General features: G+C 44.2%; 1 protein-coding gene across 3 annotated transcripts; it reads right to left on the reverse strand.

The window, feature by feature from the left end:
* Positions 1 to 12,025: 12,025 nt before the first annotated feature.
* Positions 12,026 to 43,864, reverse strand: LOC146173887 (uncharacterized). 3 transcript variants are annotated; one of them, XR_014701769.1, is made up of 5 exons: positions 43,649 to 43,864; positions 30,852 to 31,015; positions 30,685 to 30,767; positions 18,837 to 18,923; positions 12,026 to 12,281 (listed from the first exon to the last, which is right to left on the reverse strand). XR_014701769.1 is itself a non-coding variant. In XM_084583444.1 (5 exons), the coding sequence occupies exons 1-5, from the start codon at positions 43,754 to 43,756 to the stop codon at positions 12,287 to 12,289; spliced, it is 489 nt and encodes a 162-aa protein (XP_084439570.1). In that variant the 5' UTR covers positions 43,757 to 43,864; the 3' UTR covers positions 12,026 to 12,286. The 3 variants fall into 3 exon arrangements, 1 of the variants encoding a protein (XP_084439570.1); XR_014701768.1 differs by having other exon boundaries at positions 18,837 to 18,926; XM_084583444.1 differs by having other exon boundaries at positions 12,026 to 12,330; positions 18,837 to 18,926.
* Positions 43,865 to 72,089: the final 28,225 nt, after the last annotated feature.

Genomic DNA, 72,089 nt, shown 5'->3' on the forward strand with positions numbered 1-72,089 from the left:
GTCATCTATATTGGCTAGACAATGCTTGCTAATTTAAGTCATGATCTGCGAAATAGTGGCAAGACATTTCAGCTGGCCGGGCAATATTCATATATTATTGTGTATACAATGCTGGCGAGCAGTTCAATACACAAGGTCAATATTACTCCTGTTAGCCTGTTGAATAGCAATACACCAAATATGGGAGCAACGCGTAAATCACCGAGTCAAAGTGGCCATCGTTATCGCATGCCTGTACCTTTATAAGTAACGCACTGGCAAATTTTGCCACTATCGCACCGGGCGTCCCCGATCAATTTTCAATATCGGGCAACTCGCAATGCTACCGGGTATGTACGCATGTATGTATGTATGTATGTATGTATGTATGTATGTATGTATGTATGTATGTATGTATGTATGTATGTATGTATGTATGTATGTATGTATGTATGTATGTATGTATGTATGTATGTATGTATGTATGTATGTATGTATGTATGTATGTATGTATGTATGTATGTATGTATGTATGTATGTATGTATGTATGTATGTATGTATGTATGCATGCATGCATGTATGCATGCATGTATGTATGTATGTATGTATGTATGTATGTATGTATGTATGTATGTATGTATGTATGTATGTATGTATGTATGTATGTATGTGTTGTCGACCAGACGCCACGCACTTTCGGCCCACGGACGGAATTCGCGCAGACCCTCTCCGGGGTCCCGCCTCGGACTCGACGGGGGGTGCCCTGCTCCGCGCTGCGAAGTAGCTCTCGGGTTACTCAGCCTTTCCGACCCCGGACATCTGGTGGGAGAGGGTGTGCTGAGAGGGACAGAGTGGACCGTGCCGCCACCGAAACGGACCCTTTTCAGTCAGTGTGTGTTCTGTACGCCGTGCGAGCGAGTGTTGTTAACGAAGGGACAATAAATCTGTTCCGTTGTTTTGTTTTTGACGACTGTGTCGACTACGTATGTATGTATGTATGTATGTATGTATGTATGTATGTATGTATGTATGTATGTATGTATGTATGTATGTATGTATGTATGTATGTATGTATGTATGTATGTATGTATGTATGTATGTATGTATGTATGTATGTATGTATGTATGTATGTATGTATGTATGTATGTATGTATGTATGTATGTATGTATGTATGTATGTATGTATGTATGTATGTATGTATGTATGTATGTATGCATCTATTTGCAAATCAGTTAAATCGGGCCCACTTTTAATGGCCGCAGTTATAACAGACGCTGAGTTATTACGAACTAGAGCGGAGCTACCGTCACAATATGCATTATGGCAATGGCGGTGCGTTTCAGATAAAACGAACAACCGCGGCCGCACAGCTTGGTTAGAGCGAACGCGAAGGCGCAGTAAAATCGACCCTGCTGTCAAATAATTCGGCCGCCTTTGCGACATGTGCGGCGACCACCCACCTCCACCGCCCCCTCACCCCGTTCCTTCATTCTTCAGTCAATCTCTCCATTTCGAGGAGGAAAAAAGCAGGCGCTCCAAAAAGCATGAAAACGGAGCGTCGACGCGTGCTTCGGCGTTGTCACGCCGTACGGCGAAATTGCCAGATGATCACGTGACAATCGTCGATTCCACAATCAGTGCTCACCTGGTGTGCTGCTACCGTGAGCGCTCAGCGCGCAGTTGACGCATTGATCCTTTGTACAATTGTTGTGCCTTAGTGCACGTGGCTCGCGCTTCTATGCGGCGCTGCATATTTAGAGTTTTGCGGACAATCGGACGCTTTCGTCATCAGATTGCGAGGGCTGCAAGTGCACAGAGTGTGATAGCAGACTGTGTAACATCGTAGCTTCAGGTGTTACATCGAATGATAAAAGAAAAGCTATCGATGTCGCAGCAAAGAAAGCTATTCTTATTGAATATGGTCAAGTAGCGAAGAACTGCGACTTGATAAAAAATACGGTCTGGCAAAGTCGACCGTTTTCGAAATTGCCAAAGACAAGGACAAGATTTTATGTGCAAGTAAAACTCCGAACTCGACGACGAGAAAGTGCCTTTGAAAAGCGACCAACTAAGATGTCAAAGATGCGTCACCTAAATGGTTTTTTTGGAGGCCCGCTCCAGCAACATTCCCGTCAGTAGGCTGCTGATGCTTTCCAATGAAAGAGACGTTGATTCCTTATTGGACATTACCGATTTCAGTCCGCGCAATGGTTGGCTGCGCCGGTTTAATGCTCGCCATGGAATACTTTTAGTCTTCAGATCATAAAAGATGTCCAGTTTGCATGTTTAATAAAATCATTCTCCGAAACGTCGCTGCGGTAACGTACGCTGTCAATGAAAGGATAGATAATACGGGGCCATTGAGGAACTTTCTTACCAAGTTATCAGCACATTCATTTAAAGTCACATTTCTGTGGCATGGTACCGATAACCTAAGTACAAGCTTCAAATGTCGAGAGATCAGGGAGAGAAAGATTTTTACAATTGCATAATCTGCTGATGAAGAGAGAGATGAACACAAGGATAGAGAGTCGAAAAAACAGCCACTTTAGAAAAAGAAGACTCTAGTTTCCATAGGTAATAGAATTATTTAATATAATTCAAAATTTCTAATTGGCGACTATTCAGCATGCTAATATGGTTGATATTTTCCACCAAGGCATAAAGTTGCGAAAGTTGTGCTATAAAAAGGCCTACACAATGCTAATTGGTAACCAAAGGCTATACAAATCTATTCCAATAAAATCGTCTGTAAGCCAAAGGTGTCTGTTCTCTCCTTTGGTTTTTGCTTTATGTATTGAACACTCTTGTTTTAGAATTATTAAAACTCTACTGTTGGAAAAGTTTGCTGGTAAATATGAACTTAAGAGTTTGGCCTATGATTATGACGTCGCCCTTTTCGTTGGGACCAAAACGTTGTACTCTAATATTTGCATTTATCTGAAAAGTATAGTGTGGTGTGAAGTTTGGCTCTTAATATAGACAAGTTCAGTTTTCAGGTTTGGTCAGTGGGGTACCGCGCTTAGTGTTTTTGAGAGATCATGGCGCTCTATATTACCTAGGGGTTGCTGTGTATTAGGTTCGCAGCAGAGGAGCATATTGGAATTCAGGAATCCTGTTTATGCGGCGACGAACTGAGCCTTTTCTGATTCAGGAAATACCGGTGTTTGCGCACGAATTCTTGTTAATTCTTGTTTGCAAACCTTGCCTGCGTCCTGCAAGCTCAGTATTGTGCAAGAAAATAGGGGCAAGCAAACACAGAATATTCGCAACTTTATTGTGGTGCTCCCGATGGGAACCCATGCGTCGGGATAACCTGCTTCTTCACGTAATGTCTGCCGGAATGGGCTTTGTTCATTTTCTCCAGCATCAAAACGTTTCAAGTGTGTCCTTCATTGAATTCGCAGGCCTCCCTTTTTTGGTATCTCTGTATTATTAGGCGTCTTAGTTCCCAGTATGCCTTATTTTTACGCACCGACTGGACAGCTGTAAGAAGCGACTCAATGGGAATTTATTAAGGAGGATATGGACACATTCAGTTCCAACGCTTGCCTGCATAGCCTATTCAGAAGTCAGATGACCGAGGTTCTTCATTTTTGTTTCCCATACCATTGTATTGGCAACGTTATCTGGATTTTGTTAACACTAGAGGTCTAGCGTGTCAAGCACAGGTGCATTCGTCCTGCTCCAAAAACTTCTTTTTTATATCGCAAGCACCAGTGATACCTGTTAAGCCATGACTTTACGTCAAGAAGATCTTTTTACCAAGACGGCGGAATTGCAGCCTGTGTAAAATTCCAGAGATCATTGCCCATGCTTCGTCTCTATGAGACACATTGCAGCAGATGCCTATGAAGCACAATAAAATCACTATATTTAGCATTCGTGTTATGCCTCTTTGAAAAACCTGGGATGTGCCTTGCCTATGATGTGTTTCCGTTGCTGGGTTTAATTAGTCTCTCGATGATACAAAAGTCTATATTAAAAGAGCAGTGCGCTTCGATGCGTGGAGTGTGCGCACCCCTTGATTGAGCCCCCTTGTTAATTACCGCATCTCGAAGCTTCTGTGTAGGCGTGCTTATTTACAATAAGGGAGTAATTACTCATTGTGATCCACCCAAGCGCAGCCAACTGTACATAACTGTACATAATTTTTCCAGCTTGTAGACGTTTTTGCTGAAAGCAGGAACACCAACCCATACAGCATATTCCGGAATAACTGGTGCGCCCGGTTTCATGCAGTGTCAGCCTGTAGAAAAAACTGGTATACCGAATTGGGTATACATTTGTGCAGGTCTTTTCAATAGGGAAAGGCGTAAGAATTTGACTCGGTTTATTGAAACTTCACGCGCTTTAATTTTTGCGAAAGAAATCACCACCTCAGACTAGGTTGCTGATTTTGTAGGCGCTATGGATTTGATAACCTGAAAATCATAAGCCATATTTAAAAATTCAAACAATTGATCTCGATATCATAATAATAAAGGCTGTAATAAATTATAATTCCGGTCATAAGTTTAAACGAATCTTATAAGGAACTCACTATATTAAATCCAGAAATTCAGATTTCTATATTTCCGATGTAGTTTTCCAAGAGCAAAGTGCACATTATTATTACAAGATTCAAGTAATCGCATATTTTATGAAAAGTGCGCATTAAGCTGTCAGTATTAAATATAATGACATCGTGTGCTATGTTGAAGGAAAAACCTCCCATGTATGCTCAGCGTAAGGGTTCAACAGAAAGCCCTAGAGCGGAAATCTCAGCAATAGCCGTACCTAGCCTCAGCCAGGCACATAGACACATACACAACTGCTGAATACCATAACTGTAACGGTCATCAACGAGCAGCTCTGTCGCGTGGAGGGCTTCGCACGCGCCGATTGCAGAACCTGTTTGTTGACACCCAAATGTATGCTCATAATTTCACACAGGGGGACATGAGGAGGTGTTTGTGTTAAGTGACGACACTATGAGCTCGAGCACCCATGCTAAGCAAAACATGTCATCGCCGTGTCCGTGGAAAAGGGAATCCGGTTAGTTAGGTGAATGCCGAGTGTTTGACTTTGAAGGGGCCTCGCCAGTGGCAAAGAGGCCTCAGCCCCTTGGAGACACTTCCTGCCCGACCCGCGGAAGACAGCTGTCGACTGGGGTTGTTTTCACCTCGATCTTCCGCTTTCCTACCTTTTCTCTGAAAGCTTTTCTGTCGCATTTTCTTTCTTGATTTTGTTTTTTTTTCTGGTACTAGGGTTAACGTTATGTACCTAAACACCCCGTATTACACATTATTTGGATGTTGTAGTATATTGTCTGGCGTTTAGGGTCTTGCTTCCAAGTTAATCTATAATTTGTTATTGGATGTATGACATTGCCTTGTAACTACCTATGGGGATGAACTGCATATAATTACTGACGACCTAGACAGGAAAAGTAGAAAGGTAGGTTTGAAAATCAATATCCAGAAGACTAAGGTAATGTTCAACAGCCTCGGGAAGAAGCAGCAGTTTACATTAGGTAGCGAAGTACTGGAAGTAGTAGGCGAATATGTCTACTTAGGACAGGTAGTAACCGCAGATCCGGATCATGAAAAGGAAATAACGAGAAGAATAAGATTGGGATAGAGCGCATTTGGCAAGCACTCGCAGATTATGACTATCAGCTTACCGGTATCGCTCAAGAGGAAAGTATACAACAGTTGCATCTTACCTGTACCCACCTATGGGGCTGAAACGTGGAAGCTAGCCAAAAGAGTTGTACATAAGTGGAGGACAACCCAGAGGGCATGCCCTCATTGAAGCGGGGGCATGCGCCCAAACATAGCAGTTATTTTTGAAAACGAAGGCCTCTTCCCCACACTTCCATATGATCCGCAGTTAGCATCCAGCAAAAACGCCAAAGCATGACTCACCATTCAATGTTGCTAAAACTCTAAATGATGCGATTGACAAAGGGTATATTGTCAAGAAGCTTGCAAATGGAGACGTGGATTTTCAAGTTTTGTGTAACTAATATGAGAAAATACAAGGAATGAATGTATTTCGAGACACACTGATTGTTGTCAGTCCACACCTATATTAGAACACTGTTCGCGGTGTCCTCTTCGACGTTCACAGAGAAAGAACTGCCAGATGAACTTAAAGAACAACATGTCAATAAAGTATAACACAATCCAAATTAGACATGATAACAGATGAATTAAACCAAAGTATTTCGTTCTCACCTTGCTGTGAATAATCTTCCTCATCCTGTATGCATGGGGTACTTAAAAATAAATCTTGGACCATATATTTTGAAACCCAGACGCTGCTTCTTTTAGCAAATGTTTGGCAAAGGTGGAGGGAGCGGCTGAGAAAAGTCACTTTTCAAATTGAAATCGATATTTACATTTTCCTGGTTTTAGGGTCTTCATTGCGATTGGAGTTTGATTGTAAGCCTGTGCCCCTACAAGAGTTCAAGTATTGAAACATAGCTTATACATTAGCAACAAAATAATAAAGCAATTGAACTTGAGGAAATAATGAGCGAGAGATTGTATACAAGGAGAAAAAAATTCAGATAACTCTTGACACAATAACAAAGTGAGACCTAAAAAGCTCAGATTAACGCAAGGAGTTAGGTAATGGGCAAATCATGGTCGAGAATTTGACATCCGTATGAAGGCCGTAACTGTGAAACTGAATCCGTGTAAAGCCGCATCTGTGCCTAGGACCTCAACACTCTGTCAATGTGATTTTCTAAATAATATATATTTGTGACTGTTGCAAACGTTCTGCCTTATCACTGTGGCAAACGTGACGCGTATATCTCACGTGTTTTCGCCTTTCCTCCTCCCCTCACCTTCGACCGGTCAAGCTATGTAAGCTGGCTGGGGGTAAGAATAAACGCTTTTTTATATCCCGAGTGTCCGTCTGTGTTCTATGCAAGCACGACAAGCGCAATGCACGTTCCAGGGATGTAAAAGTTACACAATAGTAGCCATACACAAGCCACCTTACTTATTCGTGGAACTACTAACAAGATGACAACATTTATAGAGCTTCGTATAAGAAGGAATAATAAGCTTAACGTGACGGCGATTTTAATTTACTAACCCCGTTATGAAGTCAGCGCTAGTGTTATACTTACAACAGTAAACAAATCATGTTTCATACTTTTATTGCATTTAACCCGATCCAGGTAGGTAAGCATTTTATAATTTTATAACCAGTATATTTGATCACAAAGCTTTTGTCCTCACACTGATTAATGCAACGTTTGATAGCCGAGCTCCTATCAGTTTCTTTCCTAATTCTTTTCTGGAGCACATGACAAGGCTGATGACTTGTTTATTGTTTATGTGCTTGAATTTTATGCATCGTATTTTAGTTTTAGACAGCTAAAATGTCTAAACTTTTATTGTCCTAAAAATTCTAATGACGGCATGTCACTTATGCCTATTTTTTAAAAGTTTCGGCTTTAGGGCATAGTAATTTTTGTTTCAAAAGTTGCAAGAAAATTTTCAAACTTTTACTCACAGATGACACGAGAGACGTTACGCTTACAATAAAGACTGTAAAGGATAAACCAAAGACAAAAGTAGGAATCTGTTCCTAAGCAACCACTGGCACAAATTTGAAACACGAGGCAGCAGGTTGCCCAGGAGAAGGAAAATACTTTTCTACTCGGCTGTACTCCTTTATTAACACAACCGTTAGAATTTCTGAAGGCGCCTCACGATGACATGATGCATTTGAAGTAAATAGGATGTGTGAGTGTGATGGTTATTGGCGTTCACGGCTTTGAACGATTATCGTAATTCGTTATTTTTTATAATTAACGGTCTCTTCTACTAATTTGACCTCAATTAGAGATGTTGCGATTTCTGAGGTAGGTGTATCAGTTTGTTATCGTGGCTTATTATTGTTTAAACAAATTTGCTCTGCCAGACCACATTTAAACTGCTTTTATGAAGTGTTATGCTCAGTGTTGCTCTAACATTTAACTATCGTGTTTAACATGTAGTCAAACGAACGCTGGACAACAGAACAAACCGATTATAAAAAAGTGACACCGAAAACATATTCTGAATTACCACCTGATGTCAATAACCTGTACAGAATGCAACAAATTTACAAGGTAATATTCGTTAGTATGTAGCGGTTGTTCTTCACCCTAATGAGGTCCTACAGCACAGTATTAAGAATTTTCAGCGCCACCTAAAGCTAGAAATTACATAATTTAGTCCATGCACTCAATGAATGGAAGACACTGTTGTTATAAACGTATAAAAAGCTTTTGATAAATTTTCGCATAGCTAACTTACTTACAAACTAGGAGATGAGCTAAAAAATTACAAATGCCCAAATGGACTCCAAATTTCTTATTCAAGCTTCGTAAGTCTGTGCTAGTAAATAATGATTCTTCTGCTGTTTTTGTTGATTCCAACGTTCTCCAGATGTCTGTTTCTTTGTCTTTCTTTTGTTCCTGTTTTATTATTATTGTCGCTAATACCCAGTATTTTAGTGCTCGTTAGACCGACAATGTGTTTGCATAAAATGATTGCTTTTACTAAGTAGCAAGTCTGCTTAACTAACAGTTTCACTAAGCTAAAACGAGAAGTGACGAATGCCAAATATGTGTTATGGCAGAACAGTGTGGATGCAAATCAGAGAAAAGCATCTCTTGCTTAGCTATGCCGCTAATAGTATATTCTTCTCTGAAGTGTATACCTACCAGTAAATTGGCCTTGTGATCAAGGTACGTTAACCTATATTCGACTTACCACGCTGACAATGCAGCAGCTATTACGCTAGGAAAACATTTTTTTTTCTTTCGGCGCACTCTCCCCCTCCCCGTGGTGTATGTTCAATTTTATTTAAAACTATACTGACCTCTTCTCTACAGAGACTCCATGCCGCCATCTTCTTGCATGATTTTATGAAATCTGGAGTGGCTAAGACAAATTGCAAAAGAAAGCAGTGCGATTTATATAATATCGATATTGCAACACGTCTCTCCATGCTGTTCTAAATCACAACCGGCTTGGCCCCGCCGGGGTGGCGCAGTGGTTACGGCGCTCGACTACTGTTCCTAAGGACGCGGGATCGAATCCCAACCTCGGGGGCCGCTTTTCGATGGAGGCGAATAGGAAGGCGCCCGTGTGCTGTGCGATGTCAATGCACGTTAAAGAACCCCTGGTAGTCGAAATTTCCGGAGTCCTCCACTGCGGCGTCTCTCATAGCCTGAGTCGCTTCTTCCCATTTAGGGCTCCCCTTCGTTGCTTCCAGACTACATATATACATATATCGTGTGCCCACCCTGAAAAGGTCTTGTAAAATATAAATGTATGATAACTAAATAAAGAAATAGTGCACGAATACTTTGCGCGCCTTATCGTATAGTTGCGCAGTAATTCGCTGCCATTGTCCATGTTCTCTAGAGTACGCTGGGATTCATTGTTGACGCTTTGAAGTGCCCCTAAAAAGCTGAATAATATCGACCCAGGTGTTTTCTTGGGAGCACCACGCGCGGATACTTTTACGGAATTGCAAAAATTTATAAATTAGGTCAAAATTATCCGCCATAAATTGTTGGGCGGCCATTGACAGTGCAGCTGCTGGCACCGTTCATCAATGGTCAATAATCCATGAACACCGAGGTTCGGCCGAAGTATTTGACGGAATCACATTGCCTCGGCCACTTAGACCATGGTACCTTTTCTTTCTTAGAGGTTCTTCATTGCGGGGACTTGATTGACTGCCAAAAAACGTAATTAAATTAATCGTGAAATTATTTTTTGAAAATAGCAGCCATATAATTTACAAAATGACACAAAGATGTAAGTAATTACAAGTTTTGAATTACATGCAGCTTTGGTAATCCGTATAGCTCTGTATGCGAGAGAGAAATGAAATGTCTAAGCAATTTTTAAGAAATTACTCTTTGCTGGAAGGAATTTTACACCTCGCAGCTCTCAATGACTTCAGACTTTTTTGAGCACCATTGACGTCACCTTCCATTTTCTTGAAGGTCTCTACACGTCTTATGTTTCTAATCTGAAATAATTTGGCATCTTTGGCAATTTCAATTGCTCTGGAATTAGTATTTGTATGTTGTTCATGTAACGGCCCTCTACAACCTCTCTCCCCAAACGCATTATCGGTTTTTACTGCTAAGCAATTCAAAAACACGTATTTAACTCACAGACGTGTCTATCCTCTGAATACCGATTGCTGTACAAAGATGTAGATTTACAGACCTTTGGATCTTTGTGTATTTTCTCTACTTGAAAACAAAATTCACTTGACAGTCCTCACGCATGTGTTTCTTTGTTTTAATTTCTTTGCTCGCCCCTTGAGCTGTTTCAACACCAAAAGAAACAACTGAGCGGCTTGGACGATGAGGTTTGTAGAGAAGCCATTAAGGTTGCCAATGAAAATCTCTTAGATCTTAGCAGCACGACTAACGAATTAGACCGGCAAAAGGAAATAGACCACTTTCGATATCAAAAATTGTATCCAGAAAATAAGAGTATTGCAGAAATTCATTGAACAGAAAAGCGATTTGCGTTAATTGCAAGGTCATTCTAGTTTAAATGAATACGTCTTCTAACAACAAGTAGTCGGTCGAAATCTGCATTTACACAATAGGCGATTCATATTTAACCAGAATTCTGAAATATTTTAAAAAAATTTTGGCGAGTACTGTTCAAGAGAAATGTATTATTCTCAGTATTTTACTACAACTTTGAACTGTTGAAGGAAGGTGGTGGCGAAAGAAATTGAATGCGTTTAGGAGGTCAGAAACAGCAAAGGATTGTACAACTGCTTCTTAAAATTAGGGGATAGGAATTGAGATTAGCCAGGTAGGTAAAACGTGATGTTACACTCCAATAGTCATTATTGAGAACAGGGAATAGGCACATGCCATGCTGCGAATGCGAAATAAAGATGATCTTTGTTCCGTAAGGGCAATGAATGGATTAAGAAATAATAATAGCATGGATTGGGTGACAGAATGTTCACTGATCGGTGATCTCAAACTTTTTTCCAATAATAGGCACACAGCAGATCACCATAAACTCTGAGAAATATGGAGTATGCCTTTGCCCCGTAGTTATCGTAGCCAAGGTGCTGACGATAATAATGAACCATCTGCAACGAATTTGAACTACATAGGAGAATTTGCGCGTGGCATCATACACAAATAATGTGGAAGCATTCTGTGGTAGAAAGAGAGGGATAAGCTGCATGCTGTTGTCTTTAGGCATCGGCGCCCTGGTGAAAAGCTCTGGCGAAAAGAGGGGCAAGTTTGATAAATAAAGTGCGTGCATGTGTGTTGAACCAATCACAACATAAAATACATAGGCGGACTTTCTTGCTACGGTTGAAACGTGAAAATTCACTTTTCACTTTATATAAAAAAGAAGCTGCTCGGGAAGCGTCTAGACCATTCCAGTGGGCAGCATTTATCAACCCATCCACGTAGTCTGTCCAGGAAGTCTATTCAATAAAGGAAACATACTGTGACACACCCTCACCTTTCTGCTCCGCGTCAACCTCTGCATCTTCAACGTGGTCCTCTTACACTACCGTTTCCCAGTTTCTTCAGGAAGAATACTCTTTTTTTTTTGTACATTGACACCTCCTAACAGACACCTCAGACGCACAGATGGTCACGTTTTAGGAATTGAGAGTTGAAATATTCGAAAACGTAAGAACATTATAAAGGAGTATGTCATTTTTTTACTGACTAGCAACCTTAAGAATGAATGGCGCCTTGTCTGCAGTGAGGAGTGTTCCTCTGAGGCACCTAACACAGTATAACGTAAGCAGATATGATGGACGCAAGTCCTGGCTACGTTCTTCCTAGTTTGCTCATAGAAAAAAGTGAGTCTGGGCGGAAGCCAGTTTCATAAAAAAAAAATATATTGCGCTGCTCACACGTGTTGATTAATGCACAAAAGAGGATCTGCAGGTCACTCAACATCCGGAAATATTTGAGAAGTAATGATTAAAAAGAAGTTTTAAAAACTGCACAACAGAATAAAACAATTGTGCATTCTCGTAATGGTATTTATTTAGGCCAAAGGAATCTTAAATGAGAGGGAAACGTCTAAGAGCTCTTTATTTAACACTGTCAGGAACTGAAAACCATCTCAAAATCTGTAGTCGTTAATGCCTCGCCTTTATTATGGGAGAGAAGCAGAATGGATGGAATATTTCCATGAACTTTCGAGGACAATTCTGTAAAAACACATCCCTACATACCGGTGGTATTGGAGCTCTGATTGTACTGGCAGTTCGAAGGAGGCGGCAACCTGTGTTAAATATATTGTTCAACGAAATTAGGTAATCTGCAAGAGAAGTCTGCCAATGCAAATTGTTAATAACTGCTATGATCATTAAGCAGTCATTTAGAACGTTTTGCTCAACATAATTTTCAGTAAAAACGAGTGCAATATAAATAAATACATTTGCTCGTTTCAAACGGATATTTACGGTGCCATAAATACAGATAGCGCATACGCATACCATAAGTATATTTGATGAATTTTAAAAATAATATTTTGCGACTTCACTAAAAGCGGAAAGACTGGCGTATAGAACAAATCAAAACATGTAGTGAATAAACATGAAGAATAATAAATAGATTTAGCATGATGCATAATGCATGATATGGTATAAAACTCCTAATATGCTTCTATACCCTTTTCTTCTTCTTTAAAAAGAGAAGGCTAATATCCCATTCGGTTTGTTTCTATACCCCAAGCGGCCACATTGAGCACAATTAGAAAGACCATGTGTCAAAAAACAAACTTAGTGTGACTGGTATCTTATAAAATAAACAAACAAGATGTTCCTGTGCGATCGCTTTTTCCCGCCACATACTAGTATTTCTTTTTTTCAATCAGACCGCGAGAATGGTTTGCCCGAAAGATGGCATTGAATTCTGTGTCTACGCATACATAAACCCTTTTGAACCTCAAAATATCGGACGTCGTCCAAATCACTAAAATCAAACAAGGATACTTATTTCACTCAGCTTAGCTGCAGCTCAATAAGACGCGTTGTTTAAAGAAGGAATACTCTGTGTGTCTTTGCGGGTTTCAAGAAGCGTAACAGTCCAAAAATTTTAAAACATTTCATTGATTTTTCTTGTTTTCGCATTTATATCGCCAGAGGATAGGCCTTGCTCTGATGCGATCATAAGAGCGTTTTAGTCTGTGGCAATGACACACCAATGTTTGAACGTATTGTAAGCTGAACCCAAACTGTTCTTTGGTGGTGAAGTAAACATGAAAGAGCTTTTAAACGACTGCGCAACGTGCCCAATGACATGCCCAATGATACAGAACGTGAATAGCGTACAAGATGCAAAATGAATTCAGAAGCATAAAGATCAAAATGAAAATTCTTATACTTAATAGAAACAACAAACTAAAGAGTTCGAAATATGATAATAGAAACTATCCACTATGTTTTAAAGACATATGCGTTATCATCGCACTTTTCTGTTTTTTTCAAAGTGCCAACTACAAGCACACATTCTTTTGGAACATTTTCTTATATACTACACATAATCAAAGCATCTGATTTCCAGATAGTGATTGGCTCAACGAAGGAGAAAGTAAAACTAATTTTCTAAGCTTAGGATGCACATTGTAGTTATCTGTCCCGGCTGAAATTATTGTTACAGATTGCTGCTATCATTTGTTTCTCCTGCCCGGTAATAAATGCCGTTTTAGCAGGAATGCATTTCGCGGCTACCTTTTAGCTCCTATAGTACGTCACTGCTTCGTCCACCAAGGCTGATGGACCTCGCGACGCGGCACGATAAATATCAGAGGATTTTCAGAAATTATCTGTCACAGCTATAGTAATTGGTACTCAAAATTGATGTCAGGTGAAGAAGTGTTTATTTTGAGTAGTCTTTACTAACTCATCCAATAACGACATTGCGAAGGTACATAATTGTTAGCGGGGAAAGGAACTAGGCCTAGCGAAATCGTCGCACCTGCCTCATTACTACCTCTTATTGAACTAGTGACGTCATCTGGCGCAGAATCGCCCACTAAAATTTATGAATTGCGTTAATGACCTTGGATCGCGCTCACTGTCGAAAAAATAGCCGTATACAAGCTGATCAGGTCCTGTTTGCTTCACCATTTTCGCTTTTTTTATATCCCACTCGTCAACTGCTACAATATCGCTGAGACACACATGGTTAATAACCAGCTACGAGCCACTACCACGAGTTCATATTGTATTGATTACATATTCACACTACACGTTGATGAAACCAGCATTAATCACGTGTATTACTTCGTTATCACAAGCCGTCACTGGCTGTTACTAAAACTAAGTTTTCTAAAATTCCTCACTTTGTTTATGCCAGCAGAAAATGGGCCAGCGCGCACTAATTCCATAGTATAATCTAGGCATAGCATGCATTGGATCACAATTATTTGCGTGAGAAATACTGGTCAAGGGGAGAAATCGCAGACTTCGTTACTGTTATGTTGAACATGGCAGTTACTGAACTAACCTTCATGTGTTCTCCCTGTGTAGCGTTAGAGATAACTTGTGTCAGTCGGCACGTAGTTTTGCTAGTATTTTATAAACTATGCCATAGCACTAGCGTTTTTATGAAGTAAGCAGAATTACCAATCAAATAGTAGAAATAAGTTGCCGTGTTATGTTTCTTGCTGACTTGAATAAACCTTCATGTTGTCCTATAATAGATTCCAGATTAGATTATTAGATTAGCCCCTCCTTTTATGATATTGCAAAGACAGTCACAACTATCAGTCGTGAAGAAATGTATATTAATATTGTTGCGAGAAGTTAGGAAGTGGCACGAGAGGAGCCGTCGCGCTAGGTCAGACATTAAAACATTGTTCATCCTATCGCCATGCTGTGCCGTTTCTTTGCTCGTCACCACGTAACATTTTTGGTTGGAGGTGCGGCGTACGTCATCCCCATCTTCGCCTTGGAGCATCGACGCCATCTGTAAGCCGGGACCATCAACCGAGAGCCCTGGGACATCGCCGAGCAGCTTCGCCCCAGCCCTTCCTGCCCAGAACCGACCAAATACCACTGCTCCGCCCCCAGCCCGGATCTAAAGAAAAGAAGAACAGACAGACCAACCAGACCTAAGACGAAGGACCCGAAAGACCCGAAGGCCCCCAAAGGAACCGGACATATACACGCAACCGCCGCCCAGCCGCTCGTCGCGACCTCGAGCCATCGGTACCATGGACTCTGGTGACGGATGGGTGTACAGCTCCAGGGGAGGCGGGTCACCCAAGCCTTACCGTGTTCATCGTCATCGTGGCGGCAAGCTCATTATTCTCTTCTATCATTTCTTGAACATGTACACCAGCACGTCACCATCGACTTCAACAAAACGATCGGGACGATCGCTCGGTGGCCCCAGGAAGTGTTGCGAATATAGGAAGTGGCGCGAGAGGAGCCGTTGGGCTAGGCCAGACATTAAACCATCGTTCATCCTGTCGCCATGTTGTGCCGTCTTTTTCCTTGCCACCACGTAATATTATTTAAAAGGTATAGCCATGCGGACATTATTGCGATGACCACACCTTTTTAACCTCCAAAAGTGCCAGCAGAATTTCTCTATTATCGCGTAGAACCACAGTTAAGAACCCCATCTGCTATCTGGCAGGAAAGTAAATTTGAACCCTTTACCTTCTAACTGTAGAATATCCTTTTTCCTTAATAACTTTATTTTACTCGACAAGGAGTTCACGCCTAACACGATAGCTACAGGTCTTGCCTTTCGTGCAGACATTTGTAAAACCTTCGGCGCGCTTTGCATGATGACCACCAGATGCCGACTGTGGCTACGTTTAAACCTTCCTCTGTAATCAGAAGGTGTACTACTGACAACGCCTCAACGCTAAGGTAAAACATTAGGTCGAGAGATTTCGCGATTCCAATGCCACGGAACACCACTAAGACCTCCCAGTATTAGGCAGCAAGGTTAAGCGGCAGGAACACTTTTGCACATGTCGTCGCGGTTTTTCTCCGTTCCTTTTCTTTGTCGACATCTTGGAACAAGGGGAAAATTCTGCCATCTTAATGTCTCATCACCAATGCATGAGCAAAAGCTCTACACAAGGGGATTACAGCTTAAACATTAAGTTTTTTCCTCATGAATCCTGCTGCAGCACGTCGCCTTCGAAGTCATATAACCGACAGTGAAACAGCTTTTACGGACGTAGTGACGGAAGCCACAATATGCAGCAGTTAAAAACGGCAGCGGGAAAGAACTGCTTTTCAGCTGCACAAAAAAAAAATTACAGAGCATCTGAACAAAATCGCTTCATACATGTTTTCCATATTCAAGGCACTGAACAATAAAGATGCGACCAAACATCCCCAAACCATTCCACCCTAAGCTGTCCTCTATACGTACACTGCCAGTCAGCAGACGACCAGCCCACACTATTCTACCTTTAAGATGGCCTAAGACCTAAAACAATGATCAGTTAACAGCTGTCTTTCTTCTCTCAAGGAATGTCGAAGCTTTCTTACCCTCGACATTATTACTATCCTTAATGTGCAGAAAGATAGTGATAACACATCCCGGTAGGACTTGCTACGCTGCATATTGAGTATAAGCTTGGCCATTGTTGAGTCTTGTCAAGGCTTTGCGACTGTATTTTGGCCCGTACAAGATCTTGCTGGGAGAGGTAAACTGGTTTATAATATCGGCCAGATCTATTAAGAACACATCAGTGAAAAAATGCGGAGCAATAGTGTACTTTGAGTGCCTAAATTGTGTTACATACACAAATTGTCGTCCGTGGTCACATTAGTTGTGTTTACTATTTCATACTGCAAGCCTAAATGCTTGCTGATGTATCCTTAACTACACAGCAAAACCTCTGCCAATGCTTTTCGGCAAGGTGAATACTGCCTGGAGACATTTATTGTTCATTTGCTTACACCGTACTACTTGTATGTGGTTGCTTTATGGTGTATATGCGATAGTATACTTATATAAGTCTTCGAGCCAGATCTATCTAAAGCATGTCCACCAGCGGAAATCACTTGTTAAAGGTGAAGTGTTCTCGCTTGCTACTACTCCTGCACCCGATTACGTCAATTCTTACTAAACACAATTGGTCCAAATACCAGGGCGATTTCAGTGTCACACCTGTCAGCTAGTTTCTTTCCTTGAGCATTAGCAGCATCACGTGAATTTGTGCCTTCTTTTGAAGCTGCACATCAGCTTGTTCACATATATTTTATTCCGCTTCGTCTAACTGTCAAATCATAACGTCCGACAGCCGGAAACCTATCCTGCCCATGAATGCGATGGTTATGTTCCTTTCGTTCTTGTCCTCTTGAGTGACAGAATCTGCTTCCGTTGTTAGAAGGTGGACCCGACATTTGCAGGGCGAAGGTTTTGAAACATTCTGCCCCCGATGGGGCACAGCAGGGTTAGCACGGTCTATTCCATGTGCACACCACTTTGAGAGCCGGGCGCCGGGTCGGGGGGCGTTTGTACCCATTTTAACAGTAGGTGTCCGGCGCTGGGTTTTGTATCACCAACCTTCCGCAGCCGAGACAGGCTCCGAAAACACTCATTGTCAAGGGGATATATTACGCACAACACGGCAACCTTTGCATTTCTGCAAAAGGACGAGGAGTTTTAAAAATGTTATGGATAAAATGAATGTGCTGCAGTGAGACGAACATGTACCAGTGCCCCCAAATTAAAACGGAGCACGGGCGTGTCTAAAAAGTACTCTCCTTCGTCCGGGCTGCCGATGAGGCGAACACCAAGGGTGTCAGGCTGAACATTCGGATGTCCCACACGCACGCATAATATAAACATGCGCATCCGCTTGCAGGGCACGTCACTAAACAAAATACTGTTGATTCGTGAGCTCTGTTTTATTTTGAGGGCAGTAGTACTTGGGAACACGTGCACAAACATTCGCAGCGAGTATATCATGCATCCTGTAGGGGATTGTCATCCTGATTCAAAATAACTGAGAACCTGGCATCAAGGCATAAAAGTGAAAAAAAAAAGTACGCAGGCAAGGAAGAAATGTCTCTCATCATACAATTTCTACGCGAGTCACAAACCGCACATTGCAGAGCCATCTGGGCTCTAGAATGCAGTATCAACATGACCAGCTTGTCCTACCGAGCACGGTCTACCACTATTTACGGTATTGAAATGATCTCAAGATTCGTGTATAATTCGGTCAATACAAATTCTCAATATCCCTCCACCTCTTTAAGTTAAATACCTGATAAATAAAGGAGGAAACCTCCAAGCACAATCCATACATAACAGGTCCGCTTAGGGTCTAGTGTAGTTACCATTCATAAGGAGTCGCTCACAACCCTTTTTCAGACGGTCTTACAAAACTGGCATCGCATGTTTTTGCTAGCATTGACAAAATAAATGAGACCACGGATTTCACAAAATTACATCTCCTCGAGAGGACAATGAGACAGCTTACAGTGGACATCATACCTATAGCAGAATAGTGTCGGAAAAGCACGAGGTTGTAACAGAGGAAAAACCACATTCATTCATTTTGGCACTCTGATGCTTTGGATGTCAGGCGCACAATCGACTAGGCATTATCTGAAAATTATATTGCAATAAGATTCGCTTTTTTGGAAATGCTTTTCTACCAACTCTTATTAACACCATGCAGCTTATATTACATTATTCAGGTGCAATTCTTGGACCATTAAATTCGCTTCAAATACTAGGGGATAGTTCAGAAAAGGAAATGTCAGAAAGTTAAAGTTTGTATCCCAGGCCCGTTCTTCTCGTAGGCACGCTCTCTTTTTCAGTCAGACATTTGTGGCTAATATAAACTCACCTTTTCCAAAAGATCCTTGGCTATACGTAAGTATGAAGCATCCTGTGGTCCAGTCAGCATACATGACTTTAAAAGGAGTGTGCACGCCTTCTGAAACATTCATACTCTTCGTGGTCACTTGTTGGACTTAGCACATTATTATGGCGCTCACAATTTATTACAGCCCTCTAATTCAACTATGCGCTTTGAAAAACTTTATTATAGAAGAATAAAGATGGAGTACCCAGAAAAAGTGATACGGAGAGCCATGATATATAGCTACATGGATGCAAGGAACAACGTTCGTAGATGCAGAGCGGTTTTCAGCTCGTCATCAAGGATGCACTATTGATATTTTGTAAGTGCAGAGAAAATTTGAATTAATAAAATTTAGAGAATGTGTGTGATTAAAATTAAATCTGCCTTAAAATATGCACCTAATAATTCATGAGGCTCACCTCGAGGATAAGTTGCGATCACGCAAAGATAACACGTTATTTACAAACTTCACAGAGAAAAACTAAACTTCTGGCAACGTTTTTTCCTCCCAACATGATTGAGCAGTGAGCACCATTCTATGATCGTAACAAATTTTGTAGCAAATTGGATTACTTGATGAGAAGTTCATCCGTTCTGAAACCTAAACACTAAAATTTTATTCATGCTTCTACGCTAGGCATACATTTGCACTGCTAAATTGGGCATACATCATTTAGGAGAATCTCTCGGTTTTTTGTAAGAGTTGGTACCCGAATATGAATCAGGCAAAAAATTACGTACAGTGGCAGGTTGCGGTAATTTTTACTAATTTAAGTTTTAACTTGCGCTGCCGACGCCACTACACGGGCGCGATGCTACTGCACCCACCCAAAATGCGTCGCTGAGGCCGGCAGCAAACCAGCGGCATTACAATGAGCACTCCAATGCCTTCTCTCAGTCGTAGTGATGAGGTTAACCGCTTTTTATATTGCCACGCACCATTCAAAAGTGTAATAAGGGAGTAATTACTCATTGCATCCACCCAAGCGCAGCTATGCGGCAACAAAGGAAAGCTATAAAGCTTTCCTTTGTAGCCGTATAGCTGCGCTTGGGTGGATGCAATGAGTAATTGCTCCCTTATTACAAATCTACTCCACCTTGGGGGATTCCCCTAAATATTTGACCATTCAAAAGTGTAGTCCTTCTTTTCGCACATCCGCCGGCAGGCGGCCTTATCAGTGCGATTCCAGCGCACGACTAGATTATGTACTCTTTGATCACTTTTTGTTTCGCGAAACGTAACCTGATAATTTTCATTTTCGCGCGAGATGCCCCGAGCTGTATTTCGAAGCTTCCAGTCTTTCACATGTGTTTCTACAATGTTCTAGTGTATATGATATTCATGAGTTGCGGTTTTATCTCGATCTTTTTCTGCAGTTTTTAAAACGAGCGCTAACGCGTGAAACATGCATTATTAGTTCGGGAACCGACGAGCGATTTGGCTGTTATCGCCGCAGCCGATTCCCTTTGTTGTGTTTCCGGAATGAAACTATAAAGAGTTTCATTCAGGCAAAACACCAGGGTCTTCTTTTCCGGCTACCGGGCTTGTCACCACTGCGCGACAATAACAACCCTGTCCTTTACGCTTGCGCCTTCAATTCAGTCTAAGATGCTAAACTACTTTCGTTCTAACCGCTTACTAATAAACTATCCATTGCAGGAATGACTGAACTAGTTACTAGTCGACCTTCAGTTTTGGGTTTGTTTTGGGGCTCAGCTCTGCACTTTTTTCTGTATTTTGCGGCGCCGCCTATGACATCTGCGTAAACGGTGGGTAGGGACTGGATGCCCCAACGGTCATCCTGTCATTGTCCTCTGAATCACAACCGTCTAGGAGATTGTGGTGAATCGCAGCGTTCGTAGAATCATGTACCTATTAGCCCTATCATATGCTACGCCATCAGCCGAAAGTTAAGTGTACAATGAACAGGGCGCCTGGCTGGCCACTGCACTGCAAGCGATATAAGGAAATTGGGGCCACAGGAGCCTCCATCGTATCGGGCAAACTCTTGAGCATAACAGGCACTTGCAAGCCGTTGCCGGTAGTATACAGTAAAGTGCCACCGGCTGCTAGGCGGTGGCATTGTGCGGATTTGGAAATACTATCCCCACATTTATGCGATAGGGAGAGACCGAGAGATGTGTGTTCAGAGAGAAACGTATGAAGAGTGCTGAACAGTGCGCAACCGCAGCGTAGTGCCTTCATAAACAAGCCAAGGGGTGACTGACGGGGAGAGCAAACGTTCATGACCCGAACGAAGAAATGGCACAACACCAGGGGAGAGGAGAAAGGGATACAGTTGAAGAGAGGTGAGCAGTGAATAAATACGAAAAGAATGAGAAAATAGAGCCAAGTAGAGAGCTAGGGCGCTCTGGAAGTAGGCAGGAGAGATCGCAGTATGCTTGCGATGTCTGATGCTTAATATAATGTGGTGATTAGCGTGAGAAACTGGTAAATAGCAGACGAGACCAGTGAGGCACGGCGTTATTCTCACTGCTGTAGGGGCATCGTGTAGCTTGGTAATAGACCGTGGCTTTCAGACCGGGGCGTTGGTTCGGCACCCGAAAGATAACTTCCACTTCTCAGATTGCAAGCTTACTTTTTTAGAGTGCAGAAGGAAAAAAAATGACTGTCAGTTAACGGGGCCTGGTGTGCGGAAACTAATAAGCAGCGCCACCGGGCTGCAGTGTGAGCGTTACTCTCCCAATTGTTTACCTGAGGATATTGCAAAAACGAAATACATTGTAAGCTGCGCTTTAAGTCACATTACTGAGTATTATAATGACGTCATAATTTTCGTTTATATGTTAATAAAAAACAATAAATGTCTAGGTATTTATGCTGTTTAAAGTCCTTAAGTAAAAAATAAAGAATAATCTCTGCGAAGCTGAGCTTATCTCCTCAAATAGAGCAGCTGGCCTTTTCTAATAACCTTATGACACTATCATCCAATTGTTTCTGCGGTAAGCATATTGCAGTGTAGCATGAGTTAATGATGTCACTATATTTTATTCAAGTTAATATTGAGATGAACTTCTGAAAAATATGACTTGGTTTTGTGCTGACATTTTCGAACAATATGCTTCACTTGTTTCTCTTCCAATGATTTTTCAATTTGAAAAAGTCAGTTATACTTGTCTGTAGAACACGAGAGAATAATTGGTGGTTTTTATGCGTGCTTTGCTAAGAGTACCACACTGAAAAATATGAAATGTTTTAAGGTCGTGGTATGAAATCAAACAATAGGAGAAATGCATGTAGGAAATGAATATTTGAGCTGCTCGTTCCACTCCGTCACTTTAAGCTTCCACATGAGAAGAGCGAAATTGACGCTTCTGTAAATTCATGCCCCAAATTCAGGCCACAATTAGCTTTGAGACCGCAGCATTTTTTCTTAGCTACATTTTTTTTCCACCTAGTGACGCAAGGCCGAGGTGAGGTTGGCGAAGCGCCTACAAAAAGAGATGACACCAGCTTAGACGTAGCCCTGCAGAGTTTCGCTATATTCGCTGCCAGTTGCCTACAAAGTATACAGACTTATAGATTTATATCTGGAGTGCACATTGACGCTTACATAGTAAACAGAGCTCTATGATGTTTCATCCGCGTACTTTGATTTGTAGTCTGTGAGGCTCTGGCTGAGACATCCCACATGTCTGCTGCACCAGGAGCACAATCATTAATTACAGCTGTGCTTTAGCAAAGTCTCCGTAGAACGTTAGCCGCAACGTTGCCTACTTACCTCCTTTGGAGGTCCTCTACAATGTATTTTGAAGAGGTGCATTTTATTTTCGCGGCGTCAACAATGGAATGGACATATAGATGGGCAAATGAAGCAGAAGCTGCGTCGAATTTAAATCCCAGGTTACCAAATATTTTTTGCACTTGGAAGGTATGGCTTTGTGCTAAAATGCTTGACGTGTTTCTGGACTGATTACGACTTTTGGTTAGGCCAAATTTGCTGCGCAGTACTTCACAATCTTTGGCTCCGCTCAAAAATTAATGCCATCCTTGTCGTAACGAAAGAATCGTCTTAACTGGACTCCGCTATGCCATCATGGTCACACGAAGGCCCACTGTGCTTAACAGACCACATAAATATTTATACTATATACTCGCAGTGCCAATGATCGCAGATTACATTGACACATCAAAATTAGGATTAGACACTACATTGCAACGCCGACACGCCACGTATTATATCGGGGAATATGATCTGACCGCACCTTGCTCCTTTCACATAAACCTATGCACTGAAATATGTTCCCACGTTTCACTGCGGTTGAAGTTAAGCTGGCAAACCAGTATTTTGTAGATTCCTCCGTATTATTAAGTCCCCTCGCTTTTCCGGCAGGAAAAGGAAGAACATTCCAATTTGAAGAATTTTAGTTGATGGCACATTCGAAATTCGTCTGCGTGGCGGAGAGGTTAGAGGGCTCGACTACTGTACCCAAGCATGCGGGATCGGATCCAGGCCTCGGCGGCCGCTTTCCTTTTCCGGCGAAAAGCTATGCGCCCTTACTCTGTTCAATGTCAGTACAGATTTAACAACCCCAGGTAGTGGGAATTTCCGGAGCCCTCTACAACGGCGTCTCACATAGTCTGAGCTGATTTAAGATGTTAAACCCCTAAACCCACCAACTTCGCCGTTTGGTAGGGCGAAAATTAAGTGTTCAGTTTTTATGGGTGTAAGAAGGCCCATGAGATCATACGCTACGCACTTTTGATTAGTTAACTTTTGGCACTGGAGTTTTGTACCACTTTTTTGTATTTGTTTACTTTTTTTTAACGAGATGCTTCAGTATGTATCAATTTAAGTACAGTACTGGTTTTACAAAAAAAGCAGGTGCTTCACAAGGTTATATATTTATTTATTGGTTATTTACTTCTTATAATATTGATCTTGTAAAGACAGTTCCTGTTTTAATTTTACATTTTATTGTTCCACGTTGAAAATCGTCTAGGGTAGCAATAACTATTTAGAGAGAGCCGTTAATAAGACAATGTACAGGCTTAATTTCAATATTTATAGTGGGAATACATCTAAAACGCTCTTGATATGCTTTCTTAATCCCCTAAATAAACCGAAGTGAGCCATTTGTCTATTTGCACAATTTCTCACGGTTACTATTCAAGTATGTGGCAGTGAAATATGCTTCGTCTGGTAAATATCTTACCTTACATTCGACAGCGCTCTCACATATAGTTCTTATCTCTCTTTCATGTACCATTAGCTTCCTGCGTTATAGTAAGTATTGCATACCTTCAAATATTTCAGGCTTTTTCTGTTCATACATGTTTACATTTTCGCTTGCGTATAATGTGCTGATACAAGCCATCTCTTGTAAGGCGAAAGCCTTTAATGGCTCATGCTATAATGGACAAAGTGAGTCCCGCTTCTACAGCTGCTCTGATTGGCCGAAATGGGATGACGTCATAGAAGTCTCGACCAATCACAGAGCACCACCACACTATGCGCGAGTGCGTGCCTTATATGGCCGTATGCCAATGAATGACCAAATGCTATTTATTTATTTATCTACAAATAAATAAATATTGAATAATTAGGAAATAGATTACCTAATTATTAACAGAATAATTATTTATATACAAAATAATTACCTGCTTAAAACATAATTTATATCGTATGACTACTTATTTATATAAATAATTACTACTTAGTGCCAGTTGCATATCAGAATGCAAAAAGTAGTGCAAGGCGAAAGCCTGAGTCATCATCATGATGATGATGATGACTCAGGCTTTCGCCTTGCACTACTTTATCGCTTAAGTCCCTCGAAATTTTTATAGTCATTGTCCAGTCTGTTGGTAAAATCCTGAAATGTCTGCCACGTTCACTTCTAAGAGTTTTTTCGTTTGATTTTGCCCATTGACAGCGGCGGTGATATCTTTAGAAAAATAATGCTTCTCAACTTTTACGGTCTCTACCGAAGACACTTGTATCAAAACATTCATTCCACAGCCATTAGACAATTCCACACGTTCTCTTATGTGTCTAAGTCGGAAATACTGGATTTGCATTTCTCGCTGCTAAACTCGGTATAGCACGCGAACACCTCATTTTTATATACCTGCCTGTCTGAACAGCTGATCACCTAGCATTTTTCGCTCGGAATCATGATGCAGTCTGAAAAAGAGCACTGCGTGTTATAGGTTCATCGTGTTTTAGGTTCATTCCTTATAATAGAAATGTTATCTTTCTCTTTTATCAATTTAACTATGTCACATTTGGCTTTGTGCGTGTGTGCATTGTAAAATTCTTCACAAGTTTTGTATGTAAGCCACCTCGCTCATATGAAAAAAACTACTGCACTTTATCTCTTCTGATAAATTTTGCAACGAAATTGTTCTCTGTCAGCATGGCGCTGCCCCTGAGGCACTTTGAGGCTTTGCCAGTCCAAGTTTTTACTGTGTGCAACTTGATACATTTAAAAGTGCCATCTTTGTATCCGTTCGTCTGTCCCTCCCTCCGTACGTCCGTACGCCCGCCCGTTCATTCGTCCGCCCGCCTCCTGCCTGCCCGCCTGCCAACCTGCCTGCCACCTTGCGTGCGTACGGGCGTGCATGCGTGCGTGCTTGCCTGCCTGACCACCCGCCCACCCGCCTATCTATTCGTCCGTTCCACCACCTATCTATCAATCTGTCAATTGGAGTTGAGCAGCGAGTTATGCAATCAAGAATACTTTAAAGAGCAACACTTGTGGATAGCGCCAATATGTTAAATATTGTTACCTGGAAACGCGGTACCAAAGTGATGTGCTCACTGACGAAGACGACGACCGAGAAACACGGGCACGACAAAGCGTTGAGAAAGAGGACGACGCTGACAGAGTGGACACTGCACGGCTACTGAAGTCTCAGCGTCGAGTTCAGCCCATCGCAGTGCCGTTACATTAAGTACATCCCCGTAACATCTTGGTGGAGGTCGCGGGTTCGACAAAATCTGACGCTGGATCTCCGCAGTGGCCGTCACCTCGGAACCGTCACGATGACAACCAACGTGGCTCCATCTACCTCCGCAACCCCAACTATTGTCGTAGCCCACCCCCGTGACCCTGGCCCATTCTGCGGTACAGATGAGGTCGACGTCGAGGACTGGCTTTCGCTTTATGAGCGTGTTAGTCAGCACAACAGGTGGGACGCCACGCTGATGCTGGCCAATGTCATCTTCTACCTTACTGGCACGGCACGCATTTGGTTCGAAACGCATGAAGCAGAAATACCCTCCTGGGATATTTGCAAACAAAAACTCCGTGACCTGATCGGAAAACCGGTTGGCCGTCAACTCGCCGCCAAGAGGGACCTCGCCAAACGTGCCCAGACATCTACCGAGCCTTATATTACGTATATACAAGACGTTCTGGCCCTCTGCCGAAAAAAATGATAGACATGCCAGAACCTGATAAGGTGGGGCACATCCTCAAAGGCATAGTCGACGATGCCTTCAATCTTCTGCTCCGTCGGGACTGTGCTACGGTTGACTCCGTTTTGCAGGTTTGTCGACATTTCGAGCAGGTCAAACACAGACGCATTGCACATCGCGTCGATCGGCTCCCCAACACTGCCCCTACCTCCACGTGCGAGGATCTGCCGACCCTAAGGCAACCTTCCAACACTGAAAATGTGACACGCATTGTGCGTCGTGAACTATAAGCGCTCGCCCCTGCTGCATCCAACCCGCCCTCCTCCAACAGCAACCTAGCGACGATATCCCTCATTCAAGGCGTCGTTCGCCAAGAGGTTGCCAACTTGGGCGTCCCCTGTAGCCACACCGTAGAACAACACAGTTCGAGCTCCGTCCCTCCCATGATCGCCACCGCTACACCCCGCAACACCTACGCGCCACGCTACCGATACCGCAATCCTGATGAGTGGCGCACCCCTGACGACAGGCCGATCTGTTTCACGTGCTCGCGTATTGGCCACATCGCTCGCCACTGCCGCAGCCGCTGGACATCACCACCTCGACGTTTTCCTTACGTTGACCGCTACTCCAATCACGGTCACCCCCGTTTCACGCCTCGTTATGAGCCGCCCCGCACCGATACTACTCCGCCTCCTCCTGTGTCCAGTCGGTCTCCTTCCCCGCCAGCCCGCCGTTCCCGTTCACCTCTTCCTGGCCGCAGTTCCTCGCCGTCCTCTGCCGGCCGCTTCACGGGAAACTAGCCAATGCAGCTCCCGGAGGTGACGCTGCATTGGTACCCCGACCTGGAAATCCTCTACTGCCCATTTCTTCGCCCTGTAACCTCCTGTCCCTGTTCGTGGATGGTGTTCCCGTCTCTGCCCTCATTGACACTGGTGCCCAAGTCTCGATCATGAGCTCATCGTTTTGCCGCCGGCTCAAGAAAGTACAGACCCCCGCCGCTTCGCCCACCGTTCGTTTTGCCGATGGCAGTACTGCTGCCGTCACTGGGCAGTGCACTGCCCGAGTCACCCTTGCCGTTCATCACATCCCTGTTTTGTTCACTGTCCTCAACCAGTGCCCTCACAATGTGATCCTCGGCCTTGAGTTCTTAACGGCCCACTCTGCCGTTATCGACTGCTCCAGCGGCGTTCTTCGTTTGGACCTACCTGTTTGCTCAGAACATCCTCCATCTGCACCCCGCCTTCGCTCCACTGAGTTCGCTCGCCTGCCCCCTGACTCTGCTGTTTACCTACCTCTGTCACCTTTCCCGCCTGTGCCAGACGGTCACTATCTTGCTTGCCCTATCACCGAGGTCTTTCTTGACCGCAACGTCGTTCTTCCTCATCTCATCGTACGCGTTACACAGAACAGCACCTACCTTCCTATCCTGAACTTCAGTCTGTCACCCCAAGTTCTTCCCGAAGGAATATCCCTTGCTACCTTGTCCCCTCTCACAGACTGCAGCATTTGTGCACTCACTCCTGGCCCACTTTCAAGCGTGCTTCCAACACCCGTACTCTCCACCACAATTACCGATCCTATTTCCGCAATGATTGCCTCTGACCTCAGCCCCGAACAGGCTCAGGACCTGCACAACCTTTTGTTATCCTTCTCCGACATTTTTGACTTTGCTGCCGGTTCTCTGGGCCAAACGTCAGTTGTGACTCACCGCATTGACACAGGCGATGCAAAGCCTGTACATCGGAGGCCTTATCGTGTGTCCATTTCTGAGCGCCAAGTCATCCAGCAGGAGGTCGATAAGATGTTGGGCAACGATATCATCGAACCTTCGAACAGCCCCTGGGCATCTCCTGTCGTGCTCGTTAGAAAGAAAGACGACAGTTGGCGCTTTTGTGTCGACTATTGACATCTGAACAAGATTACAAGGAAAGATGTGTACCCGCTGCCGCGAATAGACGATGCCTTGGACTGGTTACATGGAGCCCGCTACTTTTTCTCCATCGACCTTCGTAGCGGCTACTGGCAGATCTCTGTTGACGAACAAGACCGCGAGAAGACAGCTTTTGTCACACCCGATGGACTTTAGCAATTTAAGGTTATGCCTTTTGGACTTTGCGATGCCCCTGCTACGTTTGAACGCATGATGGACTCCTTACTCCGCGGCTTCAAATGGACGACTTGTCTATGTTACTTGGATGACGTGATTGTCTTCTCGCCCTCGTTCGAAAGCCATCTTCGTCGCCTTTTTTCCATCTTGGCACTTTTCCGCCGTGCCGGACTTCAACTGAACTCAAAGAAGCGCAGTTTTGGTCGCCGCGAAATTAAAGTGCTTGGCCATTTGGTGAATGCCACCGGCGTGCAACCCGATCCCGACAAAGTTCGCGCTGTCAGTGCGTTTCCATGTCCCCGTTCACCCCGTGATGTCCGCATCTTTATAGGACCTTGTTCTCATTTTCGCCGGTTCGTCCCAAACTTTGCCGCTGTTGCTCGTCCTCTCACCAATCTGCTGAAGAAAGGCGTTCCTTTCTGATGGGGACCAGAGCAGGTTAACGCATTCTCCACCCTCATCGCTATTCTCACCAATCCTCCTGTTTTGGCCCATTTCAACCCGTCTGCCCCGACGGAACATCGCACCGACGCCAGTGGCCACGGGATTGGTGCCATTCTTGCACATCGACAACGCGGCCAACATTGCGTTATTGCCTACGCCAGTCGTCTCCTGTCATCAGCAGAACAGAACTATTCTATTACGGAACGGGAGTGCCTGGCTCTCGTTTGGGCCGTTGGAAAATTCAGACCCTACTTGTTTGGCCGACCCTTCACTGTAATTACCGATCACCGCGCCTTATGTTGGCTCTCTTCCCTCAAGGATCCTGCTGGTCGCCTCGGCCGCTGAGCACTGCGCTTGCAGGAGTATACCTTTTCCGTTGTATACAAATCCGGTCGGCTTTACCAGGATGCAGACTGTCTGTACCGTTATCCCGTCGATCCCCCTTCCTCTACTGACCATGAGTCGGACCCCTGTGTCTTCTCTATATCGGACTGATGGCGCTGAGCACTTGCTGTTCGTTCCCCAACACCTACGCTCCGCCGTTCTCGAACAAATGCACGACGCCCCTACAGCTGGTAATCTTGGCCTCTCACGCACATACGACCGCGTGCGCCGGCGTTTCTTCTGGCCTGGACTCTACCGCTCTGTCCAACGTTATGTAGCCGCTTGCGACCTCTGTCAACGCCGGAAGAAACCCCCTGTGCTACCACCTGGACACCTGCAGCCGATTGCTATCCCGACTGAGCCATTTTCTCGTGTTGGCCTTGACCTCCTAGGGCCCTTCCCCGAGTCCTTGTCGGGAAAGAAATGGATCGCTGTCGCCGCCGATTATGCCACGCGGTACGTGATCACTCGCGCCATTCCAACCAGCTGCGCCACCGACGTTGCTGACTTCCTTTTGTACGACGTCATACTACGCCATGGTGCTCCCCGTCAACTCCTTACCGACCGTGGCTGCTGTTTTCTTTCCCGAGTTGTTGAGGAAATACTTCGTTCTTGCTCCGTTCGGCACAAGTTCACCACTGCGTATCACCCTCAGACGAACGGCCTTACGGAGCGTCTTAACCGCACACTCACCGACATGCTCGCAATGTACGTATCCGACAGTCATCACGACTGGGATATTAGTCTGCCATTTGTCACCTTTGCTTATAACTCTTCGCGTCATGACACTGCTGGGTACTCTCCATTGTATCTTCTCTTTGGAAGAGACTCCTTACTGCCCTTCGACACTTTGCTTCCCGCCGCTGGCCCCGTCACAACCTATGCCCGCGATACCATCGCCCGAGCCGACGCTGCTCGCCAGATTGCTCGTCAGAATCTCACCATCTCTCAAGAAACTCAAAAACGCCGCTACGACGCTCACCACCGCGATGTGCACTATCCTCCCGGATCTCTGCTGTTGCTCTGGCTTCCATGCCGTCGTGTGGGGTTGTGTCAAAAACTTCTGCCCCACTACACAGGTCCTTACCGTGTATAACGCCCAGTGACCGACGTCACCTATGAGATTTCACCGCTCCACCCAAAGTCACCGACTGCTACACCTACTTCCGAAATCGTACATGTCGCCCGCTTAAAGCCATATTACTCCCCCTCCACATCGCACGCCTAATACGCACCGGGACGTTGCCTTTTGCCGAGGGCAGTAGTGTTACCTGGAAACGCGGTACCAAAGTGATGTGCTCACTGACGAAGACGACGACCGAGGAACACGGGCACGACAAAGCGTTGAGAAAGAGGACGACGCTGACAGAGTGGACACTGCACGGCTACTGAAGTCTCAGCGTCGAGTTCAGCCCATCGCAGTGCTGTTACATTAAGTACATCCCCGTAACAATATAAAAGATATCCGTATCTAGAATATATCAGTGTAAGTAGATATTTGACTTACCCTTTACTGTCTGATAACTCAGGACGTTGGGATTATGATGAGGTGCAGTTACTGAGGCAGTCAACATTGTATAAAATGTCGTGCTATATAAGAAAAAAACAATAATGTTTTTTCTGTTATTACTGATGTTGTTTAGCGAAGACACAAATGAAGTGACCGAAACTCACATATCTTGTTGCCGTCTTCTTGGATCGATGACGTGCATTCGGAAACTATATACGTTTTCTCTAATGCGGTCTACTAATTTCATTGCTTGACACATAGTGTAAGGGTACATAATTGGATTTCGGCTCTGCAACTTCACGAAGAGGACCTCGTATACACTTAGGAACTGAAAAAGTAGTCCGCATTAATAACAATCGGCAGTGTACACTAATCATTGCTGCATGGCTCACACGACTAAAAAACATAATTGATGATTTATTGTTGTTAGGATCAAAACAATCTAGAGATTGGAGTAGTAATAGCTTTCAACAAATACATTCAGAAATAAAGAAGATTGATTTGTCTAAAAATTGGTGTCCACAAAAAATGACAAAATATAAAAGAGAAATGACATCTTAGAATTATAGAGGTGCAGAGAAGAGTTGACGACGTGACACGCCGATGCTAAGTGCTTGCCAGTTTTCTCAAGGAACACCAAGCTACCGCTACGTCCATTAACCCTTCGCGCTTGACAGGATATTATATCCACAAACTGACGGCACCGGTAGAATTTCATATTTCAATAAAAGTTATGCTAAACCAGCCTGTAAACATTCTGGTACGTATACACACAAATGGCTAAATAGAACATATATAACGTTAAAAAAAAGTAGATTTAATCAGTGTTAAGAAGTAAGATAGGGGTACATTTGTAAATATTGGAGAATCGCATTTCCCCCACCTTCAATTTAGCTTGATATATCCGACCGGCTAATTTATAAAGGAAAGTCATTGCCGAACGCCAATGATTACCAATTCTTGCGCAGCCGCCGAGGGGATCAAATATTTCAATCAATTTCATTATAATTGTTATTTTCATGCATAATTGTAAAAGGTACTACGTTATTGGCTGCAAATGCATCGACATATTTATATGACGTTTTAAATGTCGTTGTTTCGCTCGGAGATAGAGTAAGGCAAATGAATGATGGGAAGAACTGCAACTGCTCCTACACTTAAGCTTTCTGGAATTTGTCTATGATGGTCCATCAGTACTTCATTCGTAGACGTCGCGGGATCAGACGCTATAGGCCGTAGATACATAACGGCGCTGCAGAACTTCCGTGTCACTTTTGAATTAAACAATATAAGTAAAGGTTGTATGCGTGAGTGTATTAATGTAGTCGCTCTGCAGAAAATAGCTCACTCGCGGTCACACTGTTAGCAAACTATGCAGAGTTTAGGAAAATCCAGCAAGTTAAGGATGGATGGAATATAGGAGTGTCCCCTCTGAAACGGAGTGGTAGCAGTTGCGACTATGGTCGTTTTTTCCCTTTTATCTTGAATATTGTTTTCGATCTGTTAACTATACCAACATTCCAATCATATCTGCATTACTAACCATATGTCACTTTTCTGAATGGGCAATTGTTAAGATTTTTAAGATGGTTATTTGTTTCCGTGGATTTACCACATACTGCACATGCGTCATCTTTATTGCTAAATTTCTTTTTGTAGCGGCGCGTTCTAAGACACCCTGATCTAGCTTCAAAAAGTAGGGTACTGCTTCACGAGTTAGCAAAGAAGGCTTCCTTCTTGATCTGCCTTTTCCAATGTCGGTGTAGTGCTACACTATACCTGTAATTCTACAGGTTTTAACTAGTTCCGCACACCTGGCGACAGAAGCAGACCAGTATTTACAATTTAATGACACCGGCTCACACATGCAGTGCCATTTGATGAGGTAGTTTCCGAGTTGTCTAAACAGCCGGTTTCGGGAGTTGTACTTTCTCACAAGTGGTGCATGGAACCGCGCTCAAAAACGTTTTTTTTTTTCTTGCAACTGTATCGTTCTGTTCCCCAGACCAGAGGCACTGAGCAGGGAGAGCAGAAAGAACGCCGTTTATTGATGAACCCGCTATTTATACACTTAGATGGAAGGGAGTGTTCCCGCGCCACCACGCCTCCATTGTGATTCAGATATCGGCCGCGTCACACGCGCTACTGATGCGAGGGCCTCACCACGCTGCATAGAATACATCCTCTTTTATTTGAAAGGAAAAATCATGGGATAAAAAGGAAAAAACGACCTTAATAAATTTGCAATAAGTTTTGATCATATGCAAGCCTCTGTGGCAGCCCTCGTTCGCGGGTAGATCTTCTGAATGCTGTCGCTGTTGTACTGTTGCAGGAGCGTTGATGGAGGCAGAACTGCTGGCAGTTGTGGCCGGTGAAACTGGGAATTGTGGCTTCTGGATTCTGAAGAGTTGTGGTCTGCTACTTGGCAGAGGTTGTCATCGGGCTGATAGCAGCCTTTTTGTTGAAACGCCTCCCTTGTGGGCAGCAGATGTCGTCGATTGCGGCCCAAGACTGCCGTCTTCGCTGATTAGGTTATAGGACCTTGGATATCCTGAAAGATGAATGACGTGACCTGTCGTAGTCCATGCGCCCTTTCTCATGTGGACCATGTCTCCAGGATTGAGCGGTGCTAGCCGTTGGTTTGAATGTTCTGTCTGGCGATGCTTCTGCACGTGGTGAATTGGAGATGGTCGGACGTCGGGTAACGCTGTCCGAAGTCATCCCTGATGCACTCCGCCTGGTGATGGCCTGTATTCCATTGGCATCTATCTGTAAGTAAAAAGACAAAGCAAAAACTTTCGATTCATTTGAATGGTTTTTTTAAGACCCTCTTGACTTTTTGTACGTCCTTTTCCACCTGACCTTTGGATCGGGGGTACCTAGGGCTTGAAGTGATCTAGTTGAAAGCATATGACCGAGCAAAAGGGGCAAAGGCATGACCAGAAAATTGCGGTTCATTGTCTGAACACATTTCCACTGGTGTGGCGCATCTGTCGAAAATCGGGCTTGTTGCTTCAATGATATTCTTCGCGGAAGTATCTTTAAAGAGCTCTCCTTCAGGAATATTTGATAGTGCGCCATAGATGCATAGGTATAACCATCCGCCACAAAAATATCGGTGCCTACATGATGCCATGGTAAGTACTGGGCGCAACTTTAACGGCTCCGGTGGCTTTCTATAGGTGCATGTCCTGTAAGTAGACCACGCGTGTATGAATGCTTCTATATTGGAGTTGATTCCAGGCCAGAAGCCCAGATGCCCTGTCCTTGATTTGGATTTATCAATGGCCAAATGGCTTTGATGAATTCTTTTCGAGGTTTCTTTCCTCATGGAAGCTGGAATGATTACTTTGCATCCTTTTAAGAGCACACTTTTCACATAACAAAGTTCTCCCTCAAACGGCTTCCACTGTCCTTTAAGTCTTTTTCCGGCCGCCAGATCGTCAGAAACTTGCTTTAGGTCATCACCCCGACTAGCTTCTTAGCCAAACTTCTCCAAGTGCTCTCAGTAATAACTGAATATGTCCCACTCACTGCGCGAACTTCAGTCTCGTCGTTTATGACATCGTTTTGTGCGATGGCCTTGTTGCCCGGGACAGCATATCAGCGAAGAGTAGCTTCTTTTCTGGCGTACTCTGCATTTTGACGTCGTACGCAAGAAGACGCAGAAAAAGCAGCTGCAACTACGAGGGGGTGTCTCCAATGGCTTTCTGTGAGATAGCGTTCAAGGTATGGTGACCAGTTTCAAGGATAACCTACCGACGGCAAACAAAATGATTGAATTTCTCGCAGCCATACACAACCGCCAACGCCTCCTTTTGAATTTACGAGTTAGTGATCGAGAAGCATACGCTACCGGCTTCTATGTGTCGTTGTGACACTGCAATAACGCGGCGCCGATTCCGTGGAGCGATGCATCACAAGACACCTTTGTTGGTTTTATTGGATCGAAGATGATCAGCAAGGATGGACTACTTAAACTCAGTTACGTCCTCCAGAAACTAGATTTTGTCGTCACCAATGGAACCCTTGTTTGGGTTAAATGTCAATCCAGCGCCTTCTGCTGCTCGCAGTAACGATTAAAGGCGTATGTCATGCTTCTCTCTCGACGACCTCTAAACTAGCACGTCATTGACGTATACTCTGACGCCAAGAAGGCCCTCAACTATTTCATTCAGTGTTTTTTGAAATACCTCTGCCGGTGATGATATACCAAGAAAAGCACAGAATTCTGTAGCCCCCGAATGGCGTTGCAAAGGTACCAGTCCTGAAGCGGCCGTCGTCCAATGGATTTGATGGAACCCGGAGTTTGCGTCAAGGGGCGAGAAAACTTTAGCACCAGCTAGCTCTACCTCGATGTTCTCGCGCAGCGGCATTGTGTAATGTTCCCTCTTGATACTCTGATTAGTCTACCTAGAATCGATACATATTCTAATCTTCCCGTCTTTTCTTTGGTACATTGACCAATGGGCGTACCCAGTCTGGGTGCTCTGTGATCTTGGCGATGCTGCCTGCGCACTCCATGCGTCCTAGTTCTCGCACTGGCTCCTGGAGGGCCAGCGGTACCTGTCGGGCTGTTTGGACTCTTGGCATGGCATCGCCATGTAGAACGATCCAATAGAGCCTTTCCAGGTCCCCTGTTCCTGTGAACAAGTGGCGAAACGTGTTCATATACTCCTCGAAACTATTTTGTGAAACTCTATGTACGTGTGGCACGAGTCCAAGCTTCTCGCTGGCATGTAGACCCAAAATGGCCTGACGCCCTTTGGACTCTACGGCAAAATCTAGTAATGCGCAGCGGTCACCCATTGCTACTTCTGTACGGATGACACCATTATGCTTGATCACACCGCCGCCGTAGAAGCGCAACACCACGCCGCTGGGGTTTAGGCAGCTTGGGGCGGATTACAGTAGCATCCGAAGGGTAGGGAATTTGCTTGCACTCCTGTATCTACCTTGAATTCGAATTTCACATCCTTAATTTGGGCACACACTTTCCAGCCATGTTGGCTTGCCACGCTGCGCTATACATCCAGGAGGAGGAGGAAGATGAGAAGGAAAGGCACGGAGGTTAACCAGTAAAAGCAACCGATTTGCTACCTTGCACTGGAGGAAAGGGATGATTGGATATAAGAGTTGTGAGAGAGGGATAGCTGAGGCTAGTACAGTCACATAACAGACATGCCACATCACATCACGTCACAGTCATATCATAGCAAATTCAGTCTTTCGATTAGGCGTGTGTTTTTCATAAAGCGGAGCACTACCTGGGAGGCCTTCACCGTAGACGATCGCCTTGGCCAGGGACCTAAAATCTTAATTTCAGTCAATGGGCGTCCATCTAGACGTTCCAGCGTACGGCACAGCACTGCCTTTCCTCACTGTATATCGGGCACTCACAAAGAATGTGGCCGATGGGCTCGTCGCATCCACAGTTTGTACATGCAGGGCTGTTTGCCATGCCTATCGTAAAAGAATACCAGCTTGTGAATGCTACACCAACCCACAGGCGGTACAGCAAAGTTTCTTCGCGCCGGGGTAGGCCAGGTGGAAGGCGTAGCTTCAGGTCAGGGTCCAGGGATTTTAGGCGGCAGTTCACAAACTGGCCAGAATTCCACAAGGAGAGTGTGCGTTCCCGCGCAAGTGCGCGAAGCCTGCCCACTGCGTCTGCCCTGGAAAAGGGAATCAACACCCAATCGCCATCTTGGTGGGCTGTTCGTGCGACCTTGTCCGCCCGAAGATTGCCCGCTATGCCGCTGTTTCCTGAAAGCCAATAAAAGATGATGTCATGTCCTCCAATTATTGCACAGTGATGAATTTGTCGTATTTCCGCAACGAGTTGTTCATGGGCTCCACGGCGAAGAGCCGCTTTTAAGGCTTGCAGGGCTGCTTTTGAATTGAATACCGAATACATCCAGAATACCAAAGCCATCATCCACGCCGTGAAGTTCGCCATATTCGGCAGCTTCTGCAGCAGATAGCAAAGTGATTAGGTCGTTGACACTTCCGTCATGTTTTCCCGAATGCCGGACAGATTCATGACGCGTGCACACGACCGCAGTTACGACACGACAAGAGTTACGTCTGGGCAACACACGTTGTCTACACCAGTGTTCCTTGTGCATCGTATCAATGGGGCTTTTCTCCCGTGTCCGTACTTTTTGTTGCTTTTGCTGCCACTTCAGCTGATTTAGCAACCTGCTCAGCCTTTTGGAGCATCAGTGTGGTGATGGGTTGCCTGCGCGATGGGTCTCTATCTTATAAAAGTGGAACGATATCGCTACTTCTTATCTTCAGCGATCTTTTCTGGTAATAGCAAGAATGTATAAACTAATATCTGAGCTTTACCTAGGGTAAACTGCTTGAAACAGTTACCCGGTTTGGCCTCCGAGCGCTGCGTATTAGCGACAATTCTACGATTAAAAGAGATTACTTCCTGCCATGCTCAGGTTAACATCACAAAATAGTCCAACAAAACATTAAATCCGTTCTGGTCGCTTTCAGATATCGTGAAAAAGGTTGAAATTGCGATGCTGGAGATGACCACAGCAATACGGATCACTGCAATACAGTGAACTAGTATGAAACTGGCGGCTGTTCTTATTGTGTGTGAGCTCCAGATTTTTATTGAGCATACCTTTACTCATGGTCCTAAATTATAGTCCCCCATGCATTCTAGGTTTGCCAACATAGTTCGAGCAGCCTGACAGAACCTTGAAGTAGACCTCAGAAAACTTGGACCGCGCTCTCCTGGATCACTCTAATCATTATAACAAGTCAAGGCGAGAAATTTGTTGCAGTCGGGTGGCAAGTTGGGCTAGTTGGGTTATGTTCGTTTTGAGAAAATACACAACGCGAAAAAACACGACGTACAAGATAGTACTTCAACACATGCGCTTGTGTTGTGTGCTTCAACACAACCGCTTTTGTTGGTACTTCCTCGTCCGTCGTCTGTTTTCGCGCTCTAAATTTCCTCAAGATGAAGTCAAAGCGACCCTCCGAGTTCACAATCAGCGGCCAAGTTCTTCATCGCAGGCACCAACTAAGTGATGCAACTTAAGGTTTTGCTATGGGCCCTGAGTTGAGCTCTGTGCATGATTTACAAAGCCGTGGCCAGCAATGTGTTTTTTTTTGCTCGGAGCCCTTTTTCTTCCGGTCACTTCGTCTAAGTCATACCAAGGTAGTTTCTGTCTTGCTGTGTAAAAGCATGGTCACTTTTTGTACTCAAAGCACTGCACTTTAGCTCACTTTGACTGCATGCTTTGCATTACAGCTGCGCCCGATGTATCTTTGCAAATTGCTCTTAGTTGGCCCGTTATCCGTGGTGCCACTAGAGGGTGCTAGGAGTGTGAAATAGAAGACAAATAGAAATAGGGTGAATTATGCGTGCCCTGATTTCGCTTTCTGAAACTGTGGATCAGCACTGACGGCCGTGTCGAATTAAATATTACGAATAGTAGAAACAAATTGTTAATCCTGGGGACAGCATACTGAAAGCAGAGGACCAAATGATAATTACAAAGAACCGTTTGTAGATTGTTTGCGCCAACGCATCAATTAATCGTGTCAAGTAGCGAATGCTTTCGGCTGGTGCAAAAACGCAGCATCTAAACCTATTAAATCTCGGAATACTTAGTCAAAACACATATGATATAAAAGCCAGCTTTAATAGTATTGCTCTAAATAAAATGAGCAGCTGAGTATTAGTTTTAGTGCTTATATTACTGCATACTACCTCAGTTTCAGCGCGTAGATCCTATCATGCAACGGTTTCGAATTGTTTCTGATGCGTGCGCAGCAACCAGTTCTGAAGGTCGTGTAAAAAGACAAGTGCCCACTTCAAGCGCAAACTGCGTCGTCGCGCTGAGACTCTCAGCCTTCTATAATTGTGCTGTCTGTACCACAAGCAGTTCTGGTCTTCAAATTCGGCGGCGCCAATATTTCAATTTCATGTCAATAATTCAAAATATGACAGGTATTTGTGCTGCAATAACTTCGAACACCAGCTCATTAAAATTGCCCAGTAATAAACGAGTACCGATAGTAAATTCGGAATTGAAATCTTTAATTCCGGTTCATTTTTAACTTCGAGCAAAATGTAAATGCAAAATTGTCTAGTGTTTGAAAATGGCCCTTACGCGCAGAAACTTTTGCTTTCAGTTGCCATACATTTTTTTAAAAACAAAACAAAGAATTTGAATTGCAAGGCTGCAGTCTCCTCGGTATTATTTGAAAGTTGAAATGGAGTTGTTAAGCTTTTTGAGTAGTTAGGATTCGAAGCTGAATAAAATAAAGAGACCTTGAGAGTTTAGCTTCATTCATAAAGAGCTGCCGCCAGCAAGTCCATTTATTTCGCGTATAACTTTTAAATATATTTCAAATTCTTATTTTTCACAACACAAAGTATTAATGTTTGCTTGCTTATCTAATCTATTCGATTTTAGAGAATGCTCTTGTAGGTGTACTCATTATTAGCAAAGTATGAGAGCCAATACCAGAACTGTCCAATTGGTATCTAAAATTAACTGTCCAAATGGTATCTAAATCTAAAATGGGTGGTATATAATCACATATGCTGATTATAACAACCATGTCAAAAAATAAATGTTAGCATAGGGTAAATGAATTTCTGCGAAAACTGACTGACACATCTGCTAATGTTTGCCAATTGCTCTTAATTTTCCTCATCAAGTAACATTTATTTTAATATCATTAGAGACCTTATCTTGAAAATTCCGGCGAGCCCCTAACATCCACCGCTGAATTCGGCAAACTGTTCATATTGCAGCGATTTAAGTTTAAAGAAATTAATCTAATAAAGAAATATACAGATCCTAATGAGGGCCATCATATAATCATTGAATTGCAGGCACAAGATCCTCTTTCACATTTGCTGCTCTGATTACTCATTAACGCCGCCTACAGGTATAACTATCTGTTTTTGTTTTCACTACACATTGGTCCTACGTCAATCTAACGCTTATGAGATAAATCATATGTTTGACCTTTCTACCAATAAATTTGAAGGCACCTGATGATGTTTTGGAAATGTAAGGAGTGGGTTTTCTGCCCTTAAATATTATCCGTACCTTTCTTTGAAATCGATATTTAGAAATAAATAAAATTCGGTAGATTGAAATCAGTATTCTTTTTCATGCTCCCACTACGTCTGAGGACGCGCCTGTACCAGGACGAAATAGTTAACTGTGTAGACTTACAGTATTGAGAGAATCAATATAGTCACAACGGAGCTAGACGCTGGTTTTCAGCCATATGGGTACCATTTTTCTTGCATATATATTAACAATCTTTTGAGTACCATCAAGCTCATCTTGGCCCTTAGCGACGCGATACCTTGGAGTGCTGTAGGCCATCTTTATTTTGGGCCTTATCGTTTATGCGATTGAATGTTTTATTTGCGCCGCTGTTGCAACTTATGGTTACTTTGCCAGAAAAATTGTATTCTGAAAATAGTTTCGCTCGTTTTCAGATGACCACGTACTTCAAAATTTTGAAAGTTATTAAGAAGACCTGTTAAAATTACTAGCATTTTAACATTCATTTGGGCGGGCAGCTGAACGCGGCATGGCATACATCCATCAAATGGGAAGCGTCTTGAAGACGAGTAGATAAGAACGTGGAAGAAAAAAAAGCCGTGTTTGTCAGCGTTTACTGAGGTTGAACTTTAACATCGAACAATATCACAATTTCAATTTGAGAGCTTCCTCTATGAGTCTCACAATAAGTAAGTATATCCGCAGTATTTGAGTTATTTTTCCAAGCTATTCTTTCTCCATGGAGAGTTGGATGTGCTATAGCCGTGGCGCGTAATAAGTATTACTGTTTGCAGCTAACAACTAGGAATATTTCAAAGCAGCTGAAGTAAATTCAGCGTTTTTGAACGTTGTGTTATACTTCGCTTGTAAAAAGTGTTTTCCTTGATTCCACTTGCGATTTCTCCTATATTATATTATATCTTTCTTTTGTAATCAAGTGTTCGATGAAAAATCATCTGGTCAGCTGGTGGCAAAAAAAAAATGTATACGGTAACTGACCAATTCAAAGTTTAGTGAAAACGTATTTACGTTTCGCAAGCTCTACGGCTTCCTTGTTCACATATGGGAAACCAGACAAAAAACATGTGTTTATAGCTTTTTCAAAATGCATCGTAATAATGTTGCATAATCATATGGCAGATGTTCTTGTACACGACTCAAGGATATCTGTTATGTGGAAGCGAGTCTTTCACACTGATGAGTTCGTGTCTCGTTGGAACGGGGGAAACTTGCACGCCGCACTTTTGAAATTCCCGACCAAGCGCTTCACTAATATGTAAGATCTAAGGGATGCTTGCACGTTTTGCCTTACATGCGTCGGAAACGTCTGAAGGTGGCGGTCGCTGTAGGAGTTTCTTTTTTGTGTTTGCCACAAAGCTTCTTGGATAGCCATTTCTCGTGAAAACCCTTTAGACAGTCATTAGCTCTTCCCTCAGAGATTACTCATTAGAGCACGTGTTTATTGCTTTTTTGATTGAGCAGATGGCAGATCGCTTGTGTGCCATCGGGTGGACAGAATAAGTCATGATAACGGCCTGAGCGCGTGGGCTCTCGGCATACTGTGAAACCTAGGCTTATGGTTTTTCGCGTCACACGAGTGTCCAGAAACGAAATACAGCCATTCACATCCTCTTCTATAGTGAAATTTATTGAGGCTTCTTTGCCGTTGCGCTGATCTAAGAAGCACTGGACGTGTTTCTTTAAGATGCAGAAACAATTGTCCAAGCACCTGACGAATAATTTAAGCCGTAGCTCGAATGTTGCCTGGGCTTTTGTCTCTATGGTTTCCGTCTCTATGGCTTCTATTGACAGATTAGTCACCGTCACGGAAATTTCTGCTTCTATGGCTGTGCCCAAGGTCTGTCGCTAAACATCGCCGCCACACGAGAGATAACTATTGCCAAGGCAAAAGGAAAGAAGCTTACAAAAATCGCGTACCTCGAAAAGTGTGTGCCCTTCAAGAGAAGAGTCCTGATTCAAACGAAGCTTGCAGGTTTCTACTGCAAGGCTAACCGGAATGCTCTTGAAAAGAGAGCGAACATCGAAGGAAACCATCACATCGTCTGTTTCAGTGCCATGTTATTCACTTTATTAATAAATTCAGTTGTGTTCTGTGTATGTTTCTCGGTTTTGTCAACTAGAGGCGATATCTTGTGCAAGTAGCGAGACAAACTTTCGAGGGGTAACCTTGTAAAATCCATAATGTGATGTAATAAAACCCTGTCCTTATGAACGTTCGGCAGCCCATAAATATCTGGAGCCGATCCCTTTGTGCTAAGTAGTGTGTAATATAGGTCTTTTTGGGATGGTGGAAGAAAGTGAAAAATCGTTGATAGCGTCTTTTGAATGTCCCTCTGAACTTTAGAAGTGGGACTTTGGCAAGCCGAACGTTGTCGGGAACTGCAGCAATTGTTCAATTGCGGTTTTATAACTAAAGGTTAAGAATAACAGGTATGTTCCTTTTTCGGCCGGTAGTATCGCAATCCTGTGGGTACTGCGTAGCATTTCCAATCACTCTCCTGGGGCTAGAGGACACCGATGGTCCGATTTGCGCACACGTCAATGTATGCCTATCGCCTTCATACGGACTTCATTCCTGTGAATAACGTCTAAAAGCGGAACAGTGCTTTAAACAGCAGAAATCAGTTTTTGTGAATCTGATGGTTTCCTTGGTTGAAGTTGAGTCCGTGACTTAGAACCTGGGCTTCGCACAGAGTCAGAGTGTAAGACGAAAGGTTCCGTACCTGAAACAATAGTGTCGTCCGTATGCTCCTTTTTTCGGAGGTGAGTTTGTCGAGCTTGACTGCCTAGGTCCTCCCGTGCTTTCCCTTCGTCAATCGAGTTTCTTGGTAGGCAACCAGTTTGACCTCGTTGTAAACGTTAGGAGCCGCAAACACTAGGAGACTGCTTTCACAGAACACATCATTGTCAAAGCGTTTCAGAGCATGTTTGCACTGTTCAATGCGGGCTTGGACAAGAAGGCATTCCGCTTTGTCTATCACGTGATCTCCAAATGAAGATCGTATGGGTCTGTGAGGACGTAGCGATCACGGCGTAACGCGGCCGGCCTAAGAAGCCAAGTTAAATTGCAGATGCGTTCGAAAAGCAGCCAGTGTTGATGATTGAGGAGAATTGGTTATCCAAGAAGCTCTGTGGCAAACACAAAATAGAAACTTGTTCAGCGACCGCCACCTTCTGACGTTTTCCATTCCTCTAAGCCAAAATGCTGAAGGATCCCTTAGGGGTATTTCGGAGCGCTTGGGGGTATTTCGAAAGTGCGGCGTGCAGGTTGCCCGCGTTCCAACGAGAAAGATTAGACACGAACTCCTTCATGTGAGAGACCCACTTCTCGTTAACAGATATCCCGTGTATAAGACACCGTGCGCAGATAGCGGCCGAAGTTATACAGAGAATCAGGAAACTGGTGCAAACGTACCCAGCAGCACAAAAATTACGTGGGGAATCGACACAGCACTGCTAACGTTCTGGCCTAACACGTGCAAGAAACTGGACACGCCATCAACTGGGACAAGGTATGTGTTCTTGCCATGGAATGGATTGCTTCTAGACGCTTGTATCTAGAGTCTTTCATGATCCATACCAATCACGGCACACTATAGAGATCGCAAGGAAATCTGCCATCTGATTACGCAGGATAATTACGATGCAGTTCGAAGAGACTATAAATGCATGCCTTTCTCTGGTTTCTCCATTTTGAACAAGAAAGCCGTAGGGCTTTCTAAACGGCGTCATGTTTTCATTACACTCTAACTTGGTCAGTGACCCTCTATTTCGCTTTATCAACATCTTTCTTTACCTAACCCTCAACAAAAGTTTCACTGCAGTGAAATCTTTGGCTAAAACACGAAATGAATTCTTTGAAAATGCCTGGGAGAGAGAAGTACCTCACTTGCTCGGTGGTTCTGTAAATATCGTGGATCGTCTTCAAAGGGAGTACCGGAAGTAGCGGGTAGTAGAGGTAGCATATAGGTGTATAACACAAGGCCGAGCATGATGCCCCTCTGAAACTCGATTAGTTCGACTACTGGCTGCTGTAAAATTTGCCTCAGTAACGGAACAACTGTCCGTTTGAGTTGCTAGGATAGCTCTGGGAGATGACAGATACGCTCTTGAGTGTTGATTGCTTTGTCTCTTCAATTAAGCCACATAAATTATACATCACTCATATCTGTATGAAATATCGCTATGCCGAGAACAAAGTGTGAAAATTCATGCCGCTTTCGAGGTGTGTCGTATTTGAATTTCTAATTAGTTGTCACTATTCGTTTCCTCATTACCACTAAGATCAGTATATGAGGTCGTGTTGAAATTTAGTCATTAAAACGGGATGCGCTATAATACCGAGTTCTCTCTTCATTTCAACTGATTTATTTATCAGCCAAATGCGCACAAATCGTAAACAAACATGCATTAGGAGCCAATAAAAAACAAGATTGTGTAGGTATCTGTATTTAGAAGCAAACCCGTAGGTTGAAAGGAAACCTACAATAAGATATGCCCATCAACCTTGCAGAGTATTCAAATGTTTTATCTAAAGTTCATAAATAATATTAGCTAAAGAACACACACTTAAAAAAAGTGTTTTGGCGTATACATGATTTTTGGAGTTTAACGTTGGCTGCGTAATAATAAAAATTCATCAAGATCACATAGTAAGCCTGGGATGGACAGAAAACCAGCAAAATAATAAATATAATTTGGTATGCAGTTTAGCAGAACAACTCCTCTTTTTAAATGAATGAACAAAACGAGATCTACACACGAAGGAAATAAGACAACAGCTGGCGAGGCGAAGTAAAGCGTTGGGGATTTTTAAAAATTTAATATGTTATTGACATAAATTAGTACTATATTCGCTTACACGTCAGTCGCTATGGAGATGAATGGCTTTGGTGTACAATCTCATTGTTCGGTAACTGGCTACATTAAAACCGAAATAAATAGAAGGTTGCAGAAGCGCTGATGTAACTCTGTTTAAAGCGGCACTTGCTGCGTTTTTCGTAGGTCGTAGGTTCGGTTTTCAAAAGCGGTGTGCAGGTCTTCCTTCTTCTTTGCATATTTCTTTCATCCTTAGCTGTAAAAAGTACAAGTTTTGGTCAATAACACTTTACATAGTTAAAAATAAAAATCTCATGCGCTTTTCTTGGCCTCGCGTCTGTTCGATTATTTCTTTCATGTATTATAGCTAACCCCTCACTTCCTCTCAATATACTGCTTCTATTATATACATATATATAAACACACCCGTACAATTTTATATATATATATATATATATATATATATATAAATTATACGGGTGTGGTTATTCAGTACCCAAATGGATCTGGCTGCTCAGGATGAACTCGCAGCGGAGCGTCAGGCGTAGCGAATCACCCAGACAGCGACCGACTTCTTCGTCCTCGAGTGCGCCAGCACGCGATGCATGCCAGTGGCTATGATGACGATTACCACGCTACATGTTTCCCCCGGCTAGAGAAGGAGCCATCCTGGTGACTTATGGAGTCGAAAGGACTGACGGATCGTGGTAGGACTTGATTCGATTCACATGAACTGTTTCGCGTCCATGGCGACGCAAGTCGGCAGAGGGCGTAACAGGCTCAACTACGTAGTTGTCGGGAGATGTTTGTTGGATGACTCGGTATGGACTATGATATCGAGCAAGAAGCTTCTTTGAAAGGTCAGCGGTTGTGGCAAGGGTAATTATAAAATACGAAAAGTATAAATCAACTTCTAATGAAATTGGAAACCGCAACAAATAATACTTGACCAAATAGGATTATAATATTTTAGCCACCATTTGCTGCTTAATTCACTTCGCGCGAATCATTTTAAATGTTTAGGCACACATAACTTGCACTGATGGAAGCCCGCGGTTGCTAATGTTATAAAAACTTGCTAAACTTGCACATACTACGCATGGCAATTATGAAGGTACTGTATTGAGCCATTGTCTTGAAACTATTAAGTATCGGAGTGTTACTGGGCTTGGCAGCAGCTCATCGGAAATTTATTACGGGAGCCATTTTTGCTCAGTTATCCAGGTCGTAAAGGCTCCGAAACAATTACAGCCACCCGTCTTCTGCTGCTTGCCTCGCCATCCTGTCATTAGCATTAGTGATACCAGCAGCGAACAACTCATAGGTGGTGAATCCATAGGGTTCAGCGGAATGCACGTCCAGTTCCTGTTGATTCCGGTGTGTCACCTCTCTTGAATTGTATAATGACATTGCCACCATGCTCTCAGTTCTAATCAGTGTGTTGTATGAAATTATTACTAATATATGATATTAAGTACGGATACATAACACATTCGCCAATGTTATTGCATAATGAGACCAAAAGCAAATGTGTTTCAATTTAAAAAAAAAAAACGGCTTTAAAAACTTTTAAAGCCATTCTGAAATATTTATTAGATTTTAGCCAGTATCTCCGAAGAGAAAATTATCATTTGGATTTTTCTTCTTCCATTCTAGGGTTAGGTAGAAAGGAGAGCAGAACAAGTATCGACAAATAGAGAAAGTCGATGCTCCCAAGGGGCAACGAATGTTTTAATCAATAGGACAAGCATGGCTGGCGTGGTAGTATGCTAGGCGAGAGGTTGAGGTGATTAGGTTTACGCCAAAAATTGGGCACAGTTACCAAAGCCCCTTAGCCTCAAAGATATATCGAACAGAACATCATTCCGCATTAACCTTAGCAAGGCTGTTAACGGGAATAATGAGTCACATGCGAGAATTTTCAAGAGCAGGAAATTATATGCGCTCAGTTTTGAGAATGCCAGAAAGGGCGGAAGTATTCTTATTAGAAATACGTAGATACGTCCCATGCTGGTATCGTCGGGCATATCCGCGTTGACGTGATATAATTAAACTTTGCGCTTAACCGATCTGCCAGTTTGGTTTTAAATGTGGGCATCACAGTTACAAAACGCATTTCAGCACATAGAGACGACCTATGTCACGAAGGTGCAATGCTTGCTTTAACATCAATTTCCGCCCCCCCCCCCCTTTCCCCTTTATTGCGGCTCGTGCTTTCAGTCATTCAGCAGGATGTCTTCTTTATGACCTACAGTTGGCGTCTGCTCTTCATCACCGCGTTGCACTTAGTCAACCGACATAAGCAAACGTACTGTGACACACCGTACTTTTTCTCTTCTGCGCAATTTCCATTCCTTTTTTTTGTTGCTTTTTTCGCACTTTTTTCTAAAAAGAACTCTCCCCCAAAAGTAGGCTCCTTCCTCTATTTGCATTTTCACCTCACACCCAAGGACTGAGGCAGAAGGGTGTGAATGATAGTTCTAAGGCTAACACATTCTTAACATATTGTTACAGGGCGGCAAGCCGATGAAGAAAGGATACGCAACATGACCGATGGCGATCGTAGGTAACCTTTAATGAAAGATGGCTGAGTTAGCGCGAGCGAGTCTGCCGACGCCAGTGTCCTATTCTTCTTCATCGCCTGTAGCAATATTATTGAATGCGCGCTTTCACAGTGATTAGAGCACTCTAGATACAAAAATGTCTGCCCTGTTCTAAGCAAGGCGACCTCACGGTAGTCAACAGAGCAGAACGTAGATGCTGATTACAGCATTGATAATGGAAATATGTCCTGGCCCTATTCTGATCAGTATTCGTACAGAATACAGCCAGTTATATCTGGCTTAAGTTTCTTAAAGATGAAAAATTCTATATTTCATAGCGTACATGTATTCATTTACGCAACATAAATCTCAATTCCGAGTGTCTTCGCAGCCGCAGGAATTTCGGCATTATTTAGTACAAGGGGGCATTTTACGAATCGCACACTAGAATGAAAACATTTGCACAATCTTCGTGATGTTTCAGGCCATTGGATTCATACATGAATAGACAACTATTAGGCACACTTTATTATTTATCAAAAGCGATCACGCGAAGCCCTGTTAAGGCAGAAAATCTTTAATATCGGATATGTAAAACTTTCGAAAAGCACGTCGGATCAAATATTTCCACAAAATTTCTAGGGCAGTTCTCTTGAAACACTTTCTTGCAGTCTGGTGGTATTCTGTATTTTATTCTACTGGCAGTCTGAAGAAGGCGGCAACCTGCGTGAAAAATATGGTACCATTAAATTAGGTAGCCTGCCAGAGAAGACTGGTAATGCATTTTGTGCCTAAAAAGGATGACGATACCACTATTAGCTTTCCAATTAAAGGCTTTTTGCGAAAGCAATCCTACGAGAGCCACAGTGAGACCTGGGGCTTCCGTAGCTACGCCATGAAGAGGCGTAGCTAAGGTCGCTTTATAAAAAAAGACCGCTGCCATGGCATTTTAATTCACGTTAACCCTATGGCACAGGCAGGAGCTGCCAACGCGAGTCACGCCTTTCATATGGGAAGTGGATATCAGAATTAGCCTGTCAGAACCGTTCGCATTCTCGTTATTCTTACGACACGCAGGTACATCACTACAGCTTCTTTGAAGCGTTAGTTTATATGTGGGCTGGTAGCTACGATCTCGAGTCATACACTTAAAGGATGAGCTTAAGTGTCCCCAATAATGCGCACCTTACACTTGTAGGGCAGGCTAGGAGAATAATGTAGCAGGCAAAAACGGCTTCCACCGTTTTTTTCGCAATTCATCTATGGGTTAACCGGAGCTAAACCATAACTAATGTTTTATTCACTTATCGCTGCAAAATTCTGAAGAAATGTCCCAGACAACTTACTATTATTTAAGATAGCACACACATAAAAATGTTTATTGAGCAACGAGGTCCTTACACAAGTGTCATATGCATGTTTGACATATTTTCCGCATGTGATTTGCGATTTCAACGGGATAAGAATGAAGATGCATAAGGAATAAACCAGCGAATATATTATGCGTTACGGTGAGCATGTATGTGCCAAGATAAAAAAGTAACCATTTTTTACATTCTGCCCTTTCATAAGGAGCTGGGTGGTTTCACATCCTGTTGGCATTTTTCAGACAGGCAGGCAAGCAGCAGTGCAGGCAGTGCAGGCAGGGCAGGCAGGGCAGGCAGGGCAGGCAGGGCAGGCAGGGCAGGCAGGGCAGGCAGGGCAGGCAGGGCAGGCAGGGAAGGCAGGGCGCAGGCAGGGCAGGCAGGGCAGGCAGGGCAGGCACGTAGGCAGGCAAGTAGTTAGGTAGGAGGAGAGAAGGCAGGGACGCTAACAAGAAAGTACTCCAGTTGCCTACCCTAAATTCGGGAAAAAGAATAAGAAGATTAAATAAGGGAAGAGAGAAGGGCCTTTAAGTACAGTCACATTTTGTCGCTGAAGTCGTGACAAAGTGTGACGAGCTAAATAGGGTCCTGTATGCCTTGAAGAAAGTTGATTGTTGTGGCCCCGGATCAGTCATTATAGCCTAGTATAAAGGGCGAGAATCGAGGCAGTCAATTCACCCAATGAAACTAATGTTTTTCTTTCTAAAAGACCGGACATCCACACAGTCGATGCTCAATTGTCTCCACAGCCACAATTTTCATCGGTAAGGCGGTCCGCCGTTCCAATCTGGAGAGCATATTTGTTCGTGTAATCAACATTGGCCAATAAATGGCACAAAAACCTTGATTGGTGCTGAATTATCTTATCTTAACGTCCAGTACCCCGAGCCGGCAATACCAAAAATACATTGAGTTCTGTGCTGAAAGGGTGATAATTAAGGCCAAATAAAGAAGCGCATATGCTGAGCCAATCCTCGATATGCTGATTTGACTGCAACTCCATTGCTGTTGGCAGAACGAGCAGCCTCGTTCGCCTGGTGGTTTCTATTGATACCACAGTGTCCCCGCGGCCACTGAATTATAAAATCGTGACATTTCGATATTGCGCCTGATACAACTTCTGTGTCCCTCCAACGATCTCGTCATGTGAACCGCAGCGTAGCGCAGCTTACAGCTGCCAGCTTGTTCTCTTTTCTCTGCGATGAGGTCTACATGAATGATTTTTATCAATGATAACTCAAAAGAAGCGATGGCTTGTCACAGGCAACGGATTTACCATTGGTTAATATCAGGTAATGTGATATTTTTAAAGGGTAATAAATAAAAGATTTCTCGGTCAAAATATCTAGGCCTTGCAGATGAAGGTACAACGTCAATATCGTTGAAGCTTTTCGAAGTCTCGTACCTACTTTGTGACCCGTCACACTGTATGGCCAAATACACATGTCATGCCTAGAAGGAGATTTCAGAAGATTCTGGCAGCACGTCTGCGAGGCAGACAAGAGTATGGTGGAAGAGTATGGGTAAAGGGGAATGAAGAGGCTTTGGTCCGCCTTCCGCTTTGGCGTAAAGAGAGCTCTCTGCAAGCTTACTGCGTATCGAGCTGAATGTTCGGCCTCCGATCTCAGCGCCTACCAAGCATCCAAAATGTCTTGAAGTGTTACGTTGTCGTAGGCGCTCTTCGTATACAAAAACATGGTACTTCATTTTTTTTTCAAATTCTTTTGCTGCTTCACAGATGTTATGAGGTCAACCACATTGGTAAAACAAAAGAGGCCAATTAAAAACTCAGATATTAAATTTGGATACATTTGGTATCGCTCCAGGTAGCATTCGACGCTTGTTAATAACAACATTTCTATGGCTTTGTCAATGCAGCTGACAAGTGCAATTGGACTGAATGACGCCAGGTCTAGTTGTGATTTTACCGGTTTCAGAAATAAAATCAGACGCATTTTTTTCCATTCTTTAGGAACTAGGCCACCCCATCATGACTTGAAATTATTTAAGGGTACCATCGAGCCTCCTGGCCAAAGTTAGATAGTGCGGAGTATGTTGCACCATCGGTACCTGGTGATGTCGACTGTCTACAACATGCCAGCGCAGCATCAAGTTGCTCCACGAAGAAGGGAAGTTTATATCAGTGAATCCTGTGAAGGTGGAACGCCGTAGTAATTAAACCTTGTGAATCGGTTCGGCGTGGCTGTTATTCTTGGAGAGAAATCTTCGGCTACTACTACCTCACTGCATCTTTGGTGGAGCGTGAGAGGTTTGAACGGGACACGATGTCGAGCGGATGTGTGAAAGCCACGAATGACACTCTAAGCGCATGAGAAATGCTTGCGGAGATCTAGCTTTTCACAAAAAGATTTCCAGTGTTGTGCTGCAAGGCTTGAATTCTGCGCTTAATCTTCGTCGTGCACCGTACGTGTCTGAGGTCTAAGTGCGACTTTGTGGGTCCTCTACGCTCTCCCCTCAACCGAAGTGTTCGCAGTCGTTGCAACTCAATGTCGAAATCGGTGCAGCTTACAACTGGGTTAAATGATCAGGTTGTGTTTTTCATACCCTCCGTAATATTTTATTTAAAACCTGTGCAGAAGCTTATCTGCAGGCTTGCTCTTTAGGGCTTTAAATTTGTCCAATCAATGCGATGCATGCATTTGTGTAAGAGGGATGTGGCATTGCAGGCAATGATCAGATATCTTGTTATATGGCTGCTGCCATGCGTTTCTACATATGAATTGCACTGGGCGCTAACGATAAGGCATTTACAAACGAACATTCATTCCAAGCAGCACCCATATTCATTCCACAAATATAAGTAGGAGTTCCGTTGTTGATGCTCTCAAGCCCATTGTCAGAGGCGAAGGGCGCGAGCTTTCTTCTACAATTCAGCCTAGCACCTCCTCACATGCTGTAGTGAGCAATAAAAGTACCTACAATTATCTACTTGCCTAATGTGAATATCAACCAATCACTCAACCTTTCGGCGTCAAAGCAGCTTGACGGCGCAAAGTACACTGTCACAGGCGGAAATTTGAGGTCCCAGCTATTCACTGTTATGCTAACATACTTATTATAATTATTAAGGGGAACATATATAAGAGCACAAATGTAAGTTAACTTCAAAAGTAAACGATGCCCTTGCTGGGTATTTTGCATATTGGCGATGAAAATGGCTCATAACCAGATATTAAAAAACATTTTTTCTTAGGTTCGGTTCACACATAAGTAAATTGGGAAAACATAATTTTTAAACACATTGTTGAGTATCTTAAATTCAAGACTGGTGTCCCAGGGTATTCTTTCTACTGTAGATTTCTACGGTACGCCCGCAAAAACTGAATGCTGTATTTCCAGTACTTGCAGTGTCATTTGGGCTACTGACACGAGCAGGCCGCCAGTGCAATAGAACAGGTCTTTATAAGTACCTATACCGCATGCGCTTTTGGAAATTGCGTTAGGTCGCAATTCAGAACTGTGGAAGTTGGTTTTGCCTAAATTATTTTTGCAGAATTAGCGCCAGAAGATATACGTGTCCGGTCTTTACGTAAGATATTTTACAGTACCCTACAGTCATGCCAGTTTGGTCCTTGTGGCTGTACTATTGTGCTCATTACGCTCTTATTCTATTCCATTTCTTTTTGTTGCGGAAGCAACACTACGCTAGGTCTGAGCAATTTTGCGGATCCCCGGATATCCCCAACTGCGTATGCGCGAGGAGCGAGTGACGCCGCATGCGCACATCTTGAGACCAGCGTGGAGCCACCATCGACTCCTCCGCTGCGCAGGTGACTTCGTGATGCCGTCGCCGCTGCGGAAGCTGTGCACTCTCCAGGAGCAGTGACGTTACATGGAGTACAGCACTGGCGCGGGGCAGGAGGACAAAACATCTCGATTTATTTAACCCACGGGGGGGGGGGGGGGTACCCTAAGTTCAGGGTCCTGTTGGCCGTCGCTGCAGTAACAGCGCGGCGAGCGAGCAATTGCTGGCGCTCCGGGCGGGTGTCCTGCATGGCGGCTTTCCAGTCTTCCATGGATGGGTGGGGAGTGGTTTTAGAGAAGGGGTAACTTGGCACGCCCACACCATGTGGTAGACCGTTGCCCGCGAACCCCAATGTGGGCAGTCAGAGGAATAAAGGGAGGTGTACCAGTGGTTTAGGGGATATGGTGTAACAAAGGTATTGCAGGCGGCGGTAAGTTGCTGCTTCTTAAGTAGACAGGGTGGGAGAAGGGGGTGGTAATGTACAGCGAGACAGCCTGTAGTGTTCAAGCAGTTCTGTGTACGTAAGGAATTGGACCCCGGACTGCTCCTGCGTATTCCCCACCACACAACACGTCGTGAAACAACGTTACTGTGCCGCCTATGGCTTGGCGTTGCTTTCGCAAACAAATACGCCTTCCTGATCGGGATGGCTGACAACCCTTCTTGTGAACGATGTGGCGTTAAAGAAACGATTGATAACATCCTTTGTGAGTGCCCTGTTTTTGCAACTGAAACACATACTGTGCGTATTGCATTGGTTCGTCTGGAAGCTCACCCCTTACCGGAAGGGAAGATCTTAGGACCATGGCCACAAAAGTCATCTGCGCTCAAAGCCTACAAGACACTTCTTCCCTTATTAGGAGAGACTAGCCTGATTGACAGACTGAATTTTTCACTTCCTCTCCTCTTCTACCCTCTCTCTTTAATCCCCCCATTCTCATACCCCAGTCCAGGGTAGCCAACCGGAAACATTTCTGGTTAATACCCTTGCCTTCCGCCCTCCTTTTCTCCTCCTCCTCTTCTTGTATGTAAGTATCGAGTTGGTATACGTGTGGTCCGGGAGAAGGGCGCCTCGGGGAAGGAGTGCGCGAGGGTGTCGATGGGCAGCTTCATTGTCGGGAATCGAGTGGTGTCCCGGAATCCAGATCACACTGATTCATTTCAGAGGGTTAGCGATGAGGATTCGGCGGCTGGCAGCACCGATGCATACGCGAAGATAGTTACGGCAGGCCATGCGGGAATCTGATATGATGGTAGCTTGTGCATTAGTGGCGGCGGCCAGTGCGATTGCTGCGTCTTCGGCTATACTCGGTTCGGTGGTGCGAAGAGAGGCATAGTAGAGGAAATTGGCCTCTAGAGATGTCACGGTAATGGCCCTGAGTCCGTTAACAGGGCCAGCAGCGTCTGCGTAGAGAGTATTCAGTTGGCTGTCCCATATACGAGAGAGGTTAATGGCTCTTGCCTGTCGGCAGTCTTGGTGATATTCGGCATGCATGTGGTCGGGGAGAGATTTGACGGTAATTGCTCGGCGGATATTCTGTGGTAGATCTTCGCGGCCTTGGATGGTATAGGGTGGAGCTATATTGAGAGTTTGAAGAACATGCCTTCCAGTGGACGAGGCAGCTACGCGGACAAGTTGTGCCAGGAAAAATGCTTCATTAAACTCTTCAATGGTGTTATGAACGTCAAGTTGCAGTAAGCGGTCGGTAGACGTGCATTAGAGAAGCCCTAGGGCTGTCTTGACTGCTTGTCTGTTAAGAGTGTTCAACCGGTTTTGCTCGTGCTTGCAAAGTGGACGGTTTGACGTGCCGTAGTTAATGCAGGCTATAATTAATGCGTTGACGAGCTACAGGGCGTCTTAATCCCAGATATCCCAAATGCCGCAGTTTCGACGTTTAGTTTGTTGAAGCATTCGTATAACTTAATCGGTAGTGTTGATTAAATGATTGAGAGCAGAGGAATGGGAGCGGCCGTTAAGGATAACGAGGCCGGGGATCTTGATTTCCGGCTTCACTTCTATCATTTGGCCATCCAGGATGACCTCAATGGGTGAGGTGGCATTGTGAGCGGAATGTCGCCGGCGGTCAATAATAAGAATTTTCAATTTCTCAGGGACACAGGCAAGCCCACGAGAAGCCGGATGGGCACTGGCCAGGTCTGTAGCCGCTTGGAGGGGTTCTTGAATTTCGCCTTCATTAACATGGTCAGTCCAAATGGTCACGTATTCCGCGTAGATGGCGTGTCGAACTCTGAAGGCTGTTGATCTTATTAGGAAGGTCTTTCATGATGAGGTTGAAAGGAAGTGGCGAAAGTATCGAGAATTGAGGTGTGCCCCTAGGGCCCAGACTGATGGGTGCGGAAGTAGCTCTGTTCACAGTAAAGATGGCTTTCCCATTAGTTAGAAAAGCTCGTACATAGTTGTAGGTACGAGAGCCATAGTGGATGGAGTTCAGGCTGGAAAGAATGCTGTTATGGGTAACATCATCGAAGGCAGCGCGGAGATCTAAAGCCAGGATGGCGCGTACTTGATGTCGATTTGGGTGCGTGACTACTTCCGATTGTGTAGTGGGATTATAATATCTTGTGTAGAGAGATGGGTGCTGAAAACAAATATAGAGTGCGGAAGGATACCTTCATCTTCAACATATCTGGTGAGACGGGTATAATTAACTCGCTAAAACAGCTTCCCCATGAAAAAAGTAAAAAAAATAGGGCGGAGTTTTTCAACTCAGTAGGGTTTCTTGGGCTTTAGAATAAAGCGGATTTCCGCAGTCTTCCACAAGTCAGGAAGAATTTCTTATGCCCAAAAATTACTGTTGCAATATTCAGTCAAAACCTCGAGGGCTGAATTGGCAAAATTAAAGAGAAGTGTACCAGTGATACGATCTGGCCCCGGCGCTGTTCATTTTCGCATAGCGTCCAGAGCTGCGTGCAGTTCCACAACGGTGATATCAGCATACAGGGGGGGGGGGGGGGGGGGGATTCTGTGTAGCTGTGTAGTCTGGGTAGGAGCTAGAGGGTTCAGTGCATTGATACCGCATTCGTAGCCGAGTGATTTAGGCGCCCGTCTCGGCTACGGGAGGTAAAACAACTTTACCCACCGGTAAAATTTGGTACAAGCGTCCCCCTGCCCGGCGCCCAACTCTTTCAGGGGTATGCGTTTGGAAGAGGCTCTGCTAACCCTGCTGTGCTCTTTCGAGGCCTTAAAGTTTAGAACAACTAACGGGCTGCAAAGGCTAGGCTGACAGAAAAAAGGCCACATAATGGGCTTTTGCCGCACAAGGCGGACTTACTGTTGGCCGATGGCGGAACTGATCACTGCCACATCACATCCAAGCGACTATTTGAGACCTATGACCCCTTTCCCAAACATTTCACCCCCAAGAGCCGAGCACCAGGCCGAGGGAAAGATTGTAACCACTGAAAAGCCGGTAGGTCCCCGGCGGTATCAGGGATCGAACCTGGTACCTCCCGAACACGAGGCGGATGCTCTACCACAATGCCACGCTTCGGCCTTGTGGTAGAGCATCCGCCTCGTATTCCGAGCTTTGCATCGAACCCAACCAGCGTTCCGGTGAACCCATCAAAGTTCACCGGCATTCTAGGCAGAGTACCCGGGCTCGAACCCGACCCACCGGCGGCTGTGTTTCGCTGAAGACAAAACGGAGAGGCGTCCGTGTGCTGTGCGATATCTGTGCGCGTTAGAGATTCCCAGGTGGTCGAAATTACACCGGAGCCCTCCACTATGGTAGGGGGGCTAGGAAAGGTGGGACGAACGTGACGCGATTTCCATGGTAAGGGGTGGCCCTCTAAGCATGACAGCCGATGGGCCAAACTGATCGCTGTAGTCTGGGGCGCCGTCAGCATTCCAAGGAAGACCTGAATGCGTCCAAGGAACGCCACGTGACAGGTGTCGGATCGTGCCGGTACCTGAGCACTCAACTATGTAGAAGTTGGACCGATCAGAGACTGAACAGGTCAGAGGCAAGCAAATCTTCGTCATTCGTCGGATCCAGAAGTTTCAGCCTGGCAAAGGACAGCAGATCGGAGACAGCTAAACAAGAGAAAAGCCGAGCGTGCTGCAAAGGCAGCCGAGTAACGAGAGGAGCTCTTTCGCATTCCTACTCGGGATGGCCATTGGTCAAAACACAGACAATTTTTTTGCATCATGCGAGAGGTTGATTTGGTGTAAAGTGAAAACCAAACCACTTGGTTGTGGTAAAGAAAACATGACGGACATCTAGCGTTGACGCGCGAGAATATAAATTGTAGCTGCATATTTTAATTATCTAGCTTAAGATGTAGAGTACATCTGAAACGGTATATAAAGTAATCATTGTTATTGTCAACTATTCTATTAGCACAAAAGCAGGTCGGCCTAATATTAAATGCCGCTTGTATGGCAGTGACACTTGATACACAATGTGAAACCGTGAATAAAATGCAAAATGAATCCTTGAGCATATGGTTGAAGGCGAATTTTGCTAGACATTGCGAATACCACCATACAATTTTGCAGGCCTATTGTAAACCAAAAAAATAAAAAGGCGCACAATACGACCATGCTAAAATTTCGCATCGTTTTAAATTAACGTCAAATTCCACAATAATATTTTGGCCTTCTTTTCCAACTACGTTTGCATATCAGGCACAAAGGTTTCCTCATGAACTGTTACGAATATCTTGAACATATATGAATTCATCTGATCGACAGATATCTCTCCACTGAACGAAGGGTGACATAAAACTACGTATGGCAAGCTTAAAATTTGCATGTTTTAATGGCTACGTCAGTATTAGAACTGAGAGGAAAAAGATTAGAACTCATAATTTTTTGATATTCGTCCTCACAGAGATTACTCGTACAGATGCTTTCCTGTCCACGGTTTCAGTGCTGGGAGGTAATGTTTTATGGCGTCTTATTGCCGAGGTGGAGGTGTCACAAAATTTGTTAGGATTGTCCAAGTCATGGCACACACTCATGTAAAGTTACCATCAGCGTGCTTTGAAGGTCTGATGATAATTTGTGGCACTCGGTACATGCACAGGAGGATAATAATCGCTGGTGTGGATTCAGTGCGTTGGAAATAAAGCCGCGCGGCGCCATATTTTCGTGGGCAAAAAAGCACTGTGCCGCCACACGCCATTTGACACGCAATACCGTGATTTTCCCCGCGTACACTCACGGTTTCAGTAAACTCGATCATTTTTGTACGCTTACGCTACAAGCATGGCTGCATTATACGTAGCATACAGATGCTTAAAATATGTGAATTCGGCACCGGGATCACAATGCAGAATTGTGAGAGAGATGCTGTTAGAGGTTAGCGCGGTGTCCATTTAAGCGATATTTTCTAGAGCTAGTTTTTTCGAAATCGTTCAGCGTAGAAGCAGTAGCAGTAGTAGTAGTAATAATTGTAATTGTAGCTGACATCGCGTGTCGGAAATAATAGTGGCTGACTAAAAGACATCATGATATAATTGTCACGTTGCAAAAAGGCGAGTGAAGGCCGCTGAGCCGGTAACACAGAGAGCCCGGTGTTGGCGAAGTCCAGGGACGAACGGTGTGAGCGCGAAACGAGAGCTTCGTCGTCTTCTCCTTCTCTTCCTTATCTTCTTCACACTGGCAGCCTTAGCTCGAGGCAAGTCACGGACTCACAGGGAGGGCGTCCTCGCGGGATAAGGTTTGAGGCGAACGATGTCGAACATCTCTGGGCGTGCGGCACGACTTGATCGTGGGGCCTCGTGAGGAACAACTTTTTAGTGAAGAGCGCAAACGCGGCGCAGAATTCGGTAAGGAGCGAAGTAGCTACACAAGAGCTTTTCGCTAAATCCGCGTTGTCGAATCGGAGGCCAAACCCAGACAAGATCACCCGTCTGATATTCAACCTCGCGGTGCCGCAGGTTGTAGCGTCGCGCATCCTACACCTGCTGCTCACGGATGCGCAGCTTAGCGAGCTGGCGGGCTTCTTCCGCACGTTGAAAAAATTACGCAACGTCATCATGGGGATGATTGTCGACATGGGGCAGCATGGCGTCAAGTGTTATGGTGACTTGGCGGCCATAAACAAGGCTAAACGGCGTCATATTGGTCGTTTCTGGATGGCTGTATTGTACGCGAACGTTACGTAAGGTAGGACTGCATTCCACGTTTTGTGCTGAACGTCCACATACATTGAAAGCATGTCGGCAAGTGTTCTGTTTAAATGTTCGGTTAATCCGTTTGTTTGGGGATGGTAGGAAGTAGTCCTGCGGTGACTTGTGTGACTTAAGTCAAGAATATGCTGCATCAGCTCAGCAGAAAAGGCAGCCCCTCGGTCCATGATCACAACTCGGGGAGCACCGTGACGCAGGACGATTTGCAGTACAAAGAATTTTGCAACTTACTATAGAGGTTCCACTCGGAAGAGTCGCTGTCTCCGCGTAACTTGTCAGGTAATCGGTGGCGACTATTATCCACTTTTGTCCGGAGCATGAGGTGGGGAATGGTCCTGACAAATCCATCGCGATTTGTTGAAATGGCTGTGAACGAGGCTCTATGGATTTTAGGAAGCCGGCTGGCTTGGCAGGAGGAATCTTTCGGGGCTGACAGTCACGGTAAGTGCGAACATAATTTGTAACGTCCTGCCTCAAACGAGGCGAGTAGTATTTTTCTGTTCTTCTGGCTTGCGTTCCAGTGATTCCAAGTTGGCCGAAAGCTGGTCCGTCGTGGAAGGCATGCAAATTTGCGTTGAGTAGATTCGTAGGAACGACAAGCAAGTAATGTCGACTGTTGGGGGCAAAATTCTTCTTGAACAGCACGTCGTCGCGTAGGCAGAGAGGCGGTAAAGCGCGTCGCTAAGCTACGGGAACTCTGCCGCTAGCACTTTGCAGATAATCAGTTATTGCCTAAAGATCAGGATCGGTGCGTTGCTGCACGCCGAAGTCTGTAGAGCTTACTGCGTTGATGAAGGCGTTCTCTTCTCCTGCGTAAGTTGGGGCAGGCTCGACGGGAGCCCGGGAAAGACAATTTGCGTCCAAGTGTTTATGACCAGATGTGTAGGTCACTCTGATGTCATAATCCTGTAGGCCGAGACTCCATCGTGCAAGGCGCCCTAACGGATCCTTGATACTGGCTAACCTGCAAAGTGCGTGATGATCTGTCACTACTTTGAAAGGTCTCCCGTACAGGTATGGCCTGAACTTTAAATTGCCCACACGATGGCGAGGCACTCTTTTTCAGTGGCAGAATAATTGCCCTCAATCTTCGACATCGAACGACTTGCGTACGCCAGTACATGTTGCTGACCCTTTTGGACCTGAATTAGAATAGCGCCCAAACCAAAATTACTCGCATCGGTGTGTACCTCCGTATCAGCGTGTTCATCAAAGCGCGCCAGAACGGGCGGTGATTGAAGGCGGCGTTGAAAGTCCTGAAATTATTGCTGCAGCGGTGTTTTCCATTGCAACTGTGCATCTGCCTTGGTGAGATATGTAAGGGCTGCGGCGATTTCGGAGAAATCTGGCACAAAATGATGGTAGTAAGCACATAACCCGAGGAAGCTCCGAAGTTCCGTCTGGACTCGTGGCGGAGGGAAACTTGTGATGGCAACAATTTGCTCGGGATCAGGAAGGACCCCTTCCTTGTTGACGACGTGGCCTAACAATTTCAATTCTTAGTAGGCAAAGTGAAAATTTTCTGACTTTAATGTAAGGTCGGATGACTTTATAGCTTGCAGTACCGCCTCGAGGTGACGAATGTGCTCAGAAAAACTTGGGGCGAAGACGATCACATCGTCCAGGTGTACAAGACAAGTCTACCATTTCAGGTCCGCGAGGATGCTGTCCATAAGCCTTTGAAAAGTCGCTGGCGCGGAGCAAAGGCCGAACAGCATAACTTGAAACTCGTACATCCCGCCTGGAGGGATAACTGCAGTCTTCTCGAGGTCCCTCTCATCCACCTGGGTTTGCCAGTACCCAGATGTGAGGTCCATGGAAGCGAAATACTTGGTGTTGCATAGGCGATCTGAAGCGTCATCCATTCTGGGCAGGGGATAAACATCCTTTTTAGTTACCTTGTTCAATCCTTGGTAGTCAACACAGAGCAGTAATGTGCCGTCTTTATTCTTGACAAGGACGACAGGTGCCGCCCAGGTGCTCTGAGATGGTCGAATAACGTCGTGATTATGCATTTCCATAACTTGAGTGGTAATTGCGGCACGTTCTTTAGACTAGACACAATAGGGTGACTGTCGGAGTGGTTGTACTGTATCGTCCGTAATAATACCATGTTTTACAAGGTGTCTGCGACCGACGCGCGGAAGCGACGCGAACACAGTTCTGTAGCGATTGAGAAGGTTCCTCAAGATATCATGCTCCGTCTGCGGTAGTGCCGGGGTGATGTCGTACTTTAGGTCGGCGACTTCCTCTTGTTCCGGTCGAGAATCACAAGTTAAACTCTGCATGCACCTAGTTTCAGCGATGCCATCAATATAATCAACCTTTGTTCCCTTATTAAGATACCGGTGTTCGTTAATGAAATTGGTGAGAAGTCGACTTTGCCATCTTCGAGGGTGACAACAGCCCGAGCAACAGCAATACCGAGGTTGAGAAGCAAAGGCGGTTTACTCTCGACGACACCTTCCACTGCCCGAGGGGTGTGTGCACCGACGGTCACCATTACACTGGAGCGGGGAGGAACAGCCACGCGCTCGTCGAGAATGTGGAGCGGCGCCGGCAGAACACAGTTAACTTCGAGGGCATTCTCTGTCGAAAAGTGAACCGACTGAGATTGCAGGTCGATGATGGCGCCGTTTTCCGTCAGGAAGTCCATACCGGGTATAACGTCTCTGGAGCAATCCGCTAGCACAACAAACGTTGCCGGGAAGGTTCGCCCTTGAACTGTGACTCGCGCTGTGCACGTTCCTCTAGGTGTAATCAAATGTCCTCCAGCTGTACGTATCTGAGGGTCGTCCTAAGCTGTCGTAACCTTCTTGAGTGCTGCGGCGAATGGTCCACTGAGCATGGAATAATAGGCCCCAGAATCCACCAAAGCGGTTGCGGCGATGCCGTCAATTGAAAGGTCTAAATTGGCTGGCGGTGACGTCTCGCTGCGGTAATGTCGAGGTGTCCGGTCTTGTTTCCGGTGCGTCGAAGAGGTACGGTGTCGTAGAGAAGGAGTCGAGCTATCCAGTTGGTCGGGTTGTTGGCTTGCCGTTAACGTGGGCAGCTCGGTAATCGTCGTCGTTGTCTCTGAGTTTTTCGGCGTCGGTGAAGGGGTTTGCGTCGTTGGAGGGTATTGTACATTTCGTCGTCGAGCAGCCACACCTCCAGAGGCTGCTGCATCTAGTTTCCCCTACGGGGATTTCTAGACTGTTCCCGCGGCTCGGAGGAATTGTAGCAGCGGGGAAAAGGGGATCGGTGGCGCTTAACTGAGTCTGGGTTAGGAAGGTAGTCGGCAATCTTCCGTGGGCGCTCTCCCGGCTGCGGAGAGCGAGCACCGAAGGGGCACCCGCCAAGACCCATCTCTTTGTACGGGCAGCGACGCTAGACCTGCCCAGTTTCGCCACAACGGTAGCACAGCCGCCGGTAGTCTGTGGTTCGCCAGGTATCAGTTCGCCGGCGCCTGGTTCCCTGGAGGAAAGTCGGCTGGGAAAGTGGCAGTGCGACTTGCGCAGGCGCTTCGTAACGGGGTGTTGCAGGCGGCAGAAAACGGCTTGTGACGGTGGAGTGGGTAGGTGGTTGTGGAGGGCTTGCAAGAAGCGGCGCAGCACCCAAAGCTTGTTGCACTTCTTCGCGAACAACATCGGTGAGGATCAATTAGTATCTCGGTCAGAGCTAGTTGGTTCATAACTATCACGATATAAACACAGCGCGAAGAAACAGGACACAGGAAGAAGACATATACAATGTGGATGATTACCTAGTTGTTATAGACAGTTCCGCGGCTAGCACAATGCTTCAAACAGTCTGTGACGTTGTTAAGGTGTTTAAAGCCTGTTCAGGTGGTCTAAACTTCACGTGGGCGATACGTAATGAAAACCGCATGCAGTTTCGCGATCTTTTGCTTGTGTTTAATTTCGCCCATGTGTACTGGTGATACAATGTGAGATCTAAGAAATGTTTGCTGCCATCTGACAGCGCGCATTCGAAGCTGTTTAAGCGAGCAGTCGTCACCGGTACGCTTCAGGGTGCCCTCACTAGGAGTTGCGAGCACTTGCCTGAGTCAAGCATTAATCGCCAGATTAAAAGACTGCACTGGGCTGGCTATTCGCCATCTCTTATTTTAAGATTGTGCGAAACGCTGTTACAAAAGGTTAAGCAAAGTGAAAAGAAACCTAAGGAAAAGAAACCTGTGACAGTTGTTCCATTCATACATAAACTGTCACATAATATCAACAGGGTAGCGGGAAGGTACGGTGAGAATGTTGTGTTTTCTGCCCTTAATAAGTTTGCAAAAATAGTCCTGATGATGAACCGACAGAGAAGGGCGAGTTGTGACGTACAGCATGGGACGCAGTACACCGAATGCCGAGTAGGAGTAGTGTACCAGATCCCACTAACATGCGGTAAATTCTACATTGGCCAGACGGGGCGATGTTTTACGAAAGAGCTGCAGAACACTCCCTGAACGTAAAACATAAGATTGGGAGCCACATGGCACAGCACTGTAATCAAACCGACCATCAATGTCGGCCTTTGTTATCCGACACGAAATTTCTCGCGACCGCAAGAAGCAAAATAGAAAGAGAGGTGACTGATGATTTTTTTCATTGAAAAGGCTGCGGACGTGTGCATCAGCACCGCTTCAATTTCCCTTCAGCAGAAAGAGGTGACGTTCTTGGAGAGTGCTAGGATCCTGCGTTTTAATTTCGACTAGGCATTTCGATGTACGCGTATGGCATTTTTGTTTGCATGAGCCTGCTTTGTCATTTAATTCTTCCTGTATGTGTAGGTGTTTTGTGGTGCATATGAAGCACGGTTTGGTCATACCTGCTTTTTTTATGTCACCCGTTTGTCTTTGCTTCATCTGTTAATGGTTTTAGTTGTTTAGCCGTGCTAATTGTTTAGCGTTGGTTACTGTTTTTTGTTTTGTTTTTTAGCATTTGACTGGCTATCTGCCTGACAATGATGCTGTCTTTACTTTTTAAATACTTTTTTAAATATTTAACAATTGACTGGCATTTTACCTGAAAGTGTTGTTTTAGACTCATTACACGCACCAATTTTTTTTTCGTTTAAATGTCAGATTGTCATGTGTATGATTTCCGTCATCCATGTATATAGTTTTTTTTAACGTTACGTCTATAGACCTGATTTTGGGGGCAGATGCACTCCGTGCGTTGTCGCCTATCAGATATTGCATGTGTATTGATATTGTATCAACATCAGTGAAGTGTAGTGATATTGTATTTGATTAATGTATTCACTTTGCAGAAGGTGATTGTACCCATGTGGTCTTTTGTGGCAGATATAAAACGTGCTTTGGCTGTACATGCACTAAAGTTGGTAGTCAGCGCCAGTCCCGTCTTGTATGTTTCTTCTTCCTGTGTCCTGTTTCTTCGCGCTGTTTTTATTTCGTGATAACATTGGTGAGCCATGCAACTTGCGACTACGCCGGTGTAGGCAAGGGTTTCGCCAGTTCTTCGCGCAGAATGGCTCGAACGGTCTCACGCAGTGAGTCTCCTGATGACACGGTGGACCTCCTAGCACATGTGGACAACATCGACACGGTCGTGTGCTCGTACTGCCGTGCCCGCATGTCAAGCGCCCTCTCAATGGATGTAGCTTCCGTGACAAAAGTATCTACGGTCACTAGCGGACTGCAAACGAGGCCGGCGAAGAGCTGTTCTTTCACACCTCTCATCAATATTTGCACTTTCCGCTCTTCCGACATGTTTGGATCTGCGCGGCGAATCAAGAGCTTCATTTCCTCCGCGTACACCATCACGCCTTCGTTCGGATGCTGGATGCGATTCTGAAGTAGAAGATCGGCCTTTTCTGTACGAAATGTGCATATAAATGCCTGCAGAAATTCCGCTTTGAACGTGTACCATTTTTGCTCAGAACGTGTTCAGATTCATAATTGACGTGCGGGGTTCTCGCCGAGTCTTCCAGGGCAAAATAGACATAGCGCATATTCGTGTTCGCGTCCCAAGCAATAAAGGGGGCGTTGCCCTTTGTGCAAATCGCTATCTAAATTTGAATCACATCTTTCATTAAAAATATGACGAAGGAGTACACCGAATAAACTGAACGTGGGTATACAGACTGGGATCTGGATAATATGAAAGTTGGTAAGCCAGATTAGAGTGCATACATTTCACTACATGGCGCTAGTTGTATTCCAACAGACTACATTGCGCGTAGTCTGGCCCTACCGGGAGTATATAGATGTCGGCACTAATGACTTCTTGCTACCACAGGATGATGGAAGTAGAGCCAGGGACCAAGCACTGTGCCGTAAAAATATCCTGCTGCCTCCAGGATGCTCCTATCACCCTGATGACACTTGCTTTACGAGATCATATCCCTCGAGTGCGATAATCAATCGCCGCATAAGCGTCGGATAATTTTCTATATCTAGGATGAAAAACAATTACTGCGAACGTAGATGTGGAAGTATTTTGTTTTCATGAGGACTGTGAGAAAGCTTACAATTACCTGGTACATGTAAGAGCGTAACAGAGAAAATGTACGGGGAATATAAGCGAGGTACATTTTTTGTCAAAAGTATAGAGCCCAGGATGTCTGCTTTTCAGCCACATAGGACGGCTTGTAATGCAGTTCAGGTTTTTCGAATCTCCTGATGGTAAGATTTTATGTCCTGCCCTATATAATGGGAAGAACTTTAACTCATGCTAAATCAGCGCCGCCGCACGACTTAGAAGCATACCCCTGGCCTTACACTTCTGACAAAGGCTGTAGAGAAAATATTCAATCCTTTCTATGCTGTGCTACATTGTATGTGAGAAGCATATACTATTCCACAATACAGCACTGCAAATACCGCTTGACAAGAAAAAGCATTTCGGAAATCGTTTTCTTTATTTCCCATCAACGATAAAGAAAGCGTGAAGCTTTGTCGAACTTTTGGGATACGTGTTAGCTTTAAGGCTGACTTGGCAGATGCCTTGCAAAAACCATACACCCAAGTTTCTGAGATTACTCAGATGAGTAGTCATGAGGAAGATGCACCGAGCATACAAAATTATAAAGCGCGCCTTTTGTTTTCTTTCAGTCAAGGGTTTCTTTTTCACATACTTCTCACAACTAACTCACCTTTTCCAAAAGATCCTTTGGTAAACGAGAGGATGAAGCATCCACTTCGCCTATCAGCATACATGACTTTGAAAGGAAAGTGCGCACCTCCTGAAACATTGAAGTACGAAATAGCTATCGTTTGTAATCAATTTTGGCACATTTAAAAGAGACAATAAATTGAATGACTGCGATAAAAATAACGTTTACGTTGATAAACGTCTTTCTTGATCGTCAACTAATCCTAAATGCGCAATTACTGGTGTGAAAAATCAATAATATTTAGACCCTGGCGCGAGTATTTCGGAAGCCAGCAAGGTTTCTACCTAATCCACAGTTTCCAATTGGTAATACAGCTGCATTATTAATATATTTTTTGCTCAAACGTAATTCCAGGAAGTTTTCGCAACAATTTCGTTTTCTACTCTACATGATGGTGCAGTGAGGATCGTTCGATGCTCAAGAAATATTTTTTTGCCCGAATTTAGCGAAACTGAATTTCTTTATATATATTACACTTCAATTTATGATCAAAACACTCAGCCGAAAAACCTATGCCGAGCCATTAAACGAGGTGTAAGTTTAAGTAGAGAAAAATGGAGGCAAATTGATTGAGTGCCATTTACTTAAGCTTGCCATTAAGAGCAACATCACTATTTGCCGCCTTAATATAAGGCGCCATATACGCACGTCACACTACTGTCCTGGGGAAATTTTAAGAATCGGTGGTTCTGACGTGCTCTTGCCATGCCGTCGTGAAGCTTATTTAATCCGAATCAAAAAGGCTTTGCTCAGACTAGAAGAGAGTCAGCGCGCTCCATATGAGCACCTGAACGCCAAGGCTTTCAGCAAAGATGAGGATGAAACGACGCTTTATATTCAACACCGTCTTTTAAAGGAACGGACCCCAAAGTGAAATTTGTCGCATGTCACTCAAACCTGATCTAGTATTGAAGTGAGCAACTTGAAAACAGACGCCGACGCGCTGTTCATTTCGAACCGTGTCTCACCAACTCGCCGAGTCGGCAATTTTGGCTAATCTAGAAGGCCAAATATTTACGATATAATAATCTTGGCTACTTCACTGGCCACTGCACGAATTATTGCGCGCTATAAAGAAATTGTGTTACTTATAGAAAATTTCAAAGGTTTGTTATTAAGCACAGCTCTGAGGTGCCAACTTCTGGCTTTAGTGGCATTGCAATCGGCATCGGTGTGACCTGTGAAAAACTAACGCTTGGCCCTCGTCAAACCTATCACAGTTTTCAGTATGATCTGGGGCACAATATTTCACGTGGCCTTTCGCAGCCCGTCCTATTAATCCGGAACCCAGACGTCAAGGACAGTGTGGTGAATCGCTGTGTGAGGATCCTAAAGGGCATCCTAAAAGCGTCACATGCAACGATTTCATGCCAAGGTTTACTCTACGCAGAATAGTGCTGCATCCTTGACTACCGTGTTGAAAGGAAAATATAAGCAACATTATTTTGTCACTGTAATATGCACTCGCTTTTGATATTTTTTATTTTTATTTACCACGTGCTGTTATATGCCTCATTATTACATGTAAGTGATAATATTTTAATGAAGATAACGGTTCTTTGCACATTCAGCTAATGTCAGACACTACATACTTGTGTCACATAACTGTAGGCTTAACTGACATCTAACCAAGCGTTCATCTGGCTTTTCCTCAGCATACCCAAAATCGTCATAATGAATGGTGAAGCTGAATTTAAAGGAGTTTATTGTCTCTCCCGCTACTTACCCTTTATGGTCTGATAAGTCAATACGTTGGGATGGTGGTGGGGTGCACTTATCGAAATAGTCAGCATTGAATGAAATATTGTGCTGTGTGAAAAGAAAGAAATCGTCTTTGTATATTTAACAGAATGCTAGGCAGATATGTACGAAACATGAAAACAAAACACACACATCTTGTCTTTTTCTCCTAGGATCGATGACGTGCATGCGCAAGCTGTATGTATTTTCTGCTATGTGATCCTCAATTTTCATTGCCTGGCACGACGTGTAAGGGTACATAATTGGATTTCGGCTCTGCAACTTCACGAACAGGACTTCTCCAGCACTTAAGATCTGCAAAAACAGGTCCGATATATAGTAAGTTACGATATGATAATATGACATGCACGGTTCTCAAGACTAAATGTCGGAACTGATGTTGCAACGTTCAGGATTTAAACACACTCTGAGGAAGTGAATAGTCAATGATTTCAATAACAAAAACTCGTGAATTAAAATATTATTACGAACAGCTGAATACCCTGTCCTCTAAAAATGCAAATATTTAACAACTCAGCACCATGAGGTGGTGCTGAAAGTGGTACAGAAGCGCTGACCATATAGGCTAATAAGGCTTTACAGTGGGGACGATTTGCTCTAGGATAGCTCAGCATGCGTAAAATTCGCAAGTTTCTTGTGTAACACATCGTAACGTATGTTCTATAATCAAAGCCAGTGACACAAGAATAAATATTTTTATGACGCAGGTTTAGAAGGAACCGAAAACTCGAGATTTCTTACCTACTAACTGTAGCATCATTATCATTTAAATAAAAACAAGCATAGCCATTTTTGCAAGGAAAATGAACGTACAATTTTAGCAATATTACTAAATCTCTGGTCATATATTTGGCTTGATACATCTGCTCCACTTTCATATAAATGGCAAATTCCCACGTGACGACTTACTTTGGACAGACCACATTACATGATCGCGCTGGCTGGAACTGCCCATTCTGGTTACTCCTGTGGCATGAGATGGTTAGTTTGTAATCTAACGTTTTACTCGGATCCCGAACAGACACGCTGCCCAAAGACCACACGTGTAGAAAATTTCCGCAGCTTAATTAAATCAAAGCTTTATTTATCCCACAGCCTTGCACAAAGCATAGATGCAGAATGTAATGAATGTGGGATTAAACTACCATTTATGTTTATGTACTTGACAAAGATGTCCCTAGAGGCGCCTGTCATGGTAGCCATTATTGCAGTAGTGTTATACACTGAAAGGGAGAAAAATGTGCACACTAGTATGGGTTATCAGGACACTTGGATTCTGTAAAACATTCATTCTGTTCAATTTTTTGTCACAGAGTTTCGCAAATGTGGATGTGGGCTAAGAGTATTGTTTCTAGCAAAGTTTCTCGTCAACTTGAGTTTTATCTGGCTATTATTGACTGTTTTATGTTAGTGGGCTTTGGGCCATTTCTTGCTTAGCTAACGAGTCGCGTAACGTGCGCATGTGCAGAGTGCTAGCGCAAGAACATCTTCAATTTATGAGCACAAATTTTAAATGCAAGCGTTACGGCTTTTCTGCATCTCGCGTGAAAATATGATGGCGTTTTTTCAAGCAAGACCAGCTCTCCTAATTTGAATTAGAGGTCGTTCGCAATGTTTTTTTCTTGCACTTTTACTAACACCCATTGCTATTACTGTCAATCAATATAGTGATCGCCCTTTCAAAACTAAATTTTGCCCGTCAAAGCTTTATTGTGCCCCCATCAGCTATGCTACAGTATCCACCGCTCCACTGTTCAGAACGTGGCACAATTAATAGGGGCGTAATAGTATCATCTGTTTAGCAAGCGTTTCTTAGATGGTAGGAATTGAACCATCCTTGAACGATGCGCTGCTACTGCTGCTCATTTATGTAGGGTTCGGTGCCAGCAGCGACGCGCATCTTTGCTCTGGAGAGACGCCAATCTGTTTTGTTTGCAACACCCACACATGTTGAAGTTATATTTAGTGAACGCTGTGTTCTACTAAGAATACTTTCCTTACTTGTAGCATAACAACAAATTTTTTTCAAACAATGATGCTCAATCGGACGGAATATTTCAATCAGCCTGAAATGAGGATTTGAAAAAAAATTTTGAAGATATTTTGGACAGGTAACAGAAGTTTGCGCTAAGCATCTCAGTACCTCGACAGTACCTTTCAATATCACAACGATAACTTGTATACCCGTGCCGCCAGCATCAGTGTATCTGTAAGATTAGTCGTTTGTTGGTCGGATTCATTGGGCGCTTGTGTCTTTTTCATAGTTTAGTTTTATGCGCATATTTTATTCGTCAAGAAAATGCGGTAAAAAAAAACGTTTTTCTATGCAAAATGTAATGAGTGCCCGAAAATGTTTAAAGAAATCTCAAATCAGTTTACACGTGGGTTTATTCTCTCCATGCACAATATTTGTAAAAAAGAAAACAACAAAAAACTACCTTAGTCGCGCAGCGCTTCTTACTGTTCCAATACAGAGGTAGCTATGAACTGCTTTTTTTTTTTCTGAAATCCACAGTGTTTCAGGTATTCCTTCTTGCTAAGTAATGCAAGCACTGTTTTGCAGTGAACGACGTCGGCATCGCGAAATTGGGCGGATGCAGAAAAGCTCTGAAATGCTACAGACTTCTATTTTTTGCACTTATGAAAACAAAAAGAAACCAGAAATTCTAAAATTATGCTATACATTCACTTGGGATGCCGTAGAATCAAATCTCATTCTGCGGAGCTGCCGTTCTTGTACTGGCTGCTACACGAAAGTGCTCAGATGAAATTTGGTGAGACAAACCCCCCCATGGTTTTATTTCGCGTTTCAAGTTCTTATGAAATGTGCGAGCCTGCCCGCTGCCGTGCTGCGGCGACTCTAGCTGACTCTGTGACCATTTTTGCCATTGAACTGATTGGGATATTTGCGGCTTGTTTTGCAACTAACTGGCGTACTCTTTTGGCAAATAAGTGCTTCAAGATCACCATAGAGCTATTACCAGTACCGCATGTGCGCTAAAATCCATCAGTGAATAATGCACAGTGGACATTTAGTTGTACTTTTCATTATACACGTATGCGATGGTCTACTCGTTTGCAAAGCGTAAGACGTAAGTTACGCGAGCTCTACTTATGTGAAATAGATGTATGAAAGAAATAGGGTCTTTAGGTATAGCAGTTTACGTATTGGGTCGTAACTTCACGTCTCGGCGGCGGCCGTGTACACCTTGAACCACAAGTGGAGCGTCCAGGGATTGCGTCTTGGACTGCATTGCGCAGCATATAACCCAACTCCACCTGCATTGTGGCCTCCCAGAGACTGTGGACCATGTATTAATGGTGTGCCCAGAGTATGCGAACGAAAGAAATGTGCTAGCTGCTTCCTTGAAGCGTTTAGACAAGAGGCCTCTGTCGGAGGAACTACTGCTGGGCGCTTGGCAGGACAAGGGGAAGGGCGTCCAGGCAGTGCGCGCTCTTTGCCGTTATTTGAGCGCCAGCGGACTTGATTCACGTTTGTAAAGCAAGCTGATGTGTCTGTATATATATTTCATATGCCTTCTCCCACATCGTCACCCATCATGACCTTATTTCTTCTCTCCTTCCCCTTCCACAGTGCAGAGTAGCAGGCCAGATTTAAATTATTCGGGCCAACCTCTCTGCCTTTTCCTTTCAATAAATCCATCTATCTATCTAACTCCACCTGCAGAGCGCATCCACTAGCGCAAGTCGGCGCTGCTGTTGCTGGCGCCGTGCCTTCCACGTTCGTCTTCCTTTGTTTGTGATGTTTTCGTAGGACCTAACAAGCAGCGAATAGAGCGTCATTGTTCTGGCCTGATTGAGTGCGATCACTGGACTTGAACAGCAGTTCGCGGTGCGTCGTCAACAAGAACGGACGCTTGAGAAAAAATGTGCGAACGAGTGCGATGAAGAAGGAGTGAAACTGTAAACCAGTAATTTTTTTTTCAGTGTAATGAGTAATTACTCCCTCATTAACCTTAATAATGCTCCTATTTTGATTGTACGTAAAGTGTTTTCTCTCCTTTTTTTCTTTTTTGTTTTCTAACACTTAGAGCGACAACGAAGCAGGAAGCATCGATATGATTTGAATATGTGGGAACGTCCATGTGTGGACCGACGTTTACAGCTCAGTATCCCAGATTTAATTTTGATCAGCAATGTCAAATAGTTTGAACGAAACTCTTTGCTGCACTTCGTATTCGTATAGCTTAACAGCCTCATTAATTTTTAAAGTGCATTTCGATGGAATCCCGATCGCCATTGTTGACCTGGGTCACGTGCGAGTATTAAAAAGACTCTAAACAGCTAGCAATACAGTTTCCCTATGGAAGCAATGTCGATTTAAGATAACCTTCCTGCAATAAGTTTTGAAATGTGGCATTTGGAAGCATAGTTATTTGGAATCAAAATTTAAATATCTGCGCCTTCACGGCTTTTCTCCTTCTTTCAACTTTTTAGCACGCTCAAAGGCTGCCTTCCTCCGCAGGCCTCGCCCACTGACACATCACAACTGGTGCATTTGCACTTTTCCTTTTTTTTTTTGCTTAGCGCCGCACGCCGCAACTTCCGTTTTGGCGCGCTTGTTTGCCGATGTGCCGCCGGGGGTACCACTGGTACCACGTCGTCTCCTTCATCGTTATCGCCCTTCGGCGCAACTCGGGAAGTTTTGTTGCCACGCTACACATCCCTGGCGTTGACCTCACACTCGATCTTGTGTTACGTCGTGTGCGCGACGGGTGCGGGACAACTATGGGCTGGAGTGCCCACTTTTTCAGATCGCAAAGGCAGTTAT

The sequence above is a fragment of the Amblyomma maculatum genome, chromosome 11, assembly GCF_055883805.1.
Source record: "Amblyomma maculatum isolate TAMU_Amacu chromosome 11, ASM5588380v1, whole genome shotgun sequence".
In the NCBI taxonomy this organism is placed as follows: Eukaryota; Metazoa; Arthropoda; class Arachnida; order Ixodida; family Ixodidae; genus Amblyomma; species Amblyomma maculatum.

Bases quoted from the DNA above. Each gene is read 5' to 3' on its own strand.
- LOC146173887 (XM_084583444.1), bottom strand. From the start codon at position 43,756: ATGCTCGGCCTTGTGTTATACACCTATATGCTACCTCTACTACCCGCT. The intron at 31,016-43,648 runs GTACTTCTCTCT...CTACTTTTTCAG, and splicing joins AGAACCACCGAGCAAGTGAG to TTCCTAAGTGTATACGAGGT. The intron at 12,331-18,836 runs GTGAGTTTATAT...TTGCATTGGCAG, and splicing joins CCAAGGATCTTTTGGAAAAG to ACTTCTCTTGCAGATTACCT.